The sequence below is a fragment of the Aythya ferina genome (assembly GCF_964211825.1).
Source record: "Aythya ferina genome assembly, chromosome: 3".
NCBI lineage: Eukaryota > Metazoa > Chordata > Aves > Anseriformes > Anatidae > Aythya > Aythya ferina.
Window position 1 is genome coordinate 111,013,520 of NC_140298.1, and position 72,089 is coordinate 111,085,608.

The following is a 72,089-nucleotide window of genomic DNA, read 5'->3' on the forward strand; positions in this document are numbered from 1 at the left end:
TCAAAGAGGTTGTAAAGAACAGCAAACTAGTACCATTAGTCTGCATAAGTCTTGCCATCTATTTCTGGGGGCAAGGTTTTTGCCCAAACATTACCTTTATGATATAGCTGTCAAGAAAGGATGCAGCTGCCATCTGAAAAACAGCTCAATGACGGATCTACTAGAGTATCATTATAGAATGATTGTACATCACCTCTAGCAAACTTCAGTTTGGAAAGACTCTTAAAACATCTTTGCTGTCTTTCCTGTAATGCATTACAATAAGTACAGAAAGGACAGTAGTGTGGACTATACTGTGGACCCAAGCTCCCTGGCCTCTCCTGGTGCTAACTGAGCACTGTCCCTACCTTACACAAGAGATATTCAAATAGAGACTGCAGTATAGAGACCAGTCCAGCCTGAAGTAACAGTTTCAGATTCCTTTGGCCTCAGACGTTTAGGATATAGTGCCTGTTTATGTGAAAAACAAGTGAAGTGAGCTCTATGGATAGCTGACCTTCCCTTTCCAGTTCTGGTGTGGTCCCATCTGAGCAGTACTCTCCTTACAGCAGCCGGTTCACACTATGCATATATGCATCTATGCTAATCAACTCTTTCATCTTGTACCCCTCTAATTTATCTCACTTGTACTGAACTATCATCTATCCTATGATTCTCAGCCGTATGCCTATCCTTCTTTCACCATCCATGCTCTTACTGTCTGGCTCCTTGCTTCTGCTGACATTGTCAGGTGCCACCACGCTCTGTGCTATGCACCTTAAAGATTATTCACATCTGAACCATTTGCTCTGTGTACAGTCAATTTCTCCACACAAATAAGAACGCCTTTACAGCCTTTTGATAAACAGTGCCACTCTTTTGCATGCCTCTTATCCATTTTTCTCTGAAATAATTCTTACTGGTAGCCAGTAACAGTGATCATTCTGAAAGAGATTTATTTCTTTGGAATATTTTGGGGTGATTTTTTCATCCTGGATACATTTTCTCTCTCTGTCTCCTCTTTCAAAGGGCAGTTTCATGCTTAGGAAGAATTTCGAAAAGAGTACAGTTTCAGTACTGGGAGAAGAAGAAGGGAATGCAGGGCTGGCTGTCTATCGGGAATTATGAGAACAAGATTCTAAATCTCACAGCTTTAAATTATTCTAAAAGCCATGGCCCGGAAGGAGTAATTGGCAGGGAAATGTGGAGTTTGTCAGTGCAGCTCAATAATTATCTACTCAGAACTTCTGACTGAACTCTTCCTAGTAATTTTTTCAGCCCTAGACAGCTCTGCAGTTTATTTCAGCTTAACCATAGTGAAGTATTCATAATTTTGTGTAGCATTCTCAGTTTTCCAGATGAATAATACATTTTATTTTACCCACTAATGTTGCTGGGGTATGGACATTCCTATTTATTATTATTACTACTATTATTATTATTATGAAGAAGAAACAAGAGTGATTGAGTGCTAAACCTGTTTAGTACAGTACAATATATGGCAGCCTGAAGTACCCCACTCCCTCATTTTTTTATTCATATGATACATGAAAAATGGCATAAATGTATTTCATTGTGTCACCTAGAATCTGTGTAGCCAGCAATAATGAATATGCTTTACTCTTCAGCTTGGTAGTGTTTCATTTCTTCCTGACAAGATTATTTGACAAGCAGACCCTGCATTGGCAATGTTGTTTATTTTCATAGGCATGTAAATTATCTTGACAGCCTCATAAACATAAATTGGCAGGCATACTGTCCCACAGCAGTGCTTGTTAAAACACACTAATTGAATATAATAAATAAATTATTCTAGAGTATTTATAATATGCTAGCATACCATTACATCTTGCAAAAGTTACGGGATAAACTGTTATATATTTCTTACAGTTCAGAGTAAGTTGTTGGTCAGTTATTTAATGCAACTAACTATGATGAAAAATGCATAGACTCATACTCAGGGGTGTATTCAGCTTCAAAATAAGGCAAACATTAATCTAGCCAGCCTACAAATGTTGCATAGCTTTTACTACTTTGCACATACTGATTGCATTTGGCATAACTGTGCAGGAGGTAGGTGCAGTAAAATGCACATCTATTCAATTACCCAATTGATTGGTTAATGGTTGTTGGGCTGGATACAAAACAGACATTAGATGCGTGGAGAAGTGCCTGGAAATAAGAGTAGCTTTGGAAGTCTACAAAGAATGGGTGCTAATTATTTACTGGTGCTCCAGGTGGCACATTATTATTCCATTCCCCATGTTGATACAGCCATTTTTGCTGGTTGTTCAAGGCTCCCCTTAGAGGACATCAAAAGTTTGAGATTGCCCTGGATACAAGAGAAAGAAACTGCAGACCGGTCTTTGATGTCTTTGTAGACAAAGCAAGTTAAGCACAAACATCAGTGGCAGATTTATTTCACCTTGATCTGCAAGTCCATGTCCATGATAGTCATGAACCTTTGCTCAGGGTGGACTTCATGCCTCAGAAATTCAGTCCTCTAAATGCCAGGCTTCCATCTCTGGCACCTTCAGTGCCACCAGAAGGAAAAAAAAGAGCTTTTGGAGGGTGAGTCATTTCACCTAATTTCTAACATGATAAATCATAGGCTAAGGGAACCTATATCTCTCCATTAAAGAAGCCCAAATGACTAGCTTGCAGTTTGACAAAAAAAAAAAAAAAAAAAAAAAAAAAAAAAAAAAAAAAAACCTTTTAGCAAGTTAAAGTTAGGGAGAATTAGTTCTACCTAGGGAGTTCAAAAATTGAAAAGACATTATCTTCAATATTTTCCCTCATTATATAATCACCATTTTATGAATCAACTGTAAATAATAAGCATCATCTAATCTTATCCCTGGAGTAATTAAGATTATGATACGAAAATAACTGCACAGCACTTGGCTACTTCCTATCTCCTTGACACATGTCAAGTTGGTGTCACTGCAAGTATCTTGCAAAAACTATGTTGGCTGCTTTGAGAGATTGGATAAGAATTTACTTCTTTTTTTGTCTCTGAAAGCCTGAATTCTTCAGAGATGATATAAGCATGGGTTCAAAAAGGTCATTAAATACCTCTTTAATTCTAGAGGCACCTAATACAGGTCTGAGACCTGGGCACAGTTTAGAGATGCCTAATTAATATCAGCTTCCAAAGACCCCTAAAAACCACCACAGTGATCTGCTATTAAAAAATAAATAAATAAATAAATAAATAAATAAATAAATAAATAAATAAGGTATACTCTAGATATACTCTAGATATGCCTTTTTCTTTCTGACTTGCTCTTTTGCAAGGCAAGCCAGGGTACTGCCAGCCAAAATTTAAACTGTTTAAAAAATGGTTCTAAAAGTACAGTATAGAATGCAAGAACTTTGTTGTGGTGATTTGATATTGGGCTTGTTTCAATAGGAAGTTCTGTTAAATAAAAATGACTGCACAATATGGCTCATAATTTCATTATTTCCTAACCCCTTCCTTTACTGAAATAAATATTTATTGAGCTCAACAGGGGGAATAAAAAATTCCTGGCATTCTCTGTGTGCCACTTTATGTATGAGCTTTTCTATGTCTCATTTCTCCATGACAACCTCATTTGACAGGCAGTGCCTGCTTTGGCAATGTTGTATCATATTTTCTTAGGCATGTAAATTCTGTTGACAGCCTCATAAACATAAATTGGCAGGCATACTGTCCCAAAGCAATGCTTATTAAAATACACTAATGGAATAGGATAAATACATTATTTTCAAATGCAAGCAGAAAATACACACAGGTTCAAATGATATTTCTGCCACTGATTGATGGGAGATACACTCAGTGACAGCTAACAAAATTTCAGTTTGTGATTCAGTTTCTGTAGTAGATTCAGGTCTGTCTGGATTCACCCCCAGTTGCTGCCTTAGCCTTTTGTTCCAGTCCTGGCACCAACACGGAGATGCAATCTTTTGCAGGATGCTCTGTGCATTTCCAACTTGTGCTTGATATTTTGCTCTCCTTTAGTGTCTTGCACATGCTTTTCCTCTCCCTGCAAAACTCACATATCCTGGTACCTCTGAATTGCATAGTGGCCAGCTGTTCTCCCTTGACACTGACTCGGCCACTTCAGCACTGTTGCATTACAGACAATGCTGGTGGCATACACTGGGAGGAAGTTATTACAGTGTAGCAGTAGGAGGAAAGAGAAAAGGAAACTTCTTTTATTTCTGAGCTCTAATTCTTCCTCTGTGGCACTTTTGGAATGGTGAAGCCAGACCACAGAATTTGACATTATGTCAAATGACATGACAGTAGTAACCTTCAGGAAAAAATAATAAAATTGTTACCAATAAAATCAATTCTGCAGTCTTGTAAGTTTTGTTTGTTTGTTTGTTTCTAAATTGGGGAGTTATTCTAAAAGTTTTTCTTTTTTTTTTTCTTTTTTTTTTTTTTTCCATCTTAATGTATATATGTATATTAGTGTTAGAATAGAATATACATAATTATTTTTAATACGAAATATTTTTCATTCAGTTCCAGTTTATTTTCCTTAGGTATCAGAATTACAGAAACACAGTTTAAAAAAACAGATCCATAACAAGTTTTTTTTTTTTTTTTTTAATGGGTAAATTAGAAAAAAAAATAATAAATAAATAACAAGACACCAGTTTTTGTGACCTTTTATTTACCATATATTACCTAATCTCGAAATGTCAACATTTTATATTTGATAATGCTTAAAAAAATAAATAGAAATAAAAATTTCAGTGGTACATTTTTATTTCCTTTGACTATCTGTGTTTTAATTATAGATGAATAATTGTAATTTTATTTGTAATAATGAAGCCTTTTTAAAGGAAAGATATCTGTGCAAATAAAGATTTCTTAAAAATGAGAAGGTGAAAGTGTTTTTAAACAGAACTAAGAATTAATCACAAAATCACAGAGTGGCCAAAGTTGGAAGGGACCTCTGATGTTTACCTAGACCAAACCCCCTGCCGAGCAAGATCACCTACGGCACATCATGCAGGATGGTATCCAGGTAGGTTTTGAATATCTCCAGAGAAGGAGACTCCACAACCTGTGCAACCTGTGCTCTGTCACCCTCATAGTAAAGCAGTGCCTCCTCATATTCAGCCAGAATTTCCTGAAGACTTTCAGGACTATGTAAGGAGGTTGGTTAGATAAAGCCAGGACAAAAATACACTTATGAGCTTAAAAGATTACTTAGACAGAATTTAAGTGTGACTTTCAGGAGAACACTTGATGACAATATCCCCTGGCCTGCTTAGATATTTGAGATCTACCAGCAATTTATGTCTTTTCATAACTGGTTAGATATACCCACAAACTAGTCAGCCCAGGTTCCCAAAATAGGTAAGAGTGAGCAATAAGAACTTTTAGGATTCAATTTGTTGGTTTCACTTTCAGATCCCAACTTCAGATTGAGATTAATTTCACCCTTGAAGTGTCTTGCCATGATTGTAAAGTGTCTGGATGACTGTCCCATAGTATCAACTGATACAACTGATTGGATGAATCCTACCTTTGGTTATTGAATACCCTGGAAGAAAAGACCAGGCTAAGGCAAAAAATACGAAGGATACTCTGTAGATTATCAATGCAGACATTGCATGAGGAGGAGGGGTACGTTCCTTGCTTCCAGTGCATTTTGAGGATCATGGAGACTATAATGGAGTACATAATAGGGCAGAGACAGACATAGGGAATATGTTGCAGGAAACAACAGTGCCTCATCATCCTTACTAAACAGATCTGTTAAAAGGTAACGAAAAATATATATTGTTACCTCTCTGACATTCTTATCTGAAGTATTTTAAAACAAAATGAATAGCTCCTGTGATGGAGATGAGACAACTATTTTTGCTCTCTCCTCTCCTCTCCTCTCCTCTCCTCTCCTCTCCTCTCCTCTCCTCTCCTCTCCTCTCCTCTCCTCTCCTCTCCTCTCCTCTCCTCTCCTCTCCTCTCCTCTCCTCTCCTCTCCTCTCCTCTCCTCTCCTCTCCTCTCCTCTCCTCTCCTCTCCTCTCCTCTCCTCTCCTCTCCTCTCCTCTCCTCTCCTCTCCTCTCCTCTCCTCTCCTCTCCTCTCCTCTTCTAGTGATATGTTGAATAGTCTGATATCTAAATGGTACTATATCAGTTTTTCATCTGTTCATGTTGATGCTTTATTCTCACACTGGGACTCTGGGCATTTTTACTCTGGGGCTAAAAAGCTTTGTAACTCCAGAACTGTATATAATTATTTATATATATGTACATGGGCATAATCTAAATGTAAAATTAATATTAATTAAAATTTTCCCACATACTTGACTCATAATTATTCTCCAGCTATGAGAAATAAATATAATTAGAACAAGTGAGAATTGTACAACAGGAAGAGTACAATGAGTTGGATAGGAAAAGAAGGACATAGGTTAAGAAGAGAGGAAAAGTATTATAAGATTATTTTGACTTTAAAAAGAAATTAAGTCTGTTTGCTCTTGACATTTATTCCACTGACAATTTTAAGATATTTTTTAGGTGGCACTTTAAAATATTTTTGACAGCAACTTTGAAAATATATATCTGTCTTATGTCTAAATAAAAAAATATGGAAATAGGTAAATGTGTGTGAAGTGCAACTACTGATATCATGTACAGGAATAAGTATTATTTAATTTGCAGAAATTGCTAAGAAAGATCCCACTGAGTTCACTGCTGCTGGTTTTAATCTGTATAAATAAGACAGAAGGCTGGTTTAATTAGTACTCCCACTTTGTAATGACAGTAGAAAAGCAGGATGAAAGTAAACATGAGGAGGCTAAAGTAGGAATAAGGTGGCTAAAGATATAAAGGAATGTAAAGTCAACATTTTTTGTGTATATATCACTTGCTGAAGTTGAAGCATTTTGCTGACTATTGCTTTGAAATAAAAATTTTGTGAAATGCTCATAGCAGGGCAAAACTCACTTGCTTTAATGTGTCTTAAAATCCAAAAGACGAGGTTTGTAGGGAGAAGCAATATCTTTTACGAAACTAGCTGATACTCTTATAAAAAGAGACCAGTTTCCAGGGCACAAGAAAAAGGTTTGTATGCCTGAAGCATGTCTGTTTTTTTAAGTAGAGTTAATAAAAGATCCTTCCTCTCCCTAAACCTTGCCTCTCTATATCCTTGAATACCATCCCTAATGATCCTCTTACTCAAAAATATGAAAAACTTCAGCCTGCTCAAGAAATATCCCACCTATCAGATTTCTGAATTTTGTCATGATCATTGTCCAAGGTGAACAGAACAGAATGAGAGACAGATTAGTTATAAACCTGTATATAATTCACAAAGAGCTCATGGCTCTACATTTTTCTAATGCTGATACAATATTTTCTCTGAATTTTGGAGCAAGGTGATGATTTTCTAAAGGAATTGATATGAGTTGAGTGCCAATCTCCACTCTTCAGCCTTTCAAAAATCTTCTCGCCAGAGTTCACTGTAGAAACTGTTAATTTCTTTAGAAGTATTAATCCTGTTACATGTCACTGGAATCAACTGATAATTTTTTGTTGTTGTTTGGTTTGTTTGCTTGTTTTTTGATTTGTTGGATAAACAGTAAGTTAATGGAAAAATACTTCTGCCCCACAGGAAAATAAACATTTAATCATCCTCTATAAAATAGAGGCTTAACATGTTTAAATCCATTCTTTTATGATTTAGACTGTAACTTCCTTTGAAATTCTTATTAATACATTATTTCAGACAAATTTCAAAATAAAAGGAACTTTGAATCCATAACAGATGTTTCATGTGCACTCTGTTTAAACTGTATGTATCTCAAGCACTGGGGTTTCTACTAGATAATTCCTGTAGCTAGGAAGAAGTATTTTCCACTTTTTGATATTTAACTGAGATTGTATGAGGGTTATGTGATTTCTGTTTCTTTGTCTGATTGTTTTCCAGCCCTTCTAAACCATTTCAGGTGGATGGGGGGAGGGCGGTTTTGGTTTATTTTCTTTGTTTCTCACTTCTCTAGCAATAGGCAATAAACCTTACTATCTCTCTATGCTGAGTCTGTTTTGCCTGTCATGATAATTGTTGAGCAATCTCCTCATCCTTATCTCAACCCTTGAGCCCTTTCCATCATATTTTCTCCCCCTTTCCCTTTGAGGAGGAGGAGTGAGAGAGTGGCCATGGTGGAACTCGGCTGCCCACCCAAGTAAAACCACCACACCAGGTAGCCAAGTACTTGGTTTTCTCAAGATAGTCCAGATGTAAGAAAGGGCTTTTGAAAGGAGCAGTGGCATTGACAATGCTCTGTGTATATTTCTGTGTGACTTTCTGATTGTGGGTTGTAATCTTCTTCAGTCTGGACAAATCTGTTAGAAGACACTAAGCAGGATTTTAAGATCTGTATTTAGGGATTGTCTGAGACAGATGATCCTTAAACAATATTTGCAGTAAATAGCAGTTGCAAAATCTGGATGGAGCATGCAATGCCTCTTCTAGGTCAATATTTTTGCAGTTTTTGAATAATGTAAATGTAAATGTAAATGTAAATACAGATATAGTCCCCATTTTAAGATTCAAACCATTTGTAGAATTTGCAGTGAATAGTTTCAGTCACATCAAAACAACATTTTTTATTGGATACATGGCTCACCTTAACATTCACAAGGTTCTCCAAAGAATTAATGAAATGTTTTTTAGATAAACTTCCTACACTATAATTAACATGACAAATGCCAAAGTCTTTTCCACATTTCAGCAAAGATTAAATAGTTGAGTATCACTATTGAGGAAATATAACACTTGATTTCATTACAAAACAAAATATCTGTACGGTACAATAACTGGAGAAAGGTGAACCAGTATAAAAAAATATATATATATATATTTTTAAATTAAAATTTCTCTCCAAATATGGTAACTCAAAGTACTATATCCTGGATGTAAACAGCATGAACTGGCAAGAACTTCAACATTGACAGTGCATGGGTAAATTTATTTATTTATTTATTTGGGCGGGGGGGAGAGGGAGGGAAGGAGCGAGGGGAGTACCAACTCATAAAAATAAAGGGATTTGACAGAACATTGAAGCTAACAACTCAAATACACACAGGCATGGCTTAGCTTAATCCACCTGTCAGAGACAATAAGCATGTCTTCACAGACATGTGCAGACTGTCACACATTTGGTTCATCAGCGTCCTGAACCAAGCTGATGGAAGGCTGCTTCCTTGACTTGCTAAGGCCGCTTCTGTGCTCTTGTGCCACTCCTTGAACGTGACAGATACTATTTCACGTAGTGACCCCAACAAAATTTAAAGTATTAAAAATTTAAAGTATTAAAAATACTTTAAAAATACTTTAATACTAAAATAATAAAATCGTATTTTTAAAATACGACGCTGCCTGTTGGTATAAATCCTGCTTCTATGATTTATGATTAAATCTTGTAATTAAGTTCCCTTTAGTATATTGTGCAGTTAAATCTAGACTGGAATGTTAAGGGACTATGTTCAATGTGTGGCTGTAGTAATATGAATAGGGGTTCAAGCATGACAGCATCCTGAGGAAGGAGCTGGAGTACTCTCAGGCTTCATCCATTCTTCCTCTTCATATTTGCACAGTGTGTCTCTTAGCTTTCTTTATTCTGTTCTGTGTCCTGGCTCAGAGCAGGGACTACTGCACATGCACACATCTTTGGTGGTCTGAGGGTTACTTTGATTCCAAGAAAAAATAAAATTACTTTCTTGGAAAATAGGTTCTGATGGATTTTCACTGGCTCTAAGCAAGGTCAAAGTCCATATAGTGTCTCTGCACAGTGTTCCGGGAGTGCTAACCAGAACTAGGAGTGCTGTGCAACACAATGCTGGGTGGTTAAATGGTGAAGGCAATGTGGGTCCAGCTTTGCTACAAAATTGTCTCAGGGCCAGCTGCTTTGGATATGACAGCAAAGAGTTTAGTGGCCCTGAAAGGAGTAAAAAAAAGACAAAGATACAATTTTCTTGGGATGGGAAGGACCAAGGTGGTGGCTCTGTGTTTACCACTCTTCCCAGCTTCCTAACATGATCACCTGAAAGACACGTGGTGGTTATTCCCTGCAGCTATGCATCTCTGAACTTTTCTTCCCAGTGTGTTTTGCATTGTTATTATTTTTTTTCTACTCTTATGCAAATGGTCCAACCTACCACTAACATTGTGGAGATGGAATAACATTGTTTGAAAGATTAAAAAATATGCTACAGTTTTAAAGAATGTTAGGAGACATATACCTTTAAAATACTAAGAAATGTTAGATCTAGATAATGACTTATCCTGCATATTGAATAGCAGTGAGACCATATGACTGTACTCTAAAGGACAATGTAACCCCATTTTCCAATAAAATGCAGCAGTTAAGGATTCAGGATCTTGGTGCCTATCCATAGCCAAAACTGCATGATACGAAATCACAGTGCCAAAGACTAAGCAAAGTAAAGGCAAGGCAAAACAGATTTCCAATCAGGAAGTGCAGTCCAGTCAGGAAACACATTCTGAGACATTTCAAGCTTCATAACATATTGCTGTCTCAGACGTTACAGTAAACAGTCTATTAACAGTTTTGCAAAATGAATGCTGACCTCCACACATTTATTTACTTGTATTTCTCAATATTTCAAATAGAAGCACTGGATCTGGACCTCTCAGATCTGAGACAGCAAAAAGTTCTGAAGCTTAAAATGACTTGTTTTGCTGAGGCTGCTTTTTTTTTTTTTTTTTTTTTTTTTTCTCTTTTCTGAAATATCTTCTTATTTTATACAGTATAATATTGATTCATTTCGTATCCTCTTAAGATAAATTCTTGATGAGCTCTTTTCCTAAGTTGCTCTTATCCAATTCTCCAGTTTACTTGATCCCTTCTATTCCAGGGAAAGTCAGTGTCATTTTTAGTGGATGTACAGAATTAGGATTTTTTTTATTTAATCATGATTTTTGTTAAGATGAAAAAGAGACAAAAGTAAGGGGAAGAGAAAAATGGATCTGTCTACCCATCTGCCTGTCTGTCCCTCTATCCATCCATCCATCCATTGATACCATAGGCTGTGCCAGAATTAATGCATTAAATATATCTAAAATCATTCTCTGGTTCTGATCTGCCCATGTCCATACCATGAAGAAGGGGATTTTGGTGAGCAGTTTGTTGGGTATGCTTCTCTGGGCATCTAACTGAGGTATTCTTGAAAATTTGACTAGATGCTGATCTGTTCCTGTATGCACTTTTTTTTTTTTTTTTTTTTTTTTACCCATATAAGTTTAGCTTTTTATTTTATAACTTAGATAAATATTTAAAAACATGAATAAATACCTCCCTTCTTCAGCAAAGAAAGCCATCAGAATGCCATCAGAATGCCATCAGAATGCCATCTCTTTATGATGAGATTTTTCAGTGATTGTGAGAAATACTTCACTAGCAGTTTGTGTAAAAGCTATTCATTCTTCAGATGCAAAAAGAATGCCAACTATGAAAAAGGAAAGACTGGTGGCTGGCATTGATTGATCTACCCCATGCATCTCTCACTGGGAGCAACAGATGAAGCAAATTTCATGATTTGCAGCTAGAGAAATGCTAGTTCCACTGCTCTGCCAGTGAAATCTGAAGTTTTGTATTATTGCATCTCAGGGACTTAAAGGTACAAATGTATTTCCTGTTTTCACATTTCAGTTCTGTTTTTACTTTTTTTTTTTTTTTTTTAATTGAAATTTTTGTTTTGTTTGTTTTTGTTTTTCTTTTATAGTTTACTGTTCTGGGTAGGTTCAACTTTCAGGAAAGACAGACAGCCCAGTCATTCAATCCAGGAAGCCAGGTTTGTTTGACTTTTGGTTGTCATTTCATTTTCTATAGGCATAAGTGTGGAAAGACATGATAGAGATAACTATAGCATTCCTTGGGGTAGGATTGCTCAGCCTTTGGGACGGTTTGGGGATGAATCCAAAGACTAGTTTATACATATGGAATTGCATCATAAATCTTTTACTATTCTACGACTACACTACACTTCCTTGCTGTATTTTGAGTGGCAAAATGTAAATAATTTTAAAAGACAGTGTCCCTTATTTCTCATTTACCAACAGACCAATATACATTTCATAAGATGCAGAGGCTCAATGCATAGAAGTCCAGAATGTATTGTACCCATAACATTACTACGAGAAATGTCTTGGCTTCCTGTTCTCCCTATATGCTGCTCTTTATGCATTCAGTGAGAAGTGTCAGGCATATTATAGCCAATTATGCCTTACCTTGATCAGATTCGGACCATATTTTATACTTAGTTGTTATTTTTCCAAATTGATGATGGGATAGATTAAATTAGAAAGAAAACAGACTATCTGATTGTTAGATTACTTCAGTTTAAAATCGAAATTCAGAAAACTGTTCCTGGTCTGGAAAGAACTTTCCCAAGTGTCTAACCATAAACATTACTGCATGCTGTCCTCAGCTGGGGCATTTACAAATAAAGTCACAGTCATAAATAATAGTCCCCAAAAAAGTATTTGTGTCAGAAGAAATCCCAGGGGAAAATCAAAGTCTTAAGTTAAAACGACAGCATATATGGTATCCATGCAAGGTCACTTAATTGTTAGTATACCTCTGATGAGTCACAGAACTGAAGAAAAAAGTGTGAAAAGTAAAACATAGACAGTGCCAGAGTTAAGTGTCCTCCAGCAGTTGGTCTAATAAAAAGATTTTTTATTCCCAACTCCCAATGGTCTGTGTGTTATTTAAAGGAAAAAAACAACCAACCAACAAACACACACACACACTGTCTTATACACACACACTGTCTTATACACACACACATGACAATGGTTCAAAAATGTACAAACTCCATAAATGAGGAATCCATTCTGGAGATCCAAATCTCTTGTATTGCTTGCTAAAAACTAAGACTTCTTCAAAAATAGTCTTAGACTAAGTCTATCTAAAGGCAAGGTGATAAATGTATGGTTAGCCAAGAAAGAGGAATCATCGCAGAATATAAGTCTATAATGTTGTCAGTATAATAAAAGGAAAAATCCCAAGCCAGCTGAGAGTGTAGTTTTAGACACATGTTTTTCACAAACTGACTGATGCACTTCTCTCACAGAAATCAATCTGAGGATTTGCAAATCACTGGGACAGATTCTGCTATTCAGTCCTTTTCCTAGTCATACTACAGATATAAACTGCATTTCTCTGCAGATAAGTTAATTTACTGTGATAACTACACGCTAAGAGTACGGTGCAAGTCAACATAAGAAGGTTGGCAGAATGCATCTTACTAAAATTGAGTTATCCAGACTTCAGAGGCTCTTAATGTGTGAAGTTAAGCTACAGTTTTTTGCGTGGTTTTTTTTTTTTTTTTTTTTTTTTTTCCCTTTTAATATTTTCTTCTGAAATATAAAAGTACTGATTCTTTCAAATTCCTGTAGTGATTTGTTGCTGTCATTCGCAACATCAAACCATAACCTTAATGGTTATTTACACCATTTGCTGCGTGCTGTGTTTTTATAGTTCTATTTGGCTCAAGGCAAAGTGATGTAAAGCATTCATGGGCATGAAGGAGTGTAAAAGAGAGAAAGTTTGATCAATAGGACACCTTTGTTGTTGGTAAACATTGTCAGAAAATGATCAGTGTCAGTGCTCTAAGCCAGAGAAAACTAATAACATGAGTGGCAAGCTTCCTGAGAGCATTCATAGTATTTATGTGGCATTCCAGAGGAAGATCTGTAAACAAGACTAGAACAAAAATACAATTTTATTGATATCCACCTGATTTATGTTTACAGCATGTGTTGATAATAACCCTATTTGTCAGAGAGTCCATGATGAATACTAATTTACAGTTACTGAGTCACAACCAAACAAGTGAGGTTTACGTTATGGTGTACTCCGTGCATTTTCATGTAATCACTTTCACAGTGACCAGACTCTCCAGCAAAAAATTCAGAGGATGTTCAACAAGCACTGAATGTTTTCTAGTGAGTTTATTGGTTCATGTTGTCCGTAAATGGATCTTGGGGACTAGGAAGTGAACCTGTCTGTTTTATGAAACATGAATAAAGAGTATTTTTAATGTCCTATGTCGTGCTTTTATTTGACAAACTTACTTTTCAAAGAAGAACATCTGAAAATCCCAGAAGATTAATTCTATAAGAAGTTGTTACATTTTGAAATTTCTTTCATCCTAACTTGAAACAGAGAAGACACTAAGATATTTCCTGTGATTAAGTTACAGGGAAATAAATAGTATTTTGGAAAATATTAGAATGGCCTGATCAGAACATTTTTCCATAACACAGAAGAAAAAAAAAAAAAAAAAAAAAAAAAAAACATTTATAGTTTATTACTCAGTGTATGACAACAATATTGAAATGATTTTCTTTCAGTATAAATGAAATAGATCAGCAATTGTTCATGTCTAATTTTGATAAAATTGATACACTAGTTGAAGCATTCAATTTTGTTTATTCAGCCCATTTCAGTAAAGAAGAAATCTGCTAACCCTGTTCCAAGAATGGATGAATGTTATTAAATGGGTTGAGAGAAAACCAAATAAAGAGAGATTAGGTGGTGTGCCTAAGTAGTAAAATTGAAAATCTCAGCTGGCATAAATCTGTTCCGTGGAGTCTGAACAATATATTACAGCTCAGATCTATGAAACCTAATTCTTTGCTCTGGCTATGGAGTACACCCACATTAATTCAAAACAAATATATATATATACAAATAAATAAAATTAAAACATATGAATGAGACTCATGAAAAATAAAGTGTCAACAAAACCTGGAGTGCAATACTCAGCACGACTCCATCACTAATGAAAGCCTTCGGGAATGGACTGGATCATGACTGTGTTCTGCCCATGTGAAATAGCTACAGCTATTCCCAAACCTGGGGAAGTATTACTGGTTGGAGATACCCAAGGAACCCCAAAGTGGGAAAGCTGGGAAAGCCATTCACTCAGCTATGTATATAAAAAACTTTTGTTCTTTGCTGCTCCTCACAATTGCAAAAGTACCATTGACAGTATTGGCCAGTCTCAGTAAGACTGAATTTGAGACCACTCTCCTTAGGTTGTCTCACATGAAGTTGTACAAATGAAGATGATTGAGAGCTCACTTGACCTTACCATTGGAAAAACATTTCTGCAAATTCCTTCTCCTGGTTTCAAATTACTTTCTTCTTGTGTGTCCTAAACAAAACAAAAGAAAATAAAACAAAATAAAACAAAAAACAGTGGAAAAATTTATCTCAGATTCCAGTGGCAATTTATAGACATATTTACAGCCACTTCCAAAATTTCTATTCACCCTAAAAAGCAGAGAACAAAAGGCTGATTTCTGTATGTGTGGTGTGATGCCTGTGTATCTACCAGTCACCACTAAAACAGCTGCAGTGAACCAGTCATCCACAGCGACACACAGGTCCAATAAACCTCCCAGGATATATAATAATATATGTATAATTACATGTGCTATGTATTTTTCTGACTTTTCAGAATTAATTCTTTTGAATTAACAAGGTGCCATATATATATATATATATGAAACAAAAAGCAAACAAAACAAATAAACAAACAAAAAAGCAAATAAAATAGATCTTTATTTAAACAGCATTTCCATTTCAAGAAATGCAGGAGAAGAGGTATAGAGAAGACTGAAGATCACCTGGTAGATATTATTTATAATTTACAAGAAGATTATTTTATTTATTTTATTTTATTATTTTATTTTATTATTTTATTTTATTTTATTTTATTTTATTTTATATTATTTTATTTTATTATTTTTTTTATATTTATTTTTATTTTTTTTTTCTCTATGTCCTTCTTCCCTGGAAGCTCTAAATCACATTGAAACTAACTGCTCTGAAATTAAAGGGAGGCCAGAATTGAAGGCCATTCTAAATATCTTCAGTTCCTACGGTCTTCATCTGGAGTTTGTATCACTGAAAGGTTTTGAAAAACAGGCACCTGTATAAAAGTGGCCAGGAAAACTGTAAAGCATGCTAAACCCTCTGCGGCTGAGCCAAAATTTGTTCTGGAGTGGGAGAAGATAGGATGAGGAAAGGGGAAATGACCTCTATTCTTTTTCATGGGAGTACAAAGCTATAGTCTTCATGCAAATCGATCAGATGATAATCAGCACAGTACTTGCAGGAGAGGCAGATGCTTGATATATTTGTTACTAAATTTCAGCATTGTTCAAGGTTTTGTTTGCTGGCAAAAGTGCAACTGAAAGCAGTAGTTCTGTATGGAAGATTGGTAGCTGGGTTTCAAAAACCAGTCTCTTGGTGGTTGCTCTGGATTTATAATGTAGACTGCATTACTGTTAGTAAAGAGCATGTCTCCAAAGAAAGTAACTCTCTTTAATCCAATTGAAAACCTAAAACTACCAATAGTGACATCTGGTGGTACCTAAAAATGTCACTTATGAAAGCAAATAACTACTTTATGCAAAAAGAAGATTGGCGGATTGACAGTCTTATGGAGTGACACTCTTTCAGCAGGAGTTAATAGAAATTTTATTCAGTGATCTGAAACTGGTGTATCAATGATACCCCCTTCCACACTTCAGCAGGAGGTATCTATGAAACCTCATTCCACATGTAGTTATAGCACAGACTCCACCCCATCTCTATGTTGAGGGAGTTAGGTGACCTTGTAAATGATTCTTAGGGACTCTTTATGTTCCTTGGCACTGTGAAAAATACATCCCATAAATATGACATACATAGAGTGATTCAAATGAGGGATGCTGCCACCTATGAAGAAATAAATGCAGATACAATGGACTTTGGCACTATAATATATGACACCTAGCTAGGCTGGAAAAATGTATCAAGTGTCTTCAATTAAAGTAATAATAATCCTCTTAGTCCTGCTCAATTCAAGCCAAACATTTAATTCATTTTTCTCTCAGCAGATCCTAATAACCCTACTAGAGTTCCTAAAACTCATTCCTTCTGAGTAAACTCTTCTCTGTGCACTGCTGAAGAAACATTTGTCTGGTCTCACATCCTACATGCTTCCTTCTTTTCTTCAGCTGCATAGATGGCACCTTGACAATTTTTCTTGCAGACTGTACAGGTTCAGGTACATCCTGACTTGTGCCACAGCAGAAAAGAAACTGTAGAACGGGAAGGAGAAAGAATATTACGCCTGCTGCTAGCATGTTATTCTTCCCAAAACCTGTGATTAGATTTACCTGTGATTAGAATCATAGAATGGTTTGGGATGGAAGGAACCTTAAAGGTCATCTAAATCCAACTCCTTGTCATGGGCAGGGTCACCTCCCAAAAGACCTAGTAGCCGAAAGCCCCATTCAACCTGGCCTTGAGCACTTCCATGAATGGGGCATATGCAACTTCTCTGGGCAACTTTTTCCAGTGCCTCACAACGTTCACAGTAAAGAATTTCTTCCTTATATCTAACCTAAATCTACCCTTTTATAGTTTAAAACCATTAATCCTTGTGCTATCGCTACAGTCCCTGACAAAGAGTCACTCTCCTGCTTCCTCACAGGTGCCCTTTAAGCACTGGAAGGCTGCTGTCTCCCTGGAGCCTTCTCTTCTTGACACTGAACAACCCCAACTTCCTCAGCCTGTCTTCACAGGAGAGGTGTTTTAGCCATTTGATCATCCTCATGGCTCTCTTCTGGATTTATTCTAATACATACTGTTCTTCCTGTGCTGGGGGCCCCAGACCTAATGCAGCACTGCAGGTGGGGTCTAACAAGAGCAGAATAGAGAGGGAGAATCACCTCCCTTGACCTGTTGGCCATGCTTCTTTTGATGCATCCCAGGATATGGCTGACATGTCAGTCTGATGTTGGTGTTGGGGAAGCTCATGGAGCAGATTATCTTGAGTGTCATCATGCAGCACTTACAGGACAACCAGGTGATCAGGCCCAGTAAGTATGGGTTTATCAAAGGCAGGTCCTGCTTGACAAACCTGTTCTCCTTCTATGAGATGTGCTCAGTGGACAAGGGAAAGGCTGTGGGTGTGGTTGGTCTAGACTTCAGTAAAGATTTGACAACATTTACCACAACATTTTCCTGAAGAAGCTGGCTGCTCAAGGCTTGGATGGGTCTACGATTTGTTAGGTAAAAAACTGGTTGGGTGGCAGGGCCCAAAACATTATGGTGAATTGGGTTAAATTCAGTTGGAGGCCAGTCACTAGTAGAGTCCCCCAGGGCTTGGTATTGTGTCCAGTTTTCTTTAATATCTTCATTAATGATCTGGACAAGGGGATTGAGTGCATGTTCAATCAGTTTACATGCAACACCAAATTAGACATGAGTGTTGTTCTGCTTGAGAGTGGGAAGGCTTTCTAGAGGGATCTGGATAGGCTAGACTGATGGGCTGAGGTATGAGATTCAACAAGGCTAAGTGCTGGATCCTGCATGCAACCTCATACAACTCTACAGGCTGGGGGCAGAGTGGCTAGAAGCTTCCTGGCAGAAAGAGACCTGGTGTTATTGGTTGATAGCTAGCTGAATATAAGCCAGCAGTCTGCTTGTGTGGCCAAGGAGGCCAACAGCTTCCTGGCTTGTATGAGAAATAATGTGGTCAACAGGACTAGGGAAATGATTATTCCTCTGTACTCAGCTCTGGAGAGGTTGTGCCTCAAATATTGTGTTCAGTTTTGGGCCCTTGATGTCCAAGAAGGACATTGAGGTTCTGGAGCATGTCCAAAGAAGGGCAACGAAGCTGGTGAAGGGTATGGAGAATAAGTCTTATGAGAGGTGGCTGAGGGAGCTTACATTGTTTAACCTAAAGAAAAGAAGGCTCAGGGAGACCTTATCATGCTGCACAATTACCTTAAAGGAGGCTACAGGGAGATGGGTATTGCTCTCTCCTCCTAAGCACCAAGTTAAAAGATGAGGAAATAGCCTTAAGTAGTACTCAGGGAGGTTTAGGTTGGATATTAAGAAAAACTTCTTCACTGAATGGGTTGTGAAGTACTGGAAGAGGCTGCCCAGGGAAGTAGAGTCACCATCCCTGGAGGTCTTCAAAAATATGTAGATGTAGAGCTTAGTGACAGTTTAATGGTGGACTTGGCAGGGTTGGTGAAAGGTTGGACTAGATCATCTTAGTTTTTTCCAACTCACATGACTCTATTTCTTATTCTGTTTGACAAGATGGTGGCCAAGTTGTCTTGATATGAAAATGAATAAGGACTTTGAGAAGCACTTTTCACCCTATATTTTGTTTTCCCAGAAAGAAACATCATATTTCCCTACTGCATTTCCCACTTGTTCCCCAGATTTTGTTGTTGAGCATGGCACCATAGGGCATGGGACATCTCTCTGGTGAGTTTGGGTTAGTTTTCCTGGCTGTGTCCCCTCCCAGTTCCTTGTGCACCCCCAGCCTCCTCACTAGCAGGGCAGCACAAGAAGCAGAATAGTCCTTGGCTGTGTAGGCACTGTTCTGCAACAACTAAAAGTGTTAACACCTCTCCTTTCATCAAAAATTCAAAACACAGCATCATACAAGCCTCTGTGAAGAAAATTAACTCTATCCCAGTCAAAACCATGACAATACCTCATGTCTGATCTCCTTTCAAAGGTGGTTTCACAGTCTCTAAGGGATAACCACGATACAAAGGGTGTATCTCCTAGAGCTGGCAGTGCTTGAAGAGAGTGGCAGCTTCTCAATTCTTTTATAAACACTTCACAACAGTGAACAAACAGCAAGTCTTCACAGTGAGCAGCAGAGCAGGTATTGAGTTAATAGCTGACTGATCCTCAGATTTATATGAAAGCAGCAACCTACAAATTTGTGCCCATACAACACCAGCATTGGGGCAGGAAACAAATATTTCAGTCTCACTACAAGAAAGACACTGAGTCCTCCAGGTGATCCTTAATGCCTATATTTATAATTTCCTCACATATTTCTGCTCTGACTGACTCAGTTCTTGGTAGATGCATGTGCTTGATCTGCCAGGCAAAGCACCCAAAGTGAAAATTTTCTTTAGAGTATCAGAAATATGAACTGTCACAGCTGAATTCTGGATGTCTCTGAGTCCTTGTAGCTGAATTGCTTTTCCTTGTTCTCAATGTGCTTGTGGACACTCCAGCAGAAACTTATTTTTCTTCTGTTTTGATTCTTTTCCTTTTTTGAGTGGTTAAAATCTAAGTACCCCAGTATAAAGAATACAGATTGCACTAACAAAATAGAGGGTTTCTGTCTCAACAAAACCTTAATGCACCAGATAGAATACTATCAGATTAATTAAAGGTTTTGACTGATATTTGCAGGCCCTCCTAATTGCCTGAAAAGCTTAAAGATTCTCACCCAATCCAAAAAATTAAGATGGAAACTGCAAATAAAATAGTTGTTGTGGAGAATTTTTCTCAACAAATGCTCTGAAACAGCATCGGCTGTTCAAATGAACACCTGTTAGTCAAAAGTGCTTTATATAAGTATATATGTTATATATAACTATATAACTTATATATATAAGTTATATATATAAGTTATATATATTATATATAATTTATGTTATATATATAAATATAATATAAATATATAATAAATATATGTATATGTTTATATATAAATATATATAACTTATATAACCATCTATACTCCGGACTTTACATTTACATTGGTAAATTTACCAAATACAGTGAATAGGTCACTAATTCAGCTCTCTAATAGGTCACTACTTACATTGCCCTTTTATGTGTTACCTAACACACAAATTTTGCTTTGAAAGTTAAGATATAACACAGCTTTTGCCTTTGGTCACAGATGAAGGTTTTTGGTAAAGGTAATGAATCCAAGAGATTAACAAAAAAGCCCACCGTGCCTTGTTGTTTTTTTTTTTTTTTTTTTTTTCTTTTTTCTTCTGACAAGAAAACCAAAGTTCATTGTTATTTTAAATGGATTACAATACCAGTTCCTGAGTTCCTACTTGAAACAGACAACAAGAGAAGCTGCCTCAGCAAAAAGTAGTTCTTGGATAAGCTGTTCAGTGATTTTCGTTTTTGCCTTCAGGCATGAGATATTGAAGAGTTTACCTTCTTGAAATTGGAAGCAGACTCCTGCCAGAAGAGTATTAGGGTCTTGTACAATAACATCAGCAAAGAAGAGACAGCGGAGGCAAAATGAATACACAAAGACCTTGGAGTTTTGTGACTGCTTAGAAAAGTTTCTACAAGCCTTTCTTTGGATAGTTTTGATTTTGGAGGGGGGAAAAAAGCTTTTGCAAAATGCCTTAGACTGAGATTCACAAGATGAACACACTTCCAAAACTTGTCACAGATTTACTCTGTTAGTTTTGGTAAAGGACTTAAGATGATTTACAAAAGAGCACCTAGGATCTTAAAATGTAACTTAAATAAAAATTAGGCACATACTTCAAAAGAAGAGATCCAAAATCCCTTCATGTACCTGCTAGAATGCTGATGAATTCAGTGATCTTTGAGTCTGGGAGAGATGTCAAGCTTATAGCTCACATCCAAAAGGCATTGATCTTTTAATCGCAAAAGAAACAAAGTTAGCTGAATGAAGCTCAGTCATTGAACATGCCCAGAGATGTTATTGCTTGCCTTGGGCTGTTTGGGATTCACAGACTAGGCATATTTAATTCCCACAAAGACTGTGAAGCAAAACACTCCAAACTGAGAGAAAGCATGGATTATTGGGGACAATAATGTCCTTTCTAGTAAGAAGGACTTCATGCTAAATGTTGTAAATGAACTCTGCAAATACAGCAAAATAGATATGATGAATCTAGGAAGAAAAGTATTCATTTAAAATTTCTTATTGAGTGTGACAGTAGCAAAAAATATTTATATATATGTGTGTCTGGTCTTCTTAATTTACCATGTGGATGTATCAGTTTTGTGAAAATGACTGTGCCAAGGCAGAGGTGCCTACTGAACTGTGGCTGGGGTGGAACTCTAAAGAAAGGAGAGAATGGAGAAAAGCTCAGAATACACATAAGACCAGGCAGGCACAGACCCAATAAGCAGGGAGAGCTTGGAAGCCTTGGAAGAAGCAAGTTGCTGTCTTTTGGTAAGAGTAGAGCCATGAGCAAGCTCTCAAAGACAGAATGGTGTCACAGAATTTGTGCAACTTCACAAACACTGAAAGTTGTTGGTCTCAGAGTAAGAAAGACTCATTCTGGAAGGACACGGTAGACAAAGTGTTCCATACTTTTTTTTTTTTTTTTTTTTTTTTTTTTTTTTTTTTCCAGACTGTCTACTTAAATCTCACTAATAATTATCTATCAGAGAATCAGCATTTGTATTCTGACATGACCTACATTTACATGTAGAGCATTTTGGTTTTCTTTGACATACGGGCTTTAGAGAAAAACAGGCACATTTTTACAACCCCAACCAGATTCTGTTGAAATTTCTTAATTTTCAATATAATTTGAAAGAGGTTTGAGGTCAGAGGAGGGAGTGGGAGAATAGATAGAGAGTTCAAAGCCAGATGTGTAAACTAATGCAACATTTTCTTAAATAAGGGAAGAATGAGAAGAGAGACATTGGTAGTAATTCTGCCACAGAATGGATGCTAACAAAATATGAGCTCTAAGAAATTTCCAAGAGGAGTCCACCAGATGAGAAGGTAAGGAATAAGACAGCTGGTAAATATAATCTGTAATTGAGTTTGCTTCTCTTCTTCCTTTGCAAACCATCATTTCATCCTGATTTGATAGATTAAAGATGCTTCTTTTAGATCATATCTGATATCAAAGTGATTTTAGGGCATTTTGACAAACTTCTTTCCTTGTCAGATTGACAAATATGACAGACTGAAGTGGAATACCTCTTTATGTACAGGGAGAGTCCCAAGAGTTGGGAAATACAATCTGCACACCACTCCAGGCACTGACAGCTACATTAGAGTAAACCAATTTCTTGCTATAAACTGCAAAATCTATTTTTTGGGCTGGAGAGAAAGAAAATTGTGGTGTTCAAACAAATAACACCATTGTTGTTACATAAGCTCCATTCATGACTGATGAACACTCTCTAGGACCAAATGCAGGACAGTGCATCAGTGTGACATTGGGTCTTCTTTAACAAATATCTGATGCTGTGATACTGCTTTTGTTCCCGTACTAATCTTGGCACTGTGACCCTGTATTATGTAGATACATTAGGTCAGTCTGTGCTATATCAGGCTCTGCACAGTGCATTCTCACCACTTTGATTCTAACTTACTTTGAAAATTACATCCAAAAATCTAAATTTTTAATTTATCTGTAGGATCCAGGTGTTTCTGATGAGCTGGACAGTTTCAGACTTTAGATAATCAGGGAAACTCAAATTTTATTTGCTTGGAATAAGAAATGGGTATTTTTCACTCTATGACTTGTACCTATTTTATAGAGATGACAGTTTAGAACTAATTCATTTTAGCTACCATCATGTTAAGAGGAAATCTGCATATGGTCTGCTCTTGAGAGATAATTAAGAGATTCACTGAATTCAGTGGGTATGCTAAAGAATTGTACAGATAAAATGGTTGCCAGTTCCTGGAAACTTTTCCTGAAAAACTGTCTTGTGGTGTCTTTCCAGAGCCCTAGATTTCTGGTTTGTGAAGAGTAAGACTTCAGTATGTAATCCCAGAAAAAATATGATACATGATTTTTTGGGAGGACTGCATAGGACCAGATTGAATTTGCAGGCTGATTGTTTCCACAGTGACTTAAGATCTTCAGTATTACACTGGAGACCTTCACTGTAGATGTTTGCATATGAAAACCATTTTGTTCAATATCTACAGACAAATTTATACTTACAATTTGTTGTTTTAAATGTGATTAAAAAATAATACATAGTAAAAAAGTAACAGATCCAAACTCAGCAAGCTTTTACAAATAATAATCAATCCAACCAACTAAAATTATTTAACTAAGATGGAATGAGTGCTTACTTTGGAACAATATATCACCTGTGATTGGAACAGGTGCACAAACTGTCTTAATAAATCAGTAACCTGAAAAACACATCAATTACTTTGAAGGTTAATGGATTTTTTTTGTTTGTTCTCCAAAAATCATGAAGATGTTTTCCTGAATACTTCAAACCATTCAGAAAACAAACCAATACAACAACCTTGACAATAATAATAATAATCAATTAGAAATGAACCGCCACTATGGACAAAAAAAAGAAAAATATATGGTGGTTAATAAAGCAGAAACAAATATTAGTGACATAAAAATAAACAGCATGTATTTGTGACTAGAAGGAAGAGGAACTGTTGTAACACAACATTTTTTGGACTCAAGATACTGAAAAGAAATAATTGGATTTACACCTCACATCTCACTGCAAAATAATTCAAGTCAGGAATTTTCATCACGGACATTACTTGGGGAAACAGCATTTTATGGTGAAACTCTCAGATGATAATGGTTTCAGAAAAGCAGAATAAGAATCTTATAAAAATATATTATAGTGACTAAGCTACTACCTCAAATACACATCTGCAGCATAAGAGACCCTGGAATTTTGACTTTAATAATGTAATCAGTGAAGTGGTAGTGAATCATAGTAAGTTTTTAAGGAATTTTCATTTAAGTCCTAAAGAGTAAAAAAATTAAACCTTTAACAAGTTGAATACTGCTTTTCCCATCAACATACTTAAATTTTGTCATACAAATCTGTGGCGGATGTGTGGAAGAGAGAAGTCATGCTATGGCACAAACTATAAGGATTCAAAGTGTATGATTACGGCAAAAATATGTATTTTTTAGATGTTTCATAAAGTCCAACAATAGGGATATGGAAATTAAACTAATACATAGACATGTTACTGAAATATTTATGGCCCTAATTTTGGACATCTATTTTCATTTCAAGTTGAATAAAGCAACAACAACAAAAACATACAAAACCAACTAATATGCAACACATTTTATATAAAAAAAAAGAGTGAAAAAAAAGGAGAAAAAAAGTGAGAAAATATTCAGATATTTAAGATACTTTAATAAAAAGGGAACTTGATTTGCCTTGTCTTTCAGTATGCCCTTGGTCTTTCAGAGAACTGAAGAACACTAAGTATTAAATAGATCACTCAGAAACTTAGACAATAGAAAATTTCACCCACTAAAATAAATTTATTTTTAGTGAAAATTATGATTGTATATAGGCAAATTTCATAATGGAATCTAATTTGCTAAGTTCAAATTACCACTAAAAGCCATTTATTTTCTTTACTGCCTCAGCAGGTAAAATTAGCTATGTACATTTTTAACATGCACTATATAGATGCCTATTTTGACTAAATTATGTACAGCACACGTTTGAATTTGTTTTCACAGAATTTATTCTGCTTTTAAATATTATTGTTGTTAACTGTACTCAGAAGCAAGTCTCTTAGACTCAATGAAATATTTCAGGTTTACAGAGGTAGAAGAAAACAAATCAGAATCACAGATTCAGCAACTTAAAGAAAGGGGGATGGGGGGGAGGGGCACACCCAACAATACATATTTCATTTCAGTTTTTCATCCCATCACTTTCTGAATTCTTGCTATCTAGAAGGATTTTATTTTCTCCTTGCTTTGAATATACCAGAAATGCATTCAACTTTTACAGAGTTCATAAATTATTTTGTTTAGGGAGTTTGATTCACTTAGTGAACTAAAAAATAATAAAAAAATCTATTCTTATTCCACATAGTCCAGACCAGAGCCTGTGAAATGCACCAATGAGCTCCTTGGAGCATCCTATAGATAGCAGCAACAATCATATTTCCAGTGATGATTCTTGAAACACTAGGATAATTTAAAAATAGTTTGTAATTTTGAAATACATATTTAATACAAAGTGTTTTTTGAGCAAAAGAGCAGGGATGATATGTATCTGGAAGCAGAAGACTAGAATTACAGAATCATAGAATCATAGAATATCCCAAGTTGGATACCCACAAGGATCATCTAGTCCAACTCCTGGCTCCACAGAGGTCTACCCAAAAATTCAGATCATGTAACTGAGAGCATAGTACAAACACTTAAAGTCTTGGTGCCATGACTACATCCCTGGGAAGCATGTTCCAGTGCACAACCACCCTCTTGGTGAAGAACCTTTTCCTGATATCCAGCCTGAACCTCCCCTGCTAAATTAGACAACTTTACAGAAGGAGTGGTAGTGATATATGGTGCTTCAAAATATCAAGGTAAATTTAGGGAAAAAAGATTGATCTATTAGACAAGGCCTGAATATGTGACTGTGATTCATGCAGGGGCAACTACAGATAAAAGAAATAGAGGACTAGAACAAAAATCCTTTGGTTTCTTCCTATCTCATTTGAAGTCAACTCAATTCTTCTGTCTTATAAATCCAACATTTCATAATCAACAACCCCAAATCAAGAAAAAAAAAAAAAAAAAAAAAAAAACTAGACTCAGTTGTAGTATCTGCAATCGTAGTATCGGCAATCTGATTAAGATCTGTCGTATTAAGACTTTTTAAGTGATTACTAAGTTTAGAGTTGTCTTCCCTATCATAGAGTCATCACAGAATGATTTGTGTTGGAAGGGACATAAAAGATCTAATTCTAACCCTCCTGCCATGGGTAGGGACACCTTCCACTAGACAATATTGCTCAAAGCCCCATTCTAGCCTGGCCTTGAACACTTCCAGGGAAGGAGCATCTACAGCTTCTTTGTGCAACAACTTTGTGTGTCTCACCACCCTCAGGATAAAGTATTTTTTCCTTATATCTTATCTAAACCTACCTATTTCTAGTTTAAAGACATTACTATTTCTAGTTTAAAGACATTACTTCTTGTCCTATCACTACACTCCCTGACAAAGAGTCCCTCCCCATCTTTCCTGTAGCCCACCTTTAAGTACTGGAAGGCCACTATAAGATCTCCCCAGAACCTTCTCTTCTCCAGATTGAACTCCAAATTCCTCAGCCTGTCTTCATAAGAAAGGTGCTCAAGCCCCTTGATCATCCTCATGGCCTTCCTCTGGATTCATTCTAATAAGTCCATGTCCTTCTTATACTGGGGAACCCAGAACTGAATGCAGTACTCCAGCTGGTGTTTCACAAGAGCAGAGTAGACAGGTGGAATCACCTCCCCTGACCTGCTGGCCATGCCTCTTTTGATGCATCCCAGGATATGCTTGCTTTGTGGGCAGCAAGCACACATTGCCAGCTCATGTTGACCTTCTCATCCACCAACACCCCCAGGTCCTTCTCCTCAAAGCTGCTCTCAATACAGAAATCCTGGAATCCACAGTCCAGTTCCAGAGACTGAACAACATGCACAGAGAAATAACCTTCAGACTCTGTTGTTTTTGATCTTGTGTGAGCCCAAAATCTTTTCCCAATTATCCTGTAGTTAGTATTCACGTAATCTTACCTTCTTACTCTGAAGATAAACAAGCAATTGACGGTCCCTTCAATTCTCATCAAGTTTACGATTTAAAATACTTCAAGCACTTTGACAGATGTATTTAGCAGCATGTAAGAGTTCCAGATCCAGCTCTCTACCACAGCTGTCATCACTGAAGCAGAAGATGTACCTAGACAAGATAGAAGTGATGGAAAGTCCTATCTGAGCCATCTGTAGCTAGTTTGAGTTTAAATAACAAAGACAATACATAAAATGGACCTCTGTGATGTTGCACCAACAAAAAAAAAGCAGCTCTGTTGAGGCCAGTCTTATGATTTTGTTGTCTCATCTGAGCTATAATTTGTACTTGAACAAATGTGGAGGTCTAAATGTATTCCTTCTCCATTCACAAATTCAGACTTATTGCTAGTGTCAACAATATCTCTGTGAAGTCAATTCCACTCTTCGAAAGCCGTGATGTCACATACTCTATGTGCCAGTGAAAAAAAGGCAACAGATGTTTGTAACACTTTAGCTGTCCACCTCTACAACACAGAGTTTAATCTAGCTATTCATGCACAGAGTCTGTCAGTGTCAGAGGAGTGGCACTCTTCATGTGAGAAGATACTTTGAGAGACACTAAATTCAGGTATTTTGATTTGATTCACACTGTGTTAAAAAAAAAAAAAAAAAAAATTAAGTTCTAAACTGAAAATTCAATTTTTTGTTCATCCCCTGATGATTTTTCTTTGATCCCCTGATGATTCTTCTTTCTCTGATTAAGGAAATCAATGTTTCTGCTTTGTGGGAATATCAGATTGCAGTGATTTTTGTCTGATGAGTTAACAGATTGAGATCTTTAAAACTAATTTTATGGGATTTTTATCAGTCTTTTAGTCACTTTCATGATTCTTTTTTATTTTTTACAATTTTATGCTATTTTAAAAGAATATTGTCACCAAACTGGTAGGAAATATTCTAGTTTCTGTTTCAGAAACACACAGGAATAAAAACCAATAATTTGTTTGTTCACTGTCCTCCTGATAACTAGAGTAGATGAATCTTCTTGCCACAACACTTTAATTCTAGGAAATTAAAAATTTTCTACCAAGACTCCTAAACTTTTTATGGAGTAATAGACTGCTATTATAAAAATTCTATCCTACAGCAATCTTCTGCATCTTTCCTTCCCTTACGGGTGTGCTTGTATAAATATTCAATGTAATATTACAGAAAAAAAAAAATGTGTATTTTTGGATCTTATTCAAAAAGATACTACATTGCAAAATATACACATGGCTCTGAGCGAACTAGTAGATTGACAGACAGGGAATACAGGAAGAACTAAAGTGATTGATAGAGGACAACAAATGAGAATGAGCAAATGAAACAAAATATTAGAAATAAGTCAATTTTAAGTAACTATCAGAAGTATTTAGTAGAGAGTACAGAAATTTAACTGAAAATGTAAATAATAAAATTGAGGTTGAACATCTGAAAATGCTCTATCAATGTCTCATGCTGTAGACCATTTTCTAAAGGAAAAATTGTATCTTGGGACATTTTAAACCTAGACTGGGAAAAATAGTTGGATGGAAATACTCTTGTCTGGGTAGAGCCCTGGGCCAGATGGTCATATTATTTCTGCAAATAAATAATGTAATGAGTCTATAATACCATTATCTGTTGAATAAGGAAAAGCAATTTTTTCATTACCAGATTTCTAAAGATACTTTTTGAAGGCAAATGGTCACTGGATGGGAAACATAAGTCAACTCAGACTTTAAAGGAACTTTAATAGGAAAATAATTCAATTTTCCAAGAAGTCTGAGCAGTTGTGAAATTAAAATATGCTTCTACCTCTTAGTCTGGAATAGAGATGCATTTCGGTAGGTTTTCTTTTACTGTTACTTATGTTAGACAAGTTTCAGTGCAAAACATAAAAAGCTAATATTTTAACATCTTATCTGCTTCCTTCTATGAAATAATTCAGTAACCCATTGATTTCACTAGGCTTCGAATCAAGTTTTTCACTTTTGGAAAATAAAATTTACCGAAGACTAAGCATAACCAATAGGTTTATTCATTCACCAATAAATAAATAAATAAATAAATAAAAAGAACACTAAAATTTTGATGCAAAACAATAGATGTGAGATTTTTTTATTTTTTTAAAGCAATACTTATCATGTGGTAAGTATAATGCACTGAAAAATAGAATACACTAAAAAGGTAGTTAACTACTACAACCTGTAGTATCTAGGAATAGGGTGACATCTGGCAACTCTCCTTTCAGACTCAGAGCTTAATTTAATTTGATTTTGTTTCACAATCCTTGTAATGTAGGCAACTATCTTTCTGTTTCAGTTGGTTGAAATACACTGTAATGGACCTCACTACAAGCAGTTTAAAAAGAAGCTGAAGATCTGTACACCTGTACACAGAGGTTTCATGTAAACTAAGATATTTTTTCCCCCTCAATTAAGATGACATAGTCACTGAAAGGTAATAGAAGGTTTATTTTCACCTTTTTTTTTTTTTTTTTTTTTTTTTTTTTTTTTTTTTTTTTTTTTTTTTTTTACAGAGCATAAAAATAGTTATTTGGAATTGAAGGGCGTTTCCTAATTCCTAATTTCCTGTTCACCATCTACCTAACATATGTTTACTTTGCTTCTTCCTCAACAGGTGTTGTTACTGAGATGTTTCCACTTGGTGGCAGATACGGTAGTCTGTTAAACCACACAATTCGTCATCCATCAGATGTACGGTAGCCTGATCTTTCCTAGGTTAGTTGGCCAAAGTACATCTGGATGGTCCTCAAACTAGTCAAATGAATTATGGTTACGATACAGTTATCAGTTATGTCATATGACATAATATCAGTTATGTCATATGACCAGTCCCACTAAATATAAAAAGAGCTGTACTTTTGAAGGTAAATCTCAGTTATCATAAACTTGTTATTCTGACACAGATGTTTTAAGACCCTTGGTTGTCTCAAATGACACCAGAAGTCTACACGATAAGCATCATCTTAGGCATCTGTCCACCCAGCCTGTCTTTCTACTGCCTCTCCCATTGCCTATGAATTTCCTGTAAGTCACCATCATATCTATCATCCTTGTGCAGGTAACTCAGTTATTCTAGGATGACAGTTTCCAAACTTTTTCGATTGTGCACCCCGTCAGTAAAATATTTTGAACATGTACCCCCAATATAAATATAAATACAAATATAAATATGTACATATATATCATACTACTGGGCTAATATGTACATTAGAAAACATACCAAAAAAAAAAAAAAAAAAGAGAGAGAGAGAGAAATATAAACTATCATTTATTTATTTATTAATGGTACAGAAATATTTTCTTTCCAGTGGATTGGCTTGTGTAGTCCATTTTGGAGACCACTAATCTTGGGCATTTCATATGATATTAGGCATCTATATATAGTCATCCAGGCCCTGTTCAAGGACCGGAATGAGAATTTTGGCATTTAGTACACAAGCAAACACTTAAGTGTAGGTGTTTTACTCCAGACACAATCCCACCTCATCTGTCCACCTTCTCACAGAACAGGGAGGGCGACAAAGGGCAAGCAACAGAAAGACAAAAACAATTTCCTTTACTCCTTTTATATTTCCTCCTCTACTAGGGTACTAGGTCTTTTTATCATATGTTTGTAAAGAATAGAACTAGCAGTTGATGTACAAATCTGAATAAAAAAAGTCTTCTCTATATGTATACTAGTGAAATAAGTGTTGCTGCAATTTGACTATTCATTTAGATTCTTGTAACAGCTGTTGACAAACTTTGGCCTCATCTGTTTAGCACTTTTACAGAGATATCCCAGCCATAATCCAGAGTTTATTATAGGTCAGAGACCTCTGTTTCTGAGGCCAAGAGAAAATAGATTAGCCAGTTAGCCTCAGGACCAGAAAAATGTCATTAAAAATATGGATTTTGTTATGAACTGACATAGTGCCTGAACAAATTCCTCAGCATCTTGGAGTATGTCAGATGGTTTTATTCAGTGATCAGTTCTGCCTCAGAAGGCAACTGTTTGCTAGTATGTTGACAAGAGTCAGAAGAATAATTTGTTTTAAGGCAAACTTGTTCAAAAATATTCACAAAATTACTATATAACCTTGACATGGAACTTTTGTTATTAATACAAGCCTTGAATAAAGCTCCTCAAAAAAGAGCAGTTAGCACTACTCCTTCAATGAGTAAATGTTATGGCTTGAATACAAGCTCTCTGTGTTTCTGTTTGAACTGGTCTTTGCTTTTTCATACACCACTTTAAACCCTTACAGAGCCTAATGGAACTTGGATTCTCACACAGTCCCTATCTGTCTTCCTCTTGTGTCTTTAATTTGGTCTCTGCCTGTATCTTCTCTATTACCTAATTAAAGATTATTAATTCCCAGCCAATCCTTAACTAGACTAATCTAACCTATTTATCTAGAGTCTTTCTCCTTCCCTTCTGCTTTTTACTCTGTCTTCTTTGCTAGCCTAAACGTCTGGCAGAAGTGAAGACTTCTACAGGTGGAAGGTGCCTTCCAGTTGGGCTACTTTTTTGAAACATTCCATGTTATCAATATTGTCATTTCCAATTTACCAAACTTCAGTTTAGGTAGCTGCCTTTCAACAAGATGTGTATTTCTCTAATAAAACAGGACAGCTGGGAATGATAATAACTATTGTACCAGCAAAATAACAGACAACATGAAATAACCCTTAGTGAGTTAGAATAAATATCTACCCAACCCACTTTTCCATCTTTGGGAATACCTCAGGGAGAGAGGCTGATTGAACAATAAAAAAGAACCACATATATTTAAGATAAATCCTTCTTTTCACATACTGCCTACAAGCTTCTCTTGGTAGTTTGGGACAGAGATTGCATCTGAACAATGTTTTACCACCACTGCCAGATCAATTCCCAATGAAACTGTCTGACCTTTTAAAACTCATTTATGCTTTTGTTCCTAAAGCAAACAATGACAATGGATTCCAGAGCTGAATGATGCACTGTGTGAGAAGCACTTACCTTTGTTTGCTTTAAACTCTCTACCTAATAATAAATTGGGTTGTCCTTAGTTCTTTCGTTGTATCAAATAGTGAATAATTGTCCTACTGCTATTCAGCATGTCACAATGATTAATATCTTTCTCACATTCCTAGCATACTGAGGACTTCTCAGTCTATTGATTGCCTCCTTTTATGAAAGCTGTTACATATTTCTGATAATCTTTCTTTCACGTCTCTGAACTTTTCTATGTCTTGTTTCAGATAGTCATACTTGAACAGATCATATTGTGCAAGATATAGATGCACCATAGATTTATACAGGCTACAGTTAAGTTCTGTGCTCAGTTGAGAGCTTAAGATCACCAACCATCACCAATGTAGTATAGTGTTTCTGTATAACCTAGACGTTATATTTTTCTCCATATATATCTCACCATAGAGAGATATAGCATCAGCTTAAAATTATCCTTTGAAATTTCATGCTTACTTTAAGGTTGTTTACGCAGACCAAGATGGGGGATTCAGTGGGATCAAAAAGAATCAAGGAAGGAAGTAAGGAAGGAAGGATTGGGGGGAGGAAGGAAAGGAGGGAGGGACGAACGGAAGGATAGAACTGTGAACTTGGTCACCATGACTTTTCACAGATTCTCAGCAAAGTGGTATAGGGTGTCTTTTTCTGTGATTAGTATTTATAATAACATAAAAGTTGATGAGGAAAAAGAACATCAGTGACTGTTTTTCTGTTGTAACATAACGATCAGACAAAGGAAAGGATTTTGACTGTGTTGACCATTGCGTAACTGCAAGTGTTGCATCAGAATTCAATACAGACATAACAAAATAACAACTGGCTTTATCATAATCTGCTTGGTTTGCTTGTTTGTTTGTTCCTTGTTTGGTTGGTTTTGTTTTTCACTTGCATATACAGTAAAAATCAGATGAATGAATCTGTAGGAGAAATTTCATTTAAAAATGTTTCATTAGAATATTATTTTAACTGGAGAACTCGTTGGCATCCAGAATAACATTTCTCTTCCATGATTCTTTGCTGTTCATGGGAACCAAAATTACAGTAGATCTGCAATTTGAGAACTATTCATTCCTCTTTTATTTAGTGAAGTGTTAGGGTCTGTTTAAGCATATAGTTCAATTTAACAAGATATAATATTTGGTGGTATCCAAAGAGACAACCAACAATAAGGAGGTATCCAAAGGACAACAGTAAACAGAAAAAAAAGAAAAAAGAAAAAAAAATCATAAAAAAATAATTAAAAAAAAATCATAAAAAATCCTAAACCAAACAAATATTGTTTTGGTAATATCTTATATCTGAAAAAAGCATAACTTAATCATTGTTTAATGTTTATTCGCCTATAGTTTTAATGTTTATTTAAAACAAATTGCACACCAATTTAAACCCCAACTCAAATACTGACCTGCAGTGTATATTTCTGAAGTCTATGACCTATTTCATCATTGGTTTTCACACAGAACTTAGCAGGCACAAATCTTATTTTCCTATCTCTGAAATAGGGATTATTCTGTATATTTAGTAGGGATTTTATATTAAATGTGTTTTTACATATAAAAACACATATTTACATATAAAAACACATAATATATATTTTTTTAATTTTCCCTGAAAACATTAATGGTCAAAAACCTTTACTAGGTCACACAAGCCCTCAGGTCTTGGCATACCATGCTTGTTCTGCATGTCCCTATTATGTATCAGGACTAATGCCCAAGAGGTAGCCTGCAAAACAACAGGATGCTCATTTAAGACAGAAAGTGCAGCAGCCAAAATGGGCTGATCTCTCATTTGACCTCAGAGGTTTTTACCTTATGTACTCAATCAACTCCTTAGCTAAGCTTGCACAGCTGAAACTGAAGGAGTAGTGTCCTAGGCAGAACAACCTGATATTACAAGTGTAATGAATCTGACCCACTTAGCTAAATTGTTTGTACTCTGACTTAACACTTTGGCTCTACATTCAAAGTGGAACAGACAGCTCTCACTATCAGACCTGCTTCTGTGATAAATCTCTTACTTACTAGCCATTTTGGCAATACATTGGCACTCAGCACCTTTACTGTTTTCAGATAGCCACCATAGGTGTTCAGCATGTTTGAAATTCAGGGGGGTTGTACTGAGATACTTATATATGAAAGTAAGAACAGACTTTTAGCCTTCTTCAGCTGTAATTTTGAAAGAATTAAATTATTTGGTTGCATGCTTTAAACAGAACATAAATTAGAATTGCATAAATAGCTTCTTGGATTGCGAATCCTTGGTGGGACTGATTTTTTTTTTTTTTTTTTATTATTATTAGTATGGAGCATATTGTCAGAACTTAACTTATAATAAATAACAGATAATTAAAGTATGCTCATTCACAGCAAGGCTAAATTTGACCCTTTATTTATGAACTGGCAAGCCATCTAAGCAGCAACTGTGCCTCAGGTGGTGCTATTGTATTCCTAATCATACTTACTGTCAATTAAAAAAAAAAAAAAACAGTAAAAGTTGATAACATAATTATTACAATGAAATGACAAAAATGTTCCCACAATAGCAGTGAAACAGCTAAAAGGTCACAGACTGTCTTTCATTAAGAATCTTTTTTAATATGATTTTTAAAGTACAATGAATATAAATATCCATTTTGTTCTTGAGCAAACTACCAGATACTTGCAAAGGTGTTGTAATGAGATATTGCTTCACTGTAGTATTTCTTCAAAGCTGTAGACACTATTTAGTTCCATCTGTCCCTATATAGAGCTCATTTCATGAGTGTTACATCTGCATGTTTTAACAGAAAAGATGGATCTTTAACAGAAGCTGATGAGAAAAAATGAGGTATCCAAATTCTTACGTTTTTATTTAATTGTGCATTTTACTGAAAAGGCAATGAGGGCTATATATTCTTTTGGTATTTCAAACAGCAATGATTTCTACAACATGATTTTTATACTGAAAACCATTACATTTGTCTTTACATATGTGAGTACTCCCATGATTGTTGGGGGCCCCTGTGATACAAAGATTATTGCTCCAATTCACAATGATATTTGGGCTCAGTGTGGCTACCCAGATCCTCAAAATAAGCAAAAAATAAAGGAGTCAGTCCAGATAAAACTTGCTTTAGGCTCACCTCTGAAGTTTTCTGTATGTAAAAATGGAAATGGAGCTCTCCAGAAGGTCATCTACTCCAACTGTCTTTGCTGTCCTAGACAGACAGAAACAACCCAAACAAAACAAAACAAAAACCCTTATTGTACAGGGAGTGGGTACTTTTGGAACAGGCAATATTTGAGAGCAGGACTGAGGTCAAATCCTCCTTTCTTTAATTACTATATCATCTTTGACATTTAATCAGGAAGAATATCTGAAAGGTGCATAATGTTTAATCCAGAAGACTTCACGGACTGTGGTAAAGGATGCAGAATTACCGTCTATATTAAAGAGACCACCAAAACTCAGAAAACAATGTGTGGCACAAGCTGACTGGTATGTAGGCAGAATTTGGAGACACACCTGCCCTCAAAAACCCAAGGAGCCTCCTTGGGCTCCTGTGGAGTCATCCCAAAATCCAGGCAGTGTTGATGGAGGTTCATCTAAACTCTCTTGAGAGTTTTGAAGTGAAACTATGAGAATTTTTTCAGCAATTGAAATTATGGGCAATGGAACATTAGGAAAATACAGAGCATGAGTAGGTAACTTTCTTACACAGATACACAGTAGATATTTAGTATTTTCTTCTTTCTCCAAATATTTTTTTAATTATATATTTTCTCTTCTGCATGTGTAACACTAACAATTTTCATTTATGTATCTCATGCTGTATCTAACGTATAATTTTAAACAATGAAAGACAATTTCACCTGTGGCTCATAACCAGTGTTCTCAAAAGAAACACCACATGGACAAATCAGGTCATTTCTTATGCATTCCCATATGTGTCCCTCTCTATGCTGAATTCAATGCCTGTGTTGCATCTGAAACACTTCTATTTACAACTATGCTATTGCTCATGCAGAAGCTGTAACATTCAAGGTCGTGACTCATAACAGGGAAGATCAAATTTTTCTGCAGTTCCTTTACCAGTGTCAGCCAGTAAGTCCCATTAGTTACTTTAGTGTTTCAGAAGCTCACTCTCTTTCTGAGCACGAAGGAAAAATACCTCAGTCCTTTACAGGCCTTTCTTCTTTCTGCTTCCTCAGAGATCTCTCAGACTTCACACAGCTGATGATATCTTTCTCAGACTAGCAGACACATATCTCTAAGTAAAACTGCCAGCAGCAAATGTCAACTATTTTCTTTTATCAATACTAAGATGGTCCCTAACAGCTTGGTTTAGTTTCTTGGTTCTTAGCTGTAGTTGAGAGCTGTAGGAGCTAATGATAATGACTTGTTTGTCTAGTACCTTTCATCTAGCAGCATCTAGCAGAATCCAAAAGTGTTTTATCTGATTGACAAAACGTGTAGAGGGATCTCTATGCATACCACTGAAATTGAACCAAAGAGGAGAACACTGCAAGGGAAAGCATAGAAAGAATTCACATAGGCTGCTCGTGCCTCCCTCTGCTGCGATAGTTGAGAAATAATACTGTGGAACTGCACTATCACAGGCTTCCAACAGGTGGTTCATACAATAGTCTTGTCCCACTATAGCATCTCTTCCTCATCACTGAAGGAACAAAAGCCAGTTAAGGGCAGGACGTGTGAGGTTGAGAGGCAGGGGAGAAAGCAAAAGGACTAATATGGAGTTGAGGCATATCAAGGGAAACTTCCAGTAAAAGAACAGTGGGGATCTTGCTTCTATATAGAGAATAGGTAGGCTTGCCACTGTAATACAATATCTAGTTCTGGGGTCTAAAATTCAACAGTACCAAAAGATTAAAATACCATAAAGTATTCCAGTGAGGTTCACATAAATGGTCTGGACAATATATTTTTAATTATTACTATAGCATTTTTGAATTTGCCACGAAAGGAGAAGCAGATTTGTGACTGTTAGGATTGTCAGACAACTAGGAGATGCTGCAGAGGAGATGTATTAGATGCTCAAAATACCATTTAAAAGAATCTGGAAGCTAAGACAAATGCAATAGTAGGAACAGAAACAGAGTAAAAGCACAAAGTGCAAAGTCTTTTGGGTAGCTAAAAGAAAAATAACCCTTGCCCTTCTTTGGGAATTTGTCTTTAGATACGCCAGGGAAGAGGAAAGACTCTCAGGTGGACAAAGTGAATGCAAGTCATTAATGTCGCGTATCCTTGGAAAGAGCAAGTGATCTATGTTACATGTGGAGGGGTATTTCGAGCATTCATGTTTGCACAAGACACTGCTGAGACAACACCTGTGAAGACTTACCAGTGTGTGCATAAGAAGGATGAAATAGGCCTGAAACTGCACTGATGCTCCTCTAGGATTTTAAAGAGTGTGTAGGGGACCATAAAAATAAAAAGTAAAATAACTTATTTTATATAGCTTATTGAGGTGGAGTCTGAAAAACTATGTGTTTTCTTTCAAAAAAATGGAGACAGAAACACCTACTGGAAAGAAATTTTTAAATAAACAGAAAAAATTGGGTGGAAGTCGGTTATGAACAAATGCAGGTTCAAAACTAGAATATTTCTAAAAATATAGTAGCAAAACAAAAAAGTTTAAGATCAAGAAAAATTCTTTCTAAAAAGATTATCTCATGTAGCTGTTGACTTTAACAGAACTTCAATTCAGTAGTTCAGGATGTCACTCCCAATAGTCATTACCAATACTGCTATAATGGAAATATGAGCTGAAGACCAGGAGACACGGAGACCAAACACACAGGAAATCATCAAAGAGTTACAAGTAGCCACATGACAATGGGTTCTAGTAATTCTCTGTGTCCCTGACCTTTTCCAACAGCAAACAAAATGTTCCTTGGGAAGTGAAGCCCTGTTTTGTTTTCAACTGGTCAAACCAACAATTCATTAGATGTGAGAATACTTCTCAGAAGTAAATGTGATCACAAACACATACTAGTTTTATAAAACATAAGAACATACAACTTAGAGGTGGATGGAAATATAGCATGTCAGAACTAAAATCGTTTATATGTAAATGTCAGCTTTAACAACTCTCCAATTAAAAATAAATAAATAATCAAAGTACTCATTTTGGAACTGCCTGCATTTTCCTTCTGAGATTTAGAATGGAAGGCTTTTAAAATTTCATTTATGAGATTTATTTTGTAGTATAACAGGTGAAGAATTTTAAAAACTAAATGTTAAAAATATATATACATATGTTATCAAAATGAATGATAGTAACATTTTTATTGAGATTAAGTGATATTAGCTGGATTTTTCAGGACTTTTTAACTCTGAATCATGATTGGAAAAAAATGTTGATCCCTCAGAATCTGCCATACATTAAAAAACATGACTCTTAACACCAAAAACCTCCAATGACATCATAAAGGTACGGGGTTTTTAACCCAAATTATCTTCCCTTATGTTGTTCACAGAGTGACCGATGAGTGACTTCACTGATTTCATCTAAGTGAGTGGGATTAGACAATGATAATCAGTGAGGTTTAGGGGATGCACAATCAACCACTGATACCAAAATAAATAATTTTGAAACTAGAACCTCAGACTTATTCTGATATAATTGCTATCCCTCGAGTTTCTTATCTGTTTCTTTCTTATTTGCTTGAAAGTGAGTCATATGCAATATTTATAAGGACATATTTTCCTTAAAATAAAAATTTCCTTCAAGTTCTGTTTCCATTAGAGGGAAAAAAAATATGAGCTGGGAATACTTGTGTATATGAACAGTTGCTATTTATAAAAAGCACATCTTTCACTGAATAAGACAATTAATTACTCTAAAATAAAACATCTACCTCAATTTATTTTGTTATCAGGTTAAATGAAAGAAAGTATTTGCCCAGTTAGTGTTTTCACAATGTATAAACACACACAGGTCACTTGCAATTGTTTTTGGGACTTCAGAAACTTACAATCAGTGCATTTTTTCCCAGTCCATGGGATTTATTTGATCAATTGAAATCATTTTAGACATGGTAATGTTAGATGCAAGATAGATAACTCTTGTACTTTAACCAGCATGAAAAAAAAAAAAAAACAAAAAAACAACAACAACAACAACAACAACTCTCAAATCCATCTCCTTTTTGTGCTCTACACAATGAAGGTGGATGGCTTTTCTGCTGGTTTTTCTAATTTGAAGGTTTAATGTGATCCATGAATTTTTTTGTAGGTATGAAATTCTTGTTTCCCTGAAATATATACTTCTGTTTATTGCTAAGACAGAGCGTAATAGCAAAGGAGTGTTAGGGCCAAACTATCTGATGGTCTTTCCTTCAGGGGAGACAGACACTGACCTGTGAGAGTTCAGATCATACAATTCTTTTAGACTTTGAAACAATGCAGTCCTGGTTCGCTCATCTGGTTATGCACAATGCACTGACAATCTCTTTTCTTCTTATAATAGAGCTAATGGCAACTGGAAATGACAACTTCAAAGTTAAGTTAGTGTAACATTGTGTCACTTTTTGTGAGAACAATGTTAATTAACACATCACTTTGCACCATGATGGAAAAATACTGTTATTAATTTCATTAAAATCTAGATCCGTGATGTTAGCTTAATACAGAAGGTGTGGCCTATTTGGTACTGATTATCTGACAAAAGATTAAACAGGAAAGAGGAGTTTTCTATATTTTTATTAAAATTTGTGGAAACTGACCCAGATTTTGACTGGAAGATTCATTAATATTCATTTGTATATAATTGCCTTAATTTTAGTGATAATGACTTCAGTTACCAACTGTGTGATTGATGGGACTTGTGTCTTCTCTCTGAAAGAGATGAGCTAAATAAAAAAGTAGAAACTTGCCATTCATGCATGATATTTTTAGCTGCCTTTAATTACAAGCTAGCTAAATAAGCATGCAAACCTTGCTATGATTGATAGGATCTCTATTCCATAGTGATTGTTTTTCTTGAAGTTAGAAGGTGCTTGAATCAACTGAGTGCTAAAATTAACTGGAAGCTGCATCCCAAAGAAGCCTCAATTCTTACTTAAATTAACAACAAAGAAGAAACACGTAAATACTTTACCTGTTCTAAATACATCCACTCAAATTGTCTTCATAGAAATCCACAAAGATGCCACCTAGATGGAACCATTCTACATATTTCAACTATAAAGGAATTAATTATCCTTCCCTGCAAAAAGAGCTGTGGTTTCAGAACAGACTCATTCTTCCCTGAGATGAAACATGACCTTCTAAATTTCAAAACAAGGAAAATCAAGACAAGAAAGTCATGCTCAAGATTTGTTCATCATTATGACAGTCAGTCAACATCCCTGCTTTGGCATTGTCCCACATTGCAGACCAGTACTTGGACAGCATAAGCCTCCGGTTGTAGCTGTTTCATGCTGTTATTAATGACATCTTCCCTAGATCCTTGAACCCTCAATGGAGGCAAGCCAGCCAAGCCTTCAATTGGTTACTTCAGTACCCTGATCAAAATCTCATAAGTGAGAAAAAAAAAAAAGAAAAAAAAAAAGAAAAAAAAAAAAAAGAAAAAAGAAAAAAAAAGTTTTTCTCTTCTACTTTCACCAGAAACTCTACATGTGTCTGAGGGAAGTGTTGAAATTAATGAATATACTTTTCATTACATTATACACCTATGGGATGCATATATGAATCTCTTATTATCATTTGTAAGGTTCAGTCATTATACAGGTGACTTACAAAATCACACTGACACCTACGGTGTGCTGTATTGTAGAAAGCTGAAATAATCTCTTATAGTAAATGATATGATTTGCAGAAATTATTTTCTTGGTTATCAGGATAATTTTTCATTATTCGTTCATCATTTAAAAACACTTCACACTGTTCATAAAGTCTTAACTAAATTTATGTTGAGAGTAGTGCTTAGAGAGGGGATTAGAACTTCAAAATGGTGATTTTTTAATCCAGGATGACCTACATTTTCCTTCATTTACTTTAAGAAAAATATCCCAAAATAATGTTATTTAATACCTTTTTGAGAATTATATTTCTCAGTGGTTCTACAAAGAATACTCCTCTGAAATTTCTTTGGTGGATGTTATGGCTGCTACAACATGTACTTCCAAAATCCCTTTGTGTATTCATTGCAGGGTGTAATTATCCCATACCAAATTTGTGGTGTTGTCCTCTAGTTATCCTTTTTCTGTTTGTGTTTGGTATCAAAGCGGGGAGCATGATTGTAAGAACAGCTTTATTTTATTATTTTATTTTATACTGTATTGTATAGTAATGTATTGTATTTTGTAATTTTTCCACCAAAATGGCATTATCCCACGGGCTTTGAAGTTAGAAGCAGCCATCTACAGATTGAAGTGAACCCCGGTCTAGAAGAGTGGCACAGCACTAGGGAACATTTCAACTTGAGGGTTATATTTCTAACCAGTGATATGCTGAAAACACTCTGGAAGAGTTACACAATACTGAACTGAAAAAATTGCCTTGTTTGTCTTCTCTGAAAGGATGGACCGACTACATTTTATCCTATTGGCTAGAGATGACTATCATATACAGCACAGACAGTTCACAGACAGCACGGGTGGTGTGGGCAGTGCTGTGCAGCTTCCTCTATGCCACTTGCTGTATACTGATTGCCACGTGTTAGCGACTATAATTATTGTTGTTATTATGTAGCATGAAGTCCTTGTTTTCAGACTTTCATTTAAATAAAACAAATGTTTTTAAGCTGTTCATAGGCTTTTAGTTGCTTTTAAAAGCTTGTTAATTCCTAAAACATTTATTTACTAGAATTTCATTTTATTAAACAATGAAATCAAATACTACTTTACTAAGAATCTCAATGATGAGCAATTAGCGATGAAGATTTTTTACAAGTTGATTTATTACAGAAAATACTGGCTTGATATCAAACTGAAAGTTCAATAACGGCATTTTCATATTGCTTTGTTACTTCATTTCCCATCACTTGCCTGTAAAATTTGAGGTATATTCAATAGTGGTCACTGGAAGTATGCCAACTTATTTCATCTGGAAATCTGTCCCTAAATATCTAATGTTGACTCAGACATATGTCTTAGTCTTTTGAAAGACAGAGAGTCAGCTGTCAAAGAAACTTCAAGCCATGTGTTGCAAAGATTTTGCACTTCTTGGCTAGAAGCCACCAGTGTGACAATGTCAGTTTTTGAACAGGTACACAAAGGAAGGCTTCTAAGGATAACTGGACATCTTCTGAAGAGCTTAAAATTCTCTTGAGGTTATCAGCTTCAGAACCTTCTGGCATACTGCTGTTAACATTTGTTGTAATTGGGAAAAATAAGGCAGAAATAGTGGTCCACCAAGAGTGAGTAAAGGAATTCCATAAATATGAGCCTGAAGATATTTCAAAGCTAAACCAGAATCTCCTCAATTAATTACCTTACCTCTCTAGGACATTTTTAACTGAGTTGTCCTAAGGGTTTTTCTTAGAACGAATCTTTTATAATGGATTTAGATAGCTAAAGTGAACCCAGTTAAAATTAATTCCACCATAACTAATTATGAGAAAAATATCAAAATATGACTGGCCTCATGCTTTCTTCTTTTTGTTTTTCCCCAAAATATTTTTACAAAGTTGACTGAAGCAGGGACTTATATATAAGTATATATATATATATATATATATATACATATACATATATATATGTGTGTGTGTCATCTAAGTATATACTATTATATTATTAGTATAAGTAAATATATATATTAAGTAGGGGCAAATATATATATGTGTGTGTGTGTATATTATATAATTTAATTACTACTTAATTATAACCCATGAACAGTATAAATAGATATATATGTATGTTTAGTATTGCTAAATAAATATCCCATATTCCAAAGGTGGCTACAATCAATATATGTGGGTTTGTTTGTTTTTCCTCCCTATTTCCTGAAAACTTTTTACCTGTTTTTTTTTATCTCTTTCCAGAATATAACAGTCATTGTTAGGGCCACAATAGCAAAAAAAAAAAAAAAAAAAAAAAAAAAAAAAAAAGGCATATGTAAGACCATACCTCCTAGGTAGGTCTATAGCAACATTCTGGTTTCATTAGGGGATTTCTAGGAATAAATTAGGACAGGATAAGCATATTTAATTATTATTATGCCTCATGTTTTCTCTAATATTCTCCCAGCTTTCAACTATGTTTTTGTTTGTGAGGATTTCCTAAGCTTCATATGGTTTGTCAGTTTAGCATCTCTTAAGTGATTCATTTTCCAGATACTTGCCCTGTCCCATCTTGAAACCTAATGAACTTGTTCATATATTTTATCTGGCAATCATTTTCACAGCCCCATGGAAAGGATGAAGAGGAAAAATGTGTTGTCTTACTTCCCAGATTAAATCAGGGTCAGCTAAAGAAGATTTAGCTCTAGAGTAATAAGAAGTTCAATGTCTGATAGTACTATGATATTTCAGAAATATGATGGAGGAAAATCTTTTTTTTTTTTTTTGTATATTTTATTTTCATAACGTACATGTATATATATACGCACACATATATATATATAAATATATATTTTTTTTCCCTGTCCTGATATAAAAACATAATACACAAAGAAGAATAGTTGCTAAGTTACTGTGTTTCTTTAGTCAATATAGTACTTGTAAAATGTGCTCTGCTGGCTGAAGACTGTTTTTATTCATGAAACAGATAAAACCCACAGCCTCCTGTCTCATCCTTGTCCTTGTATTTCTAGTACTAAGGGGGAGACAAACCCCCATAGGCCTCAAATTTTATGTTCATCTTTATACATGACAATAGGCTAGCTAAGAAAACTATTTCATATCTTCTCCTCTGATCTTTGATCTTTTTCTTTGTAAAGTGTGATGCAAATGATTAAGATCTAAGAGAAAGAGAAGCAATTAGATAGAAACTGAGTGTCATTCAAAGTGAAGAGGGAATATATTTATATATTTTTCAAGCTAAGGAAAACATCCTTCATGCTTCCCAGAACTGAAGCATTATGTTTCTGGAGATCACTCCTTCTCAAGGCAAGCATGCCTGGGGTGCTTGGTTAATTATTCTGCTGATTCAGAAAGCCTGAGATGAGCATGGGTACTTGTGTACTCATTCATTTCTAATTATTTGATTCAGAGGTGGCTTTTAACTAATTCTGCTTGTGTATAAATTCCATCAAAGAGATTTGAGCCCTAACACTATATTAAACAAAACAAAACAACGCCCCGCACCACCACCGCCAAAAGGAACAAGGAATATGTAAATAAACTGTAAAGCATATGCAAATCATCAGCCCAGGGAAGCAAGAAGACCAAAACTAGTAACACCACAAAATGAAGAAAAAGTTTTAACTGAGCAGCTAGGCTGGAATTCTACAAATATATTGATAAATATATAGGAAATTAGCACAAATCAAAAATCAGTACAGAAGAGTATGGTGGGCTGCATGATGCTGCATCCTTACATATTGAGATAAAGACCCAAAATCTAAAGAACTTATGCAGTGCAAAAAGAATAGCTGTGGTGAGATGCTCTTTCTAGAAAAGGAGAAGTGTTTTACACATTGCCATCATAAAAAAACAACAAATTCATCTAGTCTGTAATGTTGCTGAGTAATTTTGTTCTTAGAGTCTTCAATAAAATCAAAAAAACACATTGTTTCCCAAATTATTAAAACTGAATTGTAAATTATAAAACTGAATCTAAACCAGAAGTGTCAAGTGTAAATTAGAAAAATAATAATAATAATAAAACACATCATTTTCCTAGTGTAGACTGAATGTCAGACTATCACTTTTCGATGGTATGCACATTCCTTACAGCAACCCCATGGAAGACTCCTATGGGATGTGATTGCATCCTGTCCTGCAATTTTTGTGGTAATATAAGTCTTTCAGGAAAAAGAAAACAAAACAAACATTTCCAAGTTCAAATCCCCTTCTGAAAAGTGAAAGTTAAACGCTACGTACCAACAGGGCCAAAGGGTCTAGCCTCAGAATCCATATAAACACATCTTCTAGAACCTGCTAAAATACAAAGAAAGAAACATAATGATAACCAGAACAATAAGTAGTATAAACAATCCCTTTTTTTTTTTTTTTTAATTTTTTTTCTATTCATGAATAGGGTGATTTCACCTGAAATATTTCAAGTAGCAGTTGGATATAATTGCCATTATAAAGTTTTCAAAAGTAGAAATGTCAGTGTGTGCTAAATGGAAATAAATAACTAGTTTATATATATGTATATATATGTATGCATGCAGAAATTTATGAGAAGAAAGATATTTTCTAACAGCTCTGCTCTAAATAACTTTATGGAAAGTTGATGTATATTGGTGTAGTTACACTGATTTACATCTGGTAAGAACCTGTTATTCTGTTCTATTCTATTCAATTCTATTCTAATGCAGACATGGAAAAAGTACAAATCAACATTTGCCATCTTCACAAGCATCTTATTCAGCAACAAGAAAAAAATATCAACTATAAAGATCAGATTTCTTATGACAGATTTTCAGAGTATGAAAATAACTATATAACTTAATGTATTTCCTTGGTGAATCAAAAGCTAAATAACAATTTTATCATCTGTCTGTGTGAAGAAAAGCCCTTCTCCCCTGGACCATGACCTCAGCCCAAGCACCACTGTAGAATGCCCTTTGATGAGTGAGACTCCAAATGAGAAGTGCTGGAGGCTGTGTTGATGAGGATTGTACTCTGTAACTTATTTATGAGACTTTTTGTATGCGATAAAGGGCAAAGAATAATGAAAAGTAATGTTGTTTTGGTTCATTCATTTATATATATTTTTTACAGACTCAGAACTTTCAAGCAAAGGATAATCCTTGTGTCTGAAGAAATGAAGCATTAAAAACAGTTCTGTTACAAACTGAAATAAAAAATACATTATTTTTCCTCTCTGCCTTCAACGCTGACAAGGAAACATGGTAAGTAATAATGAAAGCTGCAGATGAAGACAGGGAAGGTGAAGAACATTCTCAACTGGTGGCCAGTTTCAAACAAGTCACATCATCTCACTTTGTCTCTTTAAAAAAAAAAAAATAATACTGGGGACATTTGCACAAATTCTATTTTTAAATAACTTTGAGATTTTTAAAAGAACACAGGATCATTAGAGAGAGATCATATTGTGATTGTTTCACTCCCTTCTAGTATTTCAGATTTTCCCTTGTCTAGGGAATTGGATAGGTGTTTTTTTTTTTTTTTTAACATTACTGTAATCTAAATTTGTTCACAATCATTTGAGTCTGTTTGCAGATTCTTCTAGTAATGAAAAAGAGTTGGTTGAATAAAGATATTTTTACCATAAAAATCTTATAAAAATATAAGGAAAAAAAATTTTTTTCAATACTTATATGTCTCTATTCATCCATACATGAATAATTTTACATATCAATAAATACAAATATACCTGTATATGTATATCATATACATGAAGTGTATTTCCATTGTTCACAGAAAATCAAATATTTTTTTCTTAATGAATACAGAGTATTTCTTTCCATTACAATTCTATTTGATTGTAAATCATGGTCTATAAAGAACAATATTAAACTTTCTCTGGTTTACATAGACATATTAAAAAAAAAAAAAAAGAAAAAGAAAAAGAAAAACACAACAACAAAAAACACTTTAATACTGCTTGTGCAGAGGATAATAAAATGTTATGTATCTAAATACATTAATTATGTAAAAGTTTGAAGGGTTTGTTATCATCAGAATTTATACTCACTTTTTTTTTTTTTTGTCTCAATCAAATTTCTGACAAGCCTGAATCTCTCTCCATTACGAACAATTTCCTCTTTGGCTTAGGCTTAAGGGTGTGGAAAGGAAACAAAGAAAAAAAACAATATTGCAAAGCCATGTGTAGGGGGGGGGGGGAAAGAAAGGAAAAAAAAAAAAAAAAAAAAAAAAAAAAAAAGGAAGCTAATGGCAAAGAAAATACTGGGTATTATACCTACTCTGAGATTATTCAGCATTAATTGCATCATTAAACACATAGCTTCAAGCCTTCTAGTTAAAGGCACCTGTAAACTTCAGGACTTTCCAATAAACCCCACCTGTCATTAATGCCATGGAACTGCCATCAGATAAATGAGGGTAGATTATCACTTACAACATTTGTGTGAGGGCCAGGACATCTGGAGCTAAAGCAACACAATTTGGAGTGATTTTTTTTTCTTTCTATTGCTAACCCAAGAATATGACGTCCCGATGAATACATCTCTGTCCATCTTCACCTCACCCGTAGACTTCACACTTGAAAGAGCTACCTGCGAAAAATTACATGGAATATATTAAGGGAAGTGATATTATTGTAGATAAAATATAACAGAAATATGGCACAGAAAAGCAAAATCTGCAGTATTGCTACCCTGTCACACACAATGGCTGTAGATGAGCAAGTAACTCAAAGTGTAAATTAATGCAGTGATATCTTCTGTAATAACCATGCTAAAAAGCATCAGTTCTGAAGTTCATGCTCTCCTTTTACTAGCATAACGGCAAGAGAACCATTTCTTTTTTTAGTGGACATAATTTTACTTGTACATTGACCCCTACATATTTTTAAATAGTCAAAATTTTATATTAAATGGTCAGTTCTTCTTTCATTTCAGAAATCTAATGGCTATAAAATACCAGTTTGGAGATATTTATTAGAGAAATCATTTGGTTAGGATAATATCTTTGTTTGTGTGCATATCTGGCAGAGTTGTTAGGATCAGCTCTGCAATTCACATTGTCTTTTGTTTCAGAACAGCAGAATCAAATCCATTCCAACCCTATTGCATAGTTTGGTAAAAGTCTGCATATTCACCAGCAGGTCTGAGATCTTTGTGTCTATATTTATTTCATTTACTGAGCAAGCTGGCACAATGTCCAAGAATGTTATCTCTGAAAGGTGAGGAAATGGTGATTGATCCTTCAATATTTTATAGTATGTGAATATTATAGAAAGATGTTATCTGCTTTACAGTACCCAAAAGAATGTGAAACTTTTTACAGTATCAAAACAGAGGTATTTAAGAGCTCAGGATTTAATAATAGATATAGTGGAAAAGTCAGTGATGGGGAAAAAAGGGGAAAAAAAAAAAGGAAATAAAAGAATTTTAATAAGAATATATTTCAATTACTCAATAGAAGCATTTGAATTGTTTGGTGGTTCATACAGGGTACACCAATCTGACTACGCTCAAGTAAAAGAAAAGAAACCTATCCATTGAACTAATAGAAGCTCTGCTTTTGAATTACCCATTGTCCTTGTTACTGTAATTGTGGTTTCCTTCTCCTTCTTTCTTTAGCTCCTTTTCTTATTTGTCTCCCTGTGATTTCCACCTACTTAGCAAGGTCATGACATGTGGCTTACAGCAGGACTGGAAATTAAAGACTCACACTTTGAAGAATCAGACTGAATAAGATACCCAGACAGGGTAAAAGACCCTTTCATCCCACAGCTTCTTCTAAGACTATTCTTTAAATTTGCTCTCAGCAGCTTTTATGGTATGCAGATAAAGCTAGCTCCTTGCCATGACTGTCCCATTAGAATACTCAAAAAGATGTCTAATCTAGTGCAAGGAAATACAAAACTTTCACAGCTGGCATATGCCCTATTCAGGGGAAAAATGCAAGAAAGCATTTGAAATGTAAAAGCTGAAGAAGGGAATGGCAAACAAGTCTTAAAACCAAATGACAACTTTGCCTATTACAATGAAAATACTCCTCGTTTAAGAGCTGTTGAGCACTCAGGCAATCTAGGTCTACTAAGATTGTGAAGAGTCTAAAGAGGGCTAGGTGAAGGGTCTGGAGGGGAAGACATATGAAGAGCAGATGAAGCCACTTGGTTTGTTCAGCCTGGAGAAGAGAAGACTGAAAGGAGACCTCATCATATTCTACAGCTTCCTCATGAGGAGGAGCAGAGGGAAAGGCATGGATCTCTGCTCTCTGGGGACTGTGACAGGACCTGAGGGAATCCATGGATCTATAACAGGGGAGGGTCAGGATGGATATCAGGAAAAGGTTCTTCACTAAGAAGGCGGTCAAGCACTGGAACAGGCTCCCCAGGGAAATGGTCACAACACTGAGCCTTCTGGAGTTCAAGAAGCATTTGGACAGTGTTCTCAGACACAGGGTCTGATTTTTTGTGTGGCTCTTTGTGGACCCAGGAGGTGGACTCAATGATCCTTATGGGTTCCTTCCAGCTCCAGACATTCTATGATTCTATGATTCTACTAATTTCAGCACTCAGGATACGACAAGCATTTAGGAATATGGCCACCAACCACAGCTCTGCAGTTTCTATTGAAGCTGTAGAGCTTCAAGCTCTATAAGCTTCACCATCGCAAGTCTCCTGACATTCTCATCCATCCTATCATATGCTGACTGTGTTCAAATAAAAACAAGAAACAAAGCTATCATCAGGTACCAGGAACAAGAAATGCTGTATGAAGAGAACTGGAGAAGACAAAGTCAAGGTTGGTTGGTGTGGAGTGGGGATGTAGATCAGATATGTTAGCAGTCAGGGAGTGAACATGCATGTGATTTATTTATTTTTTCTTTTTACCCTCCCCCCCCCCCAAAAAAAAAAAAAAAAAAATTGAACCAGACCTGTCTTTTGAACATTGATGTTTAAACTTCTCTGTACAGTTGAGCAAGAAAAGTGAGTATTTGCCCCTCTAAGTTAAAGTATTTTGGATTTAAGGGTGAAAAATGGGTCTTTATAATGCATATTGAAGAATAATAATCAGTAGAGAGAATATTTTGGTGTGCAATGTGCAATGAGAAAATTTTGCCAAGCAAGAGAAAGGAAAGGTCCACATTTTAGGCATTGCTCTAGAGTTCAACTAAAGAGGTTCTGCAGCCCCCTACTCTAGATAGGTAACTTATCTGGCTTTTAGTATGTGCACTCTTCTTATCACTATTCACTTCACAAATAACATTTTGTTCTTGTTTTCTAGATAACCTTAGAGTTATGAGTTATTTAGACAGTTAACTTTTTGTATAGTAATTCAATGCAAGCTGCTTATCACCTTAACACAAGAGACCCCTCAGCTGAAAATTAATTTGAAGGAGATTGCTAGTCCCTTTTTCCCTGTTCACCTGTTTGTAAATGATAAAGCAAATAAACAGCTCTTTAAATACCTTTGTCTACTACTTTGTTCTCTTGAAACATTTTATGCTCCTAGGCACAGTATCATATATCTATGATTATACATCATTTTAATCTAATGCATTCTTCCCACTGTGAAATTCAGTAGTTCTTCCCAATTTAATGCACAGTTTGTTTTGCATGTAGAAAAGAATATAAGCTGAGCTGTATCCTATCTGACTCTCAGTTATTAAATACCAGCCTTTATGGAATCACGGAACATGATTTAAAGATCCATTGATTGTCTCCTGTTTCAAAGGATCAAAACCTAATCTACTTCAGCACAGGCTCTGGCACATTGACTGACTAGGGAGAAATGACTCCACAAACACTGACCCACGAGAGAACTGGAGTATTCCTTGCTCTCATACTGGTCAGTATGAAGAAAGATGTGTCCTGGCCAAGAGGACAGCAAACATAAATGTATTAAGCGTGACTTTTGGGTCTTGAAGGCAGTGCACTGTGCTGGGTCTGGCTGGGATGTTAACTTTCCCTGCAGCAAGCCCATACAGTGCTGTGCTTTGCATGTGTGCCTACAGCATAGGTATCGCCCCAGCATTGTGTCTATTGCCTAGAAGTGCTCGCACAGCACCAGGATTCCTTCCAATCCCTCTAGAGCCAGGAGGATTTGGGGGTGGGCAAGAAGTGGGGAGGGGACATCACCAGGGCAACTGACCTAAACCATATGACATCACACTCAGCATTAAAAGGTGGGAAAAGGAAAGATTGGTGGACAAAAATGAGTGATCAAGGTGGACCAGAAGCAGAACAGGAAAATAGAGAGGAGGCATGTAAGCAAATGGTTGATCAGCATGTTTGCCTTGTCAGTCCTTGAACCTAATCACAGGAATCTGTTCTACCTTCTTATTGAACTCTGCTCCTAGTTATTTTCTGTGTGTAAATGTATGTATGTACCTGCATGTTATGCAAGTACACTTCAAGCTGTAATAGGCAGCTACTAAGAGAAAATTTGATTCTGGAAAAAAAAAAAAACAAAACAAAACAAGGTGAGAGCTAAAAACTGGATGATGATCTACCTCACTTTTGCTTGCATTTAGGAAAGGGGAAAAACAGCAGATTCGTATCTATCAGACTGGAATAAGACTAATTGCATGGGTCTTAAACTCCAGTGGAATTGACTTAACAAACAAGTATGTTTGTTAATTTGTTTGTTAATTTTTCAAGTATGAAAAAATTTCTTAATATTCAGGCTAATTATTTGCCTAGGTCTGATAGGTAAATGTATAATATTCACTTAATGTGCTAAGTTGCTCAGATGAAAAGAAAAAGATGATGAGCAACATGTAAAGAGACTGATACATATATATATATATATATATATGTATTCATGTCACCAAAAAGAAATATTGCTGAAAAAAAAACAACCTACAGGAGTCTGCAAAATTCACCCCAAATTATATTTCTTTGTAATGGGTTCATGTATAAACATAGATGTCAAGAATTTAACTTTCAGGAAAAGAAGCTAGAATAAACTAGCAAAATGGAACCGAAACTTTTAAATAGGTCAATAAATAAAAAATAATTGACCACATGAACCTGGATTATGGATTGTGAAAGTAATTGTGAAAGAACTTTTTTTTTTTTCTCCATTATTTTTTATTAGCTTAAAAACAAAACAAAACAAAAAACACTGTATCATAATAACAGGCTTGAAGTTTAAGAGTTGTGTTTTGTTGTTCTGTTCATTTGCTTTTCCAGAATTGAAACTTGTATTAAATAAACAAAAGACCTAAAAAAAAAAAATGCAACTACCCAGATCAGCCTGATCTAGAAAGGATAGTTCCCACTGATCACAGAAAAAGAAATTGAAAGCATATGTTTTGTTTTGTTTTTCAATTTGTTAGACTCCTATGACAGCTATGAAACTTGTGTTGGTCCAGAGAGCATGGCCTTCTGCAAACTTAATTCTAACTGCCCGTCTTTTTCTGCTTTTAGAGTTTGCTTTAGATATTTAATTTTGGCTAATACAGAAATTATCCTGACAACACATTTAAAACAACTGAGTTATACTCTCAGTGGTATTAGATGGCCAAACTTTGCAATATTAATAAAGGTCTTGGGAGGTAAGGTCTGGATCTCTAGCAACAATAAAGTTTGATACATTTTACATTGTTAATAATATATTGAGAGAACTTTATGTGACTGGTCTCCCCCAGCTCCGGGCTTTTTGAACTCACATATGCATTAAAAATATTCTGATCTGTAAATGTTTAATATATATTACACTTGTGAAGAAATACTTTCTCCTTTTCCTTTATTACTGTATTATATGCTTCCTAAAATATTTTAGGTAGGTCTTCATGGTAGAAATGTCTCTCTCTCCCGCTAAAGACACATAGGCACAGAATTACTGATGAGAACTGAAAGGATTTCATCCCTTCTTTTTTTCATAGCATTGTTCTCATGACAGTTGGTGCAGTTTACTTGTGAATGTATCAATTGTACTTATATATATTTATTTATATAGAGATAGATATAGAATTCATTTGATAACTGTAACACATTAAAAGTGTCATCAACGCAACTGGTGACTTATTCATATGGAAGATAACATGGTGTATTTGTAAGCCTTAACAAAACTATCCCAGTTCCAGAGGTCTGTACTTCAAAGCGGATTATGCAGGTCTATTTTCTCTGTTGTCTCCCTAAATAAATAAGTATTCAGTACAATATTGGGATATGTTTTCATTTTTCTTGTTCTTTTTCCTTCTTATTAATTTACTTTTACAATTTACTTTACAATTAATTTACTTTTTCAAGTAATGTCTTGGATTATCATTTATAAGATTTCTGGTAGATTACAGAAAATAAAACACAGTGCACAGGTATTTAATAGTACAAAGATTGAATACAAGCATTTTGCCTGCTTTCAGATTCACCACTGAACTATTGCTTTCCATATGCCCAGTACAGCTGAGTAATTGATCAATGAATACTACTGAGTGAATAAACAGAAAATGCTGTGTGAGCTGATGGGGAAGAAAATGCCTGAGGAAAAGTTCATTCTTTAGTATCAAAATCTACCAGTAACTGCTGTTTTACTGATCTATGCTAGAGCATCTCTAGAATTCTAGCTGGGCAAAACAATTTTATGTCTGTATTGCCATAAATAAAGATTGCTTTTTATCTGCTGCTATTTGTTTCCTTCCCCTGTCCCTTTTGAAATGGTTAAAGGCCACAACTGGGAAGAGAATATGATCTAATGTTTAGTTGACCAGAAGATAAGGTGCATCCTATTTCCCTGGGCAACATAACAGGATTAAAAGAATAGAAAGCCATACATCAGCTTTTTCTATCACTCCCTCCCACATCGGTGTAGAGAAATCAATGAAACTTGGGGTTTAAGGGCTAGAGTTGCAAGAAGGAATTAGGCTGATAATTGTCACCCCAGCTAGCCCCAATATTGAAGACTGATAGATACCTACTTTTTGTCTCTGTGCTCACGTACAAGTTCCTGACATCACACCTGCCTCACAGCTCAGCCCATGTGGGATTTGCAAAAAGGATTGGAGTTAATCCCTTGCCATTCAGAAGAAGAGATTTCATGTCATGCTCAGATCTCTACTAGCTTTCAACAGTGACAAACTAGAGAAACCTCTAAGAAATACTTTACAAGATTACCTATCAACTTTATAAAAACAACACTCAAGTGTTGGCTTACAAGTTTTAGTTCTCAAAGACACCATTTAGTGTGTCAGAACTGTATGTTGAATCATGACCAAGGTCAACAGGAACATTAGGCCAGCTATCCATGCTGGTTTTAAAATAATAGGATGTGTTCACCATTTGAGTACGCGAAGTGCCTATTTGTTTTCCAATACATACACAATGTACAAGTTTAGAGTGGAACAAAATTATATATGAACAGTTAATCACACACTATAAAAAGAGGTCAAATTGAGAGATAATGAAGGAATTTGAGATGTATTTCTCCCTGTGTCATATTCACGCACTAATTTCTTGCTATGATGTACCAGGAGTTATTGTGCATTTACTGATTTGTTCTGTGCATTCATAGAATATGATCTTTTAGATTAGCTAAAATATAGCTCTAGTTCTTGCAAATAAAAATATTATAAAGTTAGTTTTAAAATCCTAGGTATTGAGGCTGAAAGACATAGGCAAGGGAATATAATTTCCCTATGATATTCAAATTGTTGCCAAATTCCAGATTTAATTTACAACCACCATACTACAAGACAGTAATAATCTTTTGCCTGTAATATAGAAGCAAACATATAGACAGTTTTTTGCCTCAAAGACTATTAAAACTATTAATTTTCAAGGATAAATTCAACTAAAAGAATGCATTAATTTCTGCAGCTTAATTTATTTATACTACTCTACCTGTTCCATGGACAGATAACTCTGCAGGTTTATAAATATTTCACTTGTTAGAATACAAGTCTAGCTTCATTTGCAACTCTTTTTGTGTCACTGTCCTACTTTTTGCATAGTCTCTTTGACAAAAAGTTTCTATGCCTAACCTACCTGAATTTTATAACAAAAACCTTTGGGACTAATTAAGATTTTTATAGGAAAATAATGAGGGGCATTTTCTCTCTCTCCATTTTTTTCCCTAGTTTTGTGCCTTGGGTTATTCTTGGGGCCGCCATAGTCAGATTCAATTTATAGAAGCACATTTGTTGCTCATCTGCATTAATAGAGCATAGTACAAAGACAACAACAACAACTGCAGCAAAGATCTTGACAAGTTCTAATGTTTTCTCTTAAGCTAAATAATTCCCCAGCTTCTTTCTATGTAAGACTCATAAAACACAACATGTGCTAATTAATGTAGGAAAAATCTGATTGTTCTGAGATTTATTTATTTATTTATTTAAATTAACTGAGGTGTTTTGTTTGTTTGTTTGTTTGTTTGCTTGTTTGTTTTAGTAGGAAAATTTAATCTGGCAAGGAGAAGCTGGTAGAATGGGCCAGACCAAAGCACAGAGCTCTGCAGTATCTGCCATAATTATTCATGAAGTCATCAACAATGCAGACTATACTATACAGACTATATAGGTTAAAATTCTTGCACATGTCAGTTATAGGAAACATCCAGCTTTTATCCTTCAAGATGCTGACAAGGGCAGGAGCAGGTATGATCCCAGTGCCAGCAGGAAGCTTCCAGGCTCTCTGTTACCAAGGGAAAATCCTCAGTAATCCCCTAGCTCTCCAAAACAAGCAACGTTCAGGACCATATGGTAGGAGTCACAGCAGACATCATTCAGAAAGACATCTGACAGAGCAAGGGGAAAAACCCAATGGTTTCAAACCACACTTTGGAGAAAAGTCTTAACTATTAGATAATAGCTGCCATGTCCATCAGGGATGTATCTGATCAGAATTCATTCCTTCTCTGTGTACTTTTCACAGCTTGCAAGGAGGACACCTTGGCTTTACCAGGTAATAAACGTTCCAAGACTTACTCTCTGGATTTATAGTCAAAGGCCTCGAGTTCATACAACCCATCTTTCTACCCCATGAACTGGTGCACCTCAGACAGGCTTCCTTTGACAGCAGTTCCATGGTGACACACAAATGTGGACTTTGCCTGGATGAGCAACTGTTGTCACAGGACAAGATTATACCCCAGCATGTGGCAGCAACTAAAGAAATCTGAATTGCTGTAGAAATAGGCCTAATTTACAAGTGAAGAATCATAGAATCATAAGGTTGGAAAAAACATTCAAGATCATCTGGTCCAACCATCACCCTACCACCAATATCACCCATGAAGACATTCCCCAAAGTGCCAGGTCCAACCTTTCCTTGAACACCCTCAGGGACGGTGACTCCACCACTTCCCTGGGCAACCTGTTCCAATGCCTAACTACTCTTCCTGAGAAGAAATGTCTCCTAATTTCAAACATAAACCTCCTTTGGCACAACTTGAGGCCAATCCCTCTAGTCCTCTCACTAGTTATCTGTAAGAAGAGGTCAATCTCCTGCTCCCTACACCTTCTTTTTAGGTAGCTGTAGAGAGCAATAAGGCCTCTCCTGAGCCTCCTTTTATCCAGACTAAGCAACCCCAGTTCCCTCAGCTGCTCCTCATAGGACTTGTGTTCCAGACCTTACACTAGCTTCACAGCCAGTCTGGACACCCTCCCAAGTCTTTCTCTGCAGGGCTGATCTCAATGATGTCTTCTCCCAGTCTCTACTCTTTTCTGGGATTCCCCTGGCCCAGGTGCAGCAGCTTGCACTTGGCATTGTTGAACATCATTTGGTTACTGTAGGCCTACTTCTCAAGCTTTTCTATCTCTGTTTGGATGGCATCCCTTCCTTCTTTTGTATCAGTTGCACCATTTATCAATTGCACTTACAAACTTTCTGAGGGTGCACTTGATCCCATTGTCTATGTCATTGATAAAGATACTAAACAGTCCCAGTCCCAGGACAGACCCCTGAGGTACACCACTTGTCATTGGCCTCCACCTGAGCATAGAGCCATTGGCCACCACTATCTGGGTGCAGCCTTATTCACTGAATGGTCCATCCACATCTCTCTAATTTGGAGACCAGAATGTTCGTGTCAAAGGCCTTAGCGAAGTCCAGGTGTTGGTCTCTTTTCTTAGGTGAAAATTGATAGGACATCAGGAAATGGCCTCGAGTTATGCCAGGGGAGGTTTACATTAGAGATCAGGATGAATATCGTCTTGGAAAGAGTAGTTAGGCTGCTCCAGAAAGTGGTGGAGTCACCGTCCCTGAAAGTGTTTAAGAGATGTGTGGATGTGGCACTTAGGGACGTAGTTTGGTGGTGGGCTTGATAGTGTTAGGTGGTGGTTGGACTTGATGATCTTATAGGTCTTTTCCAACTTAAATTATTCCATGGTTTTATGATTCTATGATTTAATCAACTTAATCCTTAAAGTCCTTCTTTAAATCAACACTGTACTTCATCCTGTCTACAGCTGGGCAATCTCTTTGACAAGTGTGGGTGCTAACACCTTCCAAAGACATCTCCCTTTGGAACAGGCTAGTACAAACAGTATTACATTATTCTTCAAATTTGTGGTAACTGTTTTGTCTGCTTACTGGTCTCCAGCTACCTGTCTAATTCTTTGTTATTTTTTCATTTCTTTTACTGGACACTAATCCCTGTGTGATGATGTCATCCACTTTGGTGCCTGAGATCTAGGATGTACATGTATTCCTCTCTGATCTTGGTTCTCTGTCCCATAGGAGCTGCCACACTCATGCGAAATTGTGTGATGATGTTGTGATATGGACAAATGCTCAGTGGGGAATAAGCTGAAAACAACGGAGACATTTTCATTTAAAGACAAACTTCCAGAGGTGCAAAGTTAGTTCCTTACTTTGCAATCAAAGCCTCAGCAGGAGTCTGCTGCTAATTATGACATTTTTCAGCAAGATGTTTGCAGACAAGTCACTGGAAATACATGTTCTTCAGATCATTTTAATAGAAGTAATACAGTATGCAGAGGAGGATTTGCCTTCTTAGCTGTTTAGAGTTTCAGCTGAAAAAGCCATTTAGCATTTTTTAGTAAAACTCTTTATAAAGCAAAAAAATGTAAAACTCAGACCTATTCTCAAATGGTTAATGCAATATAAAATAATCTCTTCTGTTCTAAGAGAGAACATCTCTTAATTGTTCTTTCTAGTCCATTTTAGCAATTTAAGAGGTAGACAGTGACTTCAGAGATATGGATCATGTGTTTGCAGTTTAGTATAAAATCAAGTGTTCAAGATCCTTGAATGTTTTAATTCATAAATAGATTACTTTAGAAGAAATACACCTTTGAATACATATAACAGTATAAAAATATAATTTAAGAGACAGTGCAGTATCAAGTCCACCTAAATTGTTTCTTAGTTTTAGTCTCCTAATTGAGTAATTAACCCAAACTAGGTACTTTATTTTCCTCTCTATAAAATGGAGAGAAGTTGGTGCTTTTTGAAAGCTACCAGAAAGAGAAACGGTTTGCTTAAGTAAGCTACACAGACTTGAACAGAACTTATCATTCTGGTTTTTCAAGACACCTACTGATTATAAATGAGATCAAGAAAATCATCATATAAAATGGAGGTGCAAGTTTCATGCCTAAATCACGAATAAATGTGAAGACAGTCTTAGGATAAAACAGTTATTGTTTTATGTGAAACAACAGAATAATGACAAAAGTAGACATAAACTCAGGGCTGAGGAAGTTTAGTTTCTCCTTTCTGTTTTTCCATTCCTGTAGAAATGATTTGCTTCTAAGAATTGTGAATACTGAGTTTATATTTCACAAAACCTTGGGTTCAAGCTTGGATATGCTGAACAAATACATGGATGTCTTACAGAAATTACATCGCCTCTTCCGTGGTATCCACATTTTTTGGTACTGTTTGGCTGTAAAATTATCCTGACACACTTTTGAGAGAGGAATAAACAGTGCCCCAGCTTGTCAAATCAGGCTGTGAATGAGCATGGGGATGTAAGGCAGAGTACACATACAAGGCAAGAGTGTCACTTTCTATCATGCAGTGAAGGAATACAATTATTCTGAAATATATCATCAGGCAAAAATAAAAAATAAAATATATGTATATATTAAGATGTCAATTCTCAGAATGTTTGTTGCTGTTTTGTTTGTTTATTTGTTTACGTGGATGGAATGAACGACACTAATGAACAATTAAAAGTAAAATAAATAAATAAATAAATAAGTTAGGTAATTTGAGGCCTGCCCTGAACTAGAAAGCGCTAGAAATACCCTGAGAAGGTCTTTGAAATTCTTGGTCTAGTTTTGCATAAAAAGAGCTCCAGAGCTCCTGAGACTGCATTCTCCCTTATGTTGACAGCCAGTTTCCCGATGACAATGATTAGCCAGTTATAGAAGTTGGCTTGTATCATGTCATGGTTCTGCAGCTGACAGGCTGAACAATCACTGGTTGGTGAAATATCAAAGTCCACTGTTAATTTGAATATTAATAGTCTTTCATCTGGCAATCTCTCTACTCTTATATAATATTAATTTAATAATCTATCAACATCTACAAATGAGGTAGGTTAGTTCAACTGTATTTCACTTCCCTCTTGCCAAGTAGAAGTTGTATACAACAGTTTGAAAAATATGTAAATGATTTAGGAATTCAGATGTCATTTTTAGGAGCAAAGGACAATCACAACTGTGTGAAATGGTGAACCTAACTTATTTTAAATGCAGTTAAACATACAGCCTTGAAGGCATCTTTGAAACTTGTACAATATGTGGAGACATGGGAAATTTTATTTCAAATCTTTAATGCAAATTTCAATAACAGGACATATTCATATAGGTTATTACTTAAAGAGGAAACTATTTATTCAGCAGGTGCACTCACAGATTTTTAAAAAAAGTAATGCATTGTACATTTTTCTGAAGGACTTTATTTATTTATTTTTCCCTGGGTTGTCAGCAGGAGTGATTATCTTGTATAAAACAAAAGAGAAAATAAGATGGTCACATTGCTACTGCTCTGATAGCCTGTATTGTATATTACAAAGAATATTTAAATATATTTTGAAGGTAATAATAATTAAAGACTTGAAGGCAATTGGAAAATATGATAAAAATATAACAAAGTTTTTTGAAGATAGATGGTGTTGTAGTAACTTGATATCTTTCTGTGATAAGATAACTGATTTTCCAACTAAATGACACACAGTAAATCTAATCTGTCTGGGTTTCAGTAATCATTTTATATGGTGTCATACAGAAAATTACTAGTTAAAATGGATAACATAGGGATTAGAACTAAAAATGTAATATGAGAGAAAAACTGGCCAAGAGAGACAAAATTATTAGAAGGGGACACTTCAGAAAAGAAGAAGGTTACTTGTGGCTTCTTCAAAGTCTTATTTTGGGATTAATTTTATTAAATAATTTCATTAAGGTCTTTGTGCAAAATAGGTATGAACTAATGAAATTGATAGTTGAAATGATGTTGAAAGATATCTTGTGTGTGGTGGGGGATACAAATATCATACAGGAGGAACTGAATGACCTTGAGGACTGGACAAAATAGAGGAAAATTTAGTATATCTGTGTATATGACTATGCACTTTTACACTAAAAACAAGATCTCCTGCTTTACTTGGAGGCCAACATTTTAAAATGAGTGAGGAGGAGAATTATCTGAGCATCTTAGATGATCCCAATATAATGTGAAAATGGAAGTGTGTGACCCAACATATGTAAGGTATATCCAAAGCAAATATTCTTTCCTTTATCTGGAATATAGAAGGGCTACAAGAATGATAAAGTTAAATGAAGCTTGATTGTATGAGTTAAAACTGAAAGAACTATGTCTACTCATCCTGAAAAATTGAAGAAAAAATGGATATTGTTATTTATATATGATAAATTAAGCTAAAGGTAGTGTGTGTGAGAGAGACGATATTCATAAATTTGCAATGAGAACAATTAGAATCAGAAAGATGTTCTTAACCATACGTGAACTGACATTCTGCAACATTTCAAAATGGTCAGTATGGGAAAAAGTCCTAGTTTCAAGAATCCCAGCAATATATATAGAGCTGACAGAAAAGTAGGGGCATAGACACAAATGTTTAGAAAGTACTTTCCAATTCTGTCATTCATTATTCCTGTACACTAATTATGTTAATTTAATTCATAAAGATTAATTTTTAAAACCAGTACCCATAATCACATTTCATATGAAGTTATATTTACTATTATATTTATACTGTGGTTGCAGTCAGATAGAATAGATCATTCTTGGGGTCATATTATAATCACAACTGAACTAAAAATACAACCTAAAAGTCTGATTCTGCTTTTATCTATTCCATTTTTATTTTTATTTTTCCTTAAGATGATATAACCCCTTTGACATTGCTGGATATACACTGCAGTAAGAGAAGAATCAGATTCCAGACATTCTGACTCACATTTTTTTCTCTAAATGTTGAGAACTCAACTGAGACCCTGATATATATACGTATGTATGTATGTATGTATGTATACATATCAGCCCTTGGCAGAGCATATATTTAAAACTGATTTACCAGAGTATTTCCCAAGAGATTTATATTCCTTTTTTGTTGTTGTTGTTGTTGTTTGTTTCTTCTGATGGTAGTTATAGACTGTATGACATTAGCTGGCTTGGAGGTGCAAACACACCCCAGAGGAATAGGAATAGCCTTATTTATTTTTCATAGTATAATTGATTTTTTTGAATAATGTATGTGATGGCTAGGTAATGAGTGGAAAAACAATGTCTAAACATGACGGTACCATTTTCTATAGTGTCTGTGATTTGACAGCATAACATATTAGGTTGGCCTCACAGTACAAGATAACTGTTATATTCCTTTCTCTGAGTAAAAGCAATTCAGCATATTCTCCCCATTGGAAAAAAAAAAAAATACAGAATTTTATTTATTTATTTATTTATTTATTGTTATTGGCTAATAAAAAACCCTGTTCTGAGATGGTTTATCAAAAGAATAAACGTCTCTGTGAAAACAAACAACAACAACAACAAAAACACAAACTAAACCCCAGTCTTTACTAAAAATAATGTATATTTATGTATATAATTAAATTATTATAACTGGTTCTCTGCTTGAATTCTGAGATGCTATGGGAGCTGTGATGTGAACTGCAGTTAGCATGGTCTTGTGTAGTCACACCAAAAATGTTCTCCATATTGTCCTACAAGCAGTGTGGCAATGCTTGGGATCTTTACCATACACCAGACTTACTCTTAGACATAAGCTGTCTTGGAGTTTGACCTTGTGCAGCAGGTCAGGTCATACAGTGTCTAACTCAATTTGTTAAAAAAATATCCTGAGTGCCTGAAGGGGCCTCTACAAGCAGCCAGTGTTTAGAACTGATTCAGTTTTGCAAATACAATCTGTGAAATATCAAAATTAATTATCTTTAACACTGTCAGCTGTACCTGTTGCAAAGGGAATAAGAAGCACAGAGTGAATATTTTTTGTCACTTTTTTTTTTTTTTTTTTTTTTTTTTTTTTTTTTTTTTTTTGTTACAGCTTGTAGGTTGCTGAAGGGAAAAATGAACAAATTGATGGATTTGGTTATGTGTGAAATGGATACATAACAAGGGAACTAGAAAACCTTTTACATTTCCAGAGATCAGAACTCCCAACTTACCATATAATACTCCATTCCATTTTCATTCAGCTGTGATGGAGGGAAAAATTCCATAACATCGGTGTGCACTTAATCGTCACTGGGAAATAAAATTACAAAGTTTAGTAATACCGTAAAAATGTGTGGTGTTATGCAAGAACTTAAAATTACATGCTCTCTAAAGTAAAATTATTATACTGTAGAGGCTCACAAAAGCTTTCAAACTAAGCAATATAATCTCACAGCTAAGAGCTTTAACACAAATGCCATTGCTCTCAGGACCAAACAGTACAAAAGACTCAAGGTGAATTTTTATGTGGTTTTCAAATGCATTTCTTATGCTAATGGTGTTGATAACAACATAAAACAAACAAACAAACAAACAAACAAGCAAACAAAAACATTTGCATTTTCCATGTGCAGATAAGGTATTAGCAAAGTCAGAAGAAAAGTAGAGCCATAGAATCATAGCATCAAGGAATGGTTTGGGTTGGATGGGACCTTAAAGATCACTTAATTCCACCACTACCCTTCCATGAGCAGGGACACCTCCCACTAAACCACGTTGCTCAGTCCCATCCAATCTGGTATTGAACACTTCCAGGGATGGGACATCCACAACTTCTCTGGACAACCTATGCCAGTGCTTCACCACACTCAGAGGAAATAATTTCTTCGTTATATCGTGTCTAAATCTACACGTTTGGTTTAAAACCATTACTCCTTGTCCTTTCACTATAATCCCTTATAAAGGGAGTAATGGCCATTATTGCATGCAAACAGATATGTACAATCCACTGACCCCTTCCAATCAATATAAGAACTCTAGAGAAAGACAGATTTCCATTGTCCTGACTTCATCAAGCTAAAGTCATGTATTGTCCATCTTAACAAGAATATCATCAACCAAAACTTATCTGTGGAAAGATAAGTGAAGATAAGTGAAACTGAGTGAAGGAGAAGATAAACTTTACAAGAACTAACAAAAACTTTAAAGTGTTAATGCATGAATAGAATGACTTAATCATCAGATCATCGGAAACATTTATACTTTAACCTGTCTTGTCTTCCAGCATAATGGCAGGGACTTCTTGGTCATTTCATACAGAGAAACAACTAATCAGTCTGCATTATGAGAGCAGACATTGGTCTGGAGCACAAAATTCTGCAAATAGCTCTCATTATGTATCATTGAAAAGATCAAGCAAATCCATGAGCCAAAAATATGTATTCTGGATGATACAGACCCAATGCACTTTGGTCCTTTGTGGTCCCTGCTGTGAAATTTTAGGACCTCTCAAGATTATCCACTGAACTGTGAAATAGATCCATGCTTTTTCAAGCTGATGCAAGACAGTGAAAAACAAATATTAACTTCTGCCAACAGAAGTTATCCATATCTCCTTGACAGAAATCAACCAAATAGCTTTTTTGAAAAGCATATAACTGTAACCGATGTAAAGAAAATGTAGTAGTCTGAGTTCTATATACTTGGGCTTGTGTCTAAAGGTGTCCAAGTCTATCATTTAAGTGACAATGGCATTCTGTAGAAAAACAAACAACAACAACAACCATACAAACAAATAAAAAACCTGATTTTAAACTTGTGGGCATCCAGTTGCCCAATGGTGAGTATACACAGACACCTACATGCTGATAGTTATCTCAGGGGTAACAAATTGTTTGCAGTCCTAGACTAAGCTGTGGATCATGAAAATCTCAAAAAGCATCTTACATATGTTATCCACTATATTTGCACTATGCCATTGTTCTTTTTCTTCTTCTTCTTCTTCTTCTTCTTCTTCTTCTTCTTCTTCTTCTTCTTCTTCTTCTTCTTCTTCGTCTTCTGCTTCTGCTTCTTCTTCTTCTTCTTCTTCTTCTTCTTCTTCTTCTTCTTGCTCTTTTATCTATTTTATTTTATTTTATTTTATTTTATTTTATTTTATTTTATTTTATTTTATTTTATTTTATTTTATTTTATTTTATTTTATTTTATTTTATTATTTTATTTTATTTTATTATTTTATTTTATTTTATTTTATTTTATTTTATTTTATTTTTCAGTAATAAGACCCCAGGATCATTTTATCATATATTAACCAAGTCCTGAAGGTTTTACCCAGGACTAGGTTCAAAGATAGGTTGAGTTCACTGAAGAGCAATTAAGTGATGGTTACTAAATAAACAAAGACTACATCTGGCTCGAGAAATCCCTGACACACAAATGGTTGGGGGATGGGAGAGTACACAGGCAAAGTTTCATCTGTAAATGCTCTCCCTTTACACCTTGCTGATTTTGGTCACTGTCAATAGAAAACTGAACTAGACTGACTTGTGGTCTGACTTTTTATGGCCATTATTGTATACGTAAAATTAAGGTGACAGTCTGACTAAAACCATTTTCTCAACCTCCAGGTCTTGGACACCATGAGCACTTTATCTTTCCTCCAGGTTCCTATATTTTTCAGCTATCAATTCAGTACCAGAGTGATCACAAGGTGAAAAGAACACTATAAGAACCTGAATTGAACAGTACATCGGACAATTAACATCCGGACAGGTACAGACTTTGCTGAGGTAAAAACTGACTGTACGGCCAGGCCCAGAGAGTGGTGGTGAACAGAGTGAAATCCAACTGGTGACTGGTCACCCACCAGTGGTGTTCCCCAGGGGCAGGTGTTGGGGCCCATCCTTTTCAATATCTTTGTTGATGAATTGGATGAGGGAATTGAGTGCACCCTCACTAAATTTGCAGATGACACCAAGATGGGGGAAAGTGCCAATCTGCCAGGAGGTAGGGAGGCCCTGCAGAGGGACCTGGACAGGATGAGTCAATGGGCAGAGTCCAGTGGGATGAGGTTCAACATAGTTAAGTGGCCTGAACTTTGGCCACAACAACACCACGCAGCACCACATGCTTGCCCAAACATGAGCTGACAGTGTGCCCAGGTGGCCAAGAAGTCCAACGGCATCCTGACTTGTATCAGGAAAAGTGTAGAGAGCAGGACCAGGGAGGTGATGGTTCCCCTGTACTCAGCCCTGGTGACTACTGCACCTCAAGTACTCTCAAGTACTATTTTTAGTTTTGGGCCCCTCTCTACAAGGACATCGAGGCCATGGAGCAGGTCCAGAAAAGGGTTACAAAGCTGGTGAAAGGTCTGGAATACAAGTCCTATGAGGAGCAGCTGAGGGAACTGGGGTTGCTTAGTCTGGATAAAAGGAGGCTCAGGAGAGGCCTTATTGCTCTCTACAGCTACCTAAAAAGAAGGTGTAGGGAGCAGGAGATTGACCTCTTCTTACAGATAACTAGTGAGAGGACTAGAGGGATTGGCCTCAAGTTGTGCCAAAGGAGGTTTATGTTTGAAATTAGGAGACATTTCTTCTCAGGAAGAGTAGTTAGGCATTGGAACAGGTTGCCCAGGGAAGTGGTGGAGTCACCGTCCCTGAGGGTGTTCAAGGAAAGGTTGGACCTGGCACTTTGGGGAATGTCTTCATGGGTGATATTGGTGGTAAGGTTGGACCAGATGATCTTGAATGTCTCTTCCAACCTTAATGATTCAATGATTGTTTTTCTAAAGCATGACTGGAAACACTGGTAGATCTTACAGAAGGTTATTCCCCTTAGAAAAGGAGAATTTTCTAAAAAGAAAAAGAAGTGAAGAGTTGTAATACGTAACTTAATGTATAACATTCCACTCCCAGTGTTCTGAAAATGTAAAAGCTTTTTATGAATAAATGTTGAAAAACATATGCTGATCTTTTTACCTTTCTGGTGCCTGGATAATTTTGGGTAAGGGTTTGGAAGATAAACTGTAATTTATTCTCTCCTAGTATCTTGGACAGATAGAGTGCTTTGTTATTTGCCTTAGTAGTGTTTTGTGTTTGTTTGTTTGTTTGTTTGTTTTGTTTCATTTTTTGTTTTTTTTTTTCCCCATAGAAAAGAATGGAAGGATTGGCTGCTTTTCTGTAATATTTTTTGCATAAAGGAAAAGTTTTTTTTTATCAAGGTGATACACTTTGATTTCATAGTCAGATGCCAGATTATGAATTGAACTTGATATTTTGTTTCATGTTCATTCATGATAAAAGTATGTTTGATATTAAATACCAAAGCTTTCTGTGAAATTTAATTTTTGTCACAATCTTTAAGCTTTGCTATACAGGATGCTTACCTTTATGAATAAATTCATAGACTACCATACCTCACTTCTCTCTATCTACAAAGGAGGGATAATAACACTTATCTATGCGACAAATGAGATAAGCAGCTTAATTTATTAAAGTTTGTAAACTGCTTTGAGATCCTTTAATAAAAGTTGCTGTGCAAGGAGCAAAGTAATAGCAGCCATATCATAAAGGAAACTAAACTTTTAATTTTGCCAAAGTTCCCTGGGTGAAAAGATAACTCTAATCAGATTAAGGATGTGTTTGAGATTGGCAAGTTTATAACAACTCCTCAGTGGATACAAGCATGTAAAGCTGTTTGGCATAACTTTTTGCAATTGCATTTGTAAAAGTAATTGGATATTATGAGACTGTGAATAGTGAAGAAATGCAGTTGGGAGTTCTAAGTTGTGAATTATGTGTCATTTTTTATTGCATAGACGTGCATGTTGCTGCTGTTGTAGCATTTGAATGGGTTTTCTTTTAGATGATTTATTAGCATATGTACAGTATTTGACTAGCATTATGTTTATTTACCGATACTCATAACAGCTATTCGATCACATGGTAATATGAAGAAATACTTGTAACACTGTGATTTAAATGCATATTTTTTCCTGTTTGAAATAAGCCTGATATACCAGAACATTTGTAATCAATTTTTAAAAGACGTAAAGACTCAAAAGGATATTGTTGAACCTAGGATGAAGAAGCTAGAAGCTTATACTTCTAATTGGATATTAGTTTTCTCTGTATGTATGGATGGAAAGAGCTGAGCTGTTTCCACATAACAACCAGAGGCAGGTCTCATTTAAAGAGAATCTTCATTATCTGAGATAACCTAATACGTCTTAATAGAACAATAGGCTCAGAATAACAAGTCTGTGTCCAAATTCTCATTTTGACATTGATTTTGTTTTTCCAATTCTGAAAGTTTAAAACTGAAGAAAACATTTTAAATTTCTATGGAATAAAAGTGCACATCTTTTGAATATTAGATATTTTCAAGCAGTGTTACACCTGAGAATTGTCTTCTATAGAAAGAATAAAATTAAGATCCATGAGGTCAGGAATGACCCAAACCTGTATTGTTAATAGATATGTATATTCAGTATATCTTATGTCTTAAGTATGACTGCTCTTGTGCCATGACCAAATATAATTTCAGTTTAGGGAAATAAAAAATAACAAAAATACAGCAGGATTACAACACTTTATTATTATTAGTGGCAGTTCTGATGCTAGTTATCATGCTAATATTGGTGTTTTAGTAGGAAACCAATTCAGTCTTCAGGAATAGTTTTGCAACTTAGAAATCCACTCTTGTTCTCAGAAGCAGTCAACATCTTCAGGGTCAGCTGAATTGTGCCCGGAGTGGATTTAATGCTGCCTCTGTCTGACAGAGCTTTGAGCAGCCATAGTTTCTGTTCCTGTTCATGGGGTCAGGTGCCCCAGCTGCCTGGCTCAGATGCTTCTCCTGATGCTAAGTGTTGGGGTGAGGGTGAGGTGCCTTCTTGTCTCACTTCTTCATCAATCTTTGCTCTGTCAGAAATGTAGAAGGCCTTTTTGCCCCGTTAGTCTAGACACCAGAAGCATGAATATCTTCTTACACTCTGCTAGCGTAAAATGACCTCAAAACGCTCTTAAATTACAGCAAGCCATATATTTACACCCAGTTTAAGGTTCTTTTTTAAGTTCTCTGCCAGTGTAGTGCCAAATGTAAATCAGAGACAATATAAATCAAGGTCCATTTAACACTATACAGGGTGGAAATTAGAAAGTTTAGAATTGAGCAACAGTCTTTTTCTCTGTTATAAAACTCTCGTACAAATTTATATTCTGATCAATAACACATAGCATCATTTGCCCCCTGTTATAAAGAGAATATATTACCCCCTCAACGAATGTTTTCCTTTTTTTTTTTTTTTTTGTAGGGTTAAATAATTTCAAATTTTCTGGGTCAGAATTTCACAGGAAAAACAAAACCTAAAAAACAACAACAAAACCACCTATTTTAATAATAATAAAAAAAAATATATGCAAAAACTAGATTATGTTAAAAGAGGAAAATAACTGAGAAGAGGGAAAGGAATTTATCTCTTTCCAGTCACTGCTGCAATCCATCTGACTGTTTCTCATTTACAAAAACTGCAGCATGAGTTATAAGCTCAAGTTTTATAGTATAACTTGAAGGCAGACTACAGTTTGCTCTTTTCTGTTTTGTTAGCCTTGTTAATCTAGTTGGATAATTGAACAAAGACATTTAAATCTATATCACAACCAGGAAGGGCTCTTCTTCCATGGTTTGTTCATGTAATATAACTGAATTTAACACTGTCCCATAACAGCAACTCATTTTAAGTGGATCTAAATACTGATTTTTTTTTCTTATCTGGTTACTCTAACTGGATTCCTAGATTCCTGGATTCCATTGCCAGACTTTAACTCCTCTGTGAGACTCTGCAGTCCATGCATCTTCAGCCTTGCAACTAATTCTGCACATATTTACCCTCCTTCCTTCCCAGTGATTAGTCTCAGTTTCTTCATGAAAGCTGTGGGCTTCTCTTGGCTTCACACCAGAAGAGGGCAAACAAAGCATCAAGAAAATCTAAAGTCCTTAAAAAAAAAAAAAAAAAAAAGGATTTCCTAACAATTGCCATTCTTTTGAAAACCATTTGACCACAAGAAAGTCAGGTCTTTAAAACTGAGGCAAAATAAAGCATTTAGGAAGTCATTTTCCTATATCTGATTTTACCTTTGCTTTTAGTCTAATAGGCCAATGTTGATGCTGGAAAGAGTATTCTCATCCTATCTCCTTTTTTTTTTTTTTTTTTTTTTTTTTTTAATTTGCAGAGAAAGATTCTTCCTATAACAAAATGACATAGAAGAAAATGTCTCTTCTATGGTATAGTATACAGTATGTTCCTGTCCTCTAGTTTTATTCTCTTATTAAAATATGTAGTATTACTTTTTAATTTTATCATTTTTTTTACTTTTCAGATGATTCATCAGCAGTTCCTGTGCTTGATTCCACTACAAACAAATTCCCCTAGGCAGTATCCCATATTTGTTGTTTCAGGATACATTCAGTTTAAATATATGTACTAATTACCTTCAACTTTAAGCCAACTGTTGGATGCAAAAATTTTCTCAGATATATTTTGAGGAGAAAGTTGGGGAAAAATTCAGGTGAGGAAGATTTACCAAGAAATTGACAAGAATAAATAAAAGACAGATTGAGGTAGCCAGATCTGCTCCAAATGAAAAAAAAAAAAAAATAATAATAATAATAAAAAGATAGGTATCAATCAGTTACTAAAACTACTAAAAATATAAAGGATATATATTCTTTTCACCTTTCTGAAGTGATTTTATTACTCCCAAACTTTGGCAAAAACCTGTGAACCTTTGTTTGTCATCCAGATTATCCCATATGGCTGTTTCTTTGTCTTTTTTGTTTCAATATTTATTATTATTATTATTATGTTTGTTGTTGTTGTTTTTGTTGTTGTTGTTGTTTTTCCATTTTATGAGAGTTATAGAGTTTTAAAACTTATTTTATTTTTTTTTTTCAAAGGTATAACCTTACCTTTACTGTAGCTTAAGCCCATTTATCTGCAATGGATATCAGAAACACTTTCCTACTCTCCTCTTTCTAGTACCGTCACATATTAAAGCCTGTTATCATGTTTACCCTTAGTATTTTCCACTCTAGTCTTCTAATCTTCTCTCTTCTGGTGTATTGCCATGCCTTGCCATTGAATTCCGATTACGCAGACTCCTAAAGACGTGAGGATGTTTCAGGTAGGCTGTTTGGATAACCAGTAAGGCCCTTGTATCTTCTCTTCCTAAAGGGTGAAGGAGAATAAAGAACACCGGTATCAGATTTTTATGTCTCCAATTCATAGACTTCTGAGATCTTCAGAATTTACTTTATTGAAATCAGAGGCTTCTTCAATATTTCACTGTGTAATTCTTTCTTATTATGTTGAATTCAGCCTGCTTGCAAGCTGTCTTGTTATTATTGCATTCACAATCAGGTCAGCTGTCACAAAAATCTGATATAGGCAGAATTTCCTTCTGTTTATCATCCATATTTTACATCTCAAAAGTCTTTTTGTAATAATCCACTACTTTTATAATCAATATTGTCCTGACTTTTTTTTTTTTTTTAATCAAAATAGGTGCTGAGGAAGTTAACCTCTGTGAATATAAATTCAGCGAACTCAGACGACAGGAGACCAAGTAACTCTTACATTTCTTTCAGGTGTATCAGTCATTTGATTTTCTTTTATATTCATTGCTTCCTTCTAATTCAAATAACTTTACCACTTTTATTTTCCATATATATATTATCTCATGATAAAAAGAGTTTATTATTTAACACAATAACAAACACAATCCTTGAATCTTTTTCTTATCGTGAAACTGATTTTCAAACCCTAATCAGTTAGAATTATGACCAGGGTTGACATATCACAATCTTCTTTTCGTAGCACAGAATCATATAAAGGCCACAATGATAGAGATCTACAGAACCTGAATCATGTTAGAAATAAATTTGTTACGTAAATCATCCCAAACTTGTCTTGGTTCTAACCATTGGGCAGTAATTACCATTGTTTACCAAGAGATTGAGTTCCTGTTGTCTAACTTAGTCTGTACACAGATGTTATTACCCCCCTTTTTCTTATTTCTTCTATCTCCATTGTTCTGGATGTCCTTATTTTTACTACCACCTTCTGAGTAAATCCATGTCTAATATTCTATTTGTTATAGTAGTAGGCAGTGTTCATGGGCTATCTAATCAACTCTAGGAGACAGTATTTCCTTGCAATACCAAACTTGGGAATATATAGAATGTACAAAAACAGGCAGTTATGAGATGAGAACATTGATAACTTCAGATCCAATTATCTCTTTTTCATAATCAATATATTTAATATTACATATAAAAAATTACTGAATGTAAATACATATACATATATCAAATTAATGTATCATAAAGTTTTTATTATCTGATTTGAATATTTTTGACAAATAAAGAAATGTTGAATTAGAAAAAGGAGTGAGAATGTAGAATTTTACTACTAGGTTGCTCAATATCATTTAGTAAAAAATGTTATGGATTTTTAGAGTACTGATGAAACTGGCTATAGATGGGGATGTAAAGCAAGCTCTTATTTCATTAGGTCTAGGAAAGATTGACTCCTAAATATACAGATTTATTTTTCCATT

At 35.4% G+C, this 72,089-nt stretch overlaps 1 long non-coding RNA gene across 1 annotated transcript; it reads right to left on the bottom strand.

The window, feature by feature from the left end:
- Nucleotides 1-35,002: 35,002 nt before the first annotated feature.
- Nucleotides 35,003-45,416, bottom strand: LOC311434666. The gene is made up of 3 exons (XR_014691632.1): nt 45,360-45,416; nt 35,493-35,567; nt 35,003-35,140 (listed from the first exon to the last, which is right to left on the bottom strand). It is a non-coding gene; the product is annotated as an uncharacterized lncRNA (long non-coding RNA).
- Between the last annotated feature and the right edge of the window lie 26,673 nt (nt 45,417-72,089).